Source organism: Lactuca sativa, chromosome 1, assembly GCF_002870075.4.
Source record: "Lactuca sativa cultivar Salinas chromosome 1, Lsat_Salinas_v11, whole genome shotgun sequence".
Classification (NCBI taxonomy): domain Eukaryota; kingdom Viridiplantae; phylum Streptophyta; class Magnoliopsida; order Asterales; family Asteraceae; genus Lactuca; species Lactuca sativa.
The window spans coordinates 146,931,359-147,003,447 of record NC_056623.2 but is presented as its reverse complement, the minus strand read 5'-3'; the positions used below and the strand labels follow the sequence as shown (position 1 = coordinate 147,003,447).

General features: G+C 38.7%; 2 long non-coding RNA genes across 2 annotated transcripts; one reads left to right on the top strand and one right to left on the bottom strand.

Moving 5' to 3' along the window:
• The first annotated feature begins 29,362 nt into the window (after positions 1-29,362).
• On the top strand, positions 29,363-51,318 carry LOC128129598 (uncharacterized). Its single transcript, XR_008227524.1, has 2 exons — positions 29,363-29,589; positions 51,161-51,318. It is a non-coding gene; the product is annotated as an uncharacterized LOC128129598 (long non-coding RNA).
• An 11,627-nt stretch (positions 51,319-62,945) lies between these two features.
• Positions 62,946-63,821, bottom strand: LOC122196443 (uncharacterized). The gene is made up of 3 exons (XR_006187931.2): positions 63,550-63,821; positions 63,324-63,419; positions 62,946-63,174 (listed from the first exon to the last, which is right to left on the bottom strand). It is a non-coding gene; the product is annotated as an uncharacterized LOC122196443 (long non-coding RNA).
• Positions 63,822-72,089: the final 8,268 nt, after the last annotated feature.

Here is a 72,089-nt window from a genome sequence, read left to right as displayed (position 1 = left end):
TGGGCCGAAGCCCAGACTAACTAAACATAACAAAGCATAAACATATCAACTAGCTTGATCACATATACTACATACTATATTGAACCAAAGTTCGGAACAAATAACACAAAAACATGCTTGAATCGTAAAGACACCAAGCACACTAAACTTCTGCATCGGATCGAGGTCTGGAAACTACTGCTAACTAGACAGGTCGGCATTTTGGTCGTAGACCCGTTCTTAATGAAAGGAAACTCACCTCGAAGAACTGACTGCTGTTCCGACTGCTCCCCGACTATCACGACCAATTAAAACACTAAATCAGAATAAGGATCCTTCTATAGGTAAAATGACTATTTCGCCCCTCCCATGCTATGGTGTGGGTCATAACCAAGGCCCAAAACCCTTAATTCTTCTAAGTCCATCAATGGCCCACTAAAGGCCTACTAATGGCCCAATTTTCTAAATTGGGCCTAACTCCTCATAGGGGCCTACTTAAGGCCAAAGAATGTTCCTGGCCCATAATCTAACTGACTTCTGATGGCCTACTATGGCTCAAAGGCCCAAAATCCAAACCACAGCCCACACCGAGCCCAAAATACACGAAGCCCCACTGGCTGCTTTACATGGCGCATACTCTAATGTACGCTTAGTGTACAGGCTTGGTGATGAGTACGCTTGGCATACCTTCACATACGCTCAACGTAATACCTTGTTAAGTCAACTTTCTTTTAAGTGCTTAATAACTCGATTTAGAAGCTACAAACTCAGATCCAAACCTTATTCCATGTCTTAAGCAATAAAGTCACTGACTTGGTGACTTTATATGGCCCAAAGCAACTCAAACTCCCAAAATAATCTTCTACTTCCATAAAAAGGGACTAGATCTCATGCATGAGCTTAATAGAGCCATAAAGGTTGGAACTTTACTTCTTATGGGACTCATATGTCTCTAAGGGAGGCAACCCTGGTCTTAGAAACGAGCTTAAGTCATAAATTCCCAATCTTGGGACCAAAAAGGTCCATAAACTTGTACTAAGGAGATCTAAGAGTTTAATCATCAAGCTCAAGACTTTTTTCCTTGCAGAGGTCCGAAATGAAGCACTTATCCTAGATCTACAAGCTCTAGCTTCCAAGGTTCCTCCTTGCCAACCTTCTTCTCTTTGCTTCCAAGCTTTAAACCACCAAAATGGGCTCTCCAAGGTCAAGATCTCATAAAATGAAGGTAGGGGCGTTCTAGGGTTTCTTCTGAGGTTGGGGAGGCTGATATAGGGGCTAAGGTTGGATCCATAATGTCCTTTATATAGTGCTTAACCCAAAAATAGGGTTTTATGATCTTTAGCGTACGTTGGGCGTAACTCCACGTACGCACAGGGTGTATGCCTTGAATACTTGCGATCAAATTTCCCCATTAAGTTGGATGTAACCCATGCGTGCCCCAACATGCATGCATGGACTTCCGTGCAAACTTTTCTCTATAAGGGCCATTCTTGCCAAATCTTCGAAGTGTCATAATCCTTGATTCTAGATCCGTTTCTGATGAACTTTATATCCACAGAAAGGTGGCGAGAAATCCTACGCTTCTTACAACACACTCCGGCTTGAAAGCTTCTCGAATAATACCTCTAAATTTAATAAAGGACTAAAACGCCCCTGGCCTTGGCCTCTGAAATTTCATAAATTAATATTTTAGAACAGGGTGTTACACCCTAGCTGTTGGGTCCCCAACACATATCCATAAATCCATGTTTGGCGTAAAAGACTACTTTATCCCTAACTTAGCTTGATTCAAGCCCAATGCCCAATCTAAATGCCCAAGAGTCTAATAATGAACTAAGGCCCAACTATGGCCTCATTTTCCAAATTGAGCCTAAACCTCTACATGGTCTTGCAATAAGGCCCAACCATTTATTCTTAGTCCAACACTTGATATTACCATGGTCCAATATCTCATAATCATCAAGGCCATGTTATGTCCCATCTATCACCCAATTTTCCCAATTAGGCCCAAGCTTGTCTAATGGGCCTTATCCTAAAGCAAAATCCAAATATTCAAGTCTATATGCTTGTTCTTGGATGATCCATCAGTAGCTCAATCACCAATGCCCAATAGAAAGGCCCAACTCAACGCCCAAGTGAAATTAGGGTTGTCACATAAAATGACGATTAGGGTTAAGTGTTTCTAACTTAACCCATTAAGGACTTAATCCATTAAGTCCGTCGTTGTACGAGATAAATCATATGGTGTGATTCGGTGTAATTGACAATTCCATTCAACTGGCCCAAATGTGGGTCCCGATAAGTCGAAGGCCCATATATCCAAAATTAGGGTTTTCTAAACCCTAATTATGGTTTTCAACCCAATAATAGCCCAATAGGCCCAAAAGTAAGTCCTTAGATCAATTAGGGCTACATTAGGCCCACTAGAGTCTCATAAGGCCCATTAGGGTTTCATAAGTCGGGCACCACCCACAACCACCTCAGATAGTGGTGGTCTGCGGCGGCGGCCACCACCTCACGATGGTGGTTATGGTCCTATTCAAGTCGTGTGCAAGCACTCCAAATGCAATCCAGACACAAACTAAGCACACCGCCACCCAACACAGCGGCTACTGTTGGTAGCCACCACCTCACGGTGGTGGTTATGAGTTTTTCTTTTTACTATTCCTTTACCAAATAAAATTGACATCACACAAACAAAATTAAACACACACACACACAACCACCCTAGTGGTGGCCGGCGGTGGCATATGGTGGTAGCCACCACCTCACTATGGTGGTGGTGGCCTTGTTTTTTTCCAAGCACACAAACCCAACCCCACATCACTGAAATAACAAACACCTACACTCTATGCTCGGGATAGTAACACATCCACCCTCCTAGTGGCGTTTAGTGATCGCAGAAACTCGGAGAGGTGGCAGCGGCAATGATTTTGCGATAACAGCCACCACCTCATGGTGGTAGCGACGGTTTCTCTTGCTCTTGTGCCCGGCAACAGGTACACACACGCGACTGCACACCGGAAATTTATCTTACCACCGCTACCCTTGCAATGGTGCTTGTCAATCAGAGATAATGTGTGACAACCCGAAATTTCCATTTTGTACGAACGTTATCTATTCAATAGAAGCTAGTCCAGTTTCAATGAATTTTCAGACTTTTCCGAATAAGTTTGTGTACATTAGGGTTTATGTTTAAGGAGATATCAGGAGAGTGGATGCTCATGGGTTTGTGAAACTTGAGTATCTCAAAACTTCTTAATGTTAGAGTTCAATTCCGGAATAAAAATATTTTCTGCCAAAAATATTTCAGGACTATAAATAGATTTCTGAACTAAATTCATTCATTTTTCACATTTCCAACTAGAGAAAAGCCATTTTCTCTCTAACGGATTTTTGGGTTTTCATCCCAAATCGTGAGTACACTCCTCTAGTTGTGTTATAATGCTTGTTTTACGCTTAATAACATAGATTGTATGTCAAATATATGAGATTCAGGAGTTTACCGCTCAAGAACGTTCTTGGGGTGTAAACTCCAAAATGAAGCTTAAAGGCCATCTAGTCCCATTTCCTAGTTAGGTAACTAGATTAGGATATTATGTATGCATATTTGAGACTAGAAAACAATCAAAAACACCTAGCTTAGGGTGTTCACGGCCCAAGAACTTCTTGGACCGTGAACTCCAAATTCAAGGGCCAAAAATGTGTCCTAATTACTCCTAAGGCTTTAGACTTTAATACCCATTTAATCCTAGCTAATTTATGGACTTTTAAACATCAAGAACACCCCTTAAAGGGATTTTATGGCCAAGGAATTACTCTTGGGCCGTAAACACCAAGTAAGGGCACCAAAGTGTGCCTAGGGTCCTCTTTAGCCTTAAACAAAAGCCTAGAAATTATCCTACTTGAGCAAGGGACTTGAAAGAATTAAAACACCCATCCCTTGAGAGTTTACGGTTGTAAACTCCAAAAGAAATGGTCATTTGGCCGTAAACTCCTAAAAGGAGTATTTTAAGGCCCTAAACTACCCAAAGGATTAAACCACAAAGCAAGGCTTATTCTAGAAATCAAACAACACTTCAAAACACCAAAAACCACCAAGATTGGAGTTCACGGCCGTAAACTCAAGGGTTTAGGACCATTAACTCCTTGTGTGGAGTTTATTTAGTAGTAAACACTTATACAAGGTCCTTGGAAGCTTTAAACCCCTTTAGCCTTGTCCCATAACAACCTAGAAGCAACCCTTAGGACCTATAACACTTATACAAGGTGTTTACATGTTCCTGAGTGTCCCAACTTATTTTATTAAGTTATTATTTGGCTAGTTAGTTATATATATGCTCATTATACGATAACTAGGCTCGTGCGTGTGAACAAGTCTCCGTTTGCCACCAAGCACGGTATCTGATACTTCAATCCAATCCACTCATCGCAAGTGAGTTCATACCCCTTTAATTAACCTTTGAAATACTTTTAAATGTTTTAAATACTTTTCTGGGGGGATACAAGTTAAATACTTATAGTTATTGCATAAATCACTTGTGATTACATCAATCACATGTGATTAAAAACTAGAAAACCAATGATTTTATCACTGTTCAAACTGTTTATCAAACTGTTTTACTTCAAAATGTTTTACAAACTCCTTTACTTATCAAATGCTTTTATTAAACTTTATTTTACTTCTTATAAATTGCATGCCCATATATGTATAGATATATAAGTAATGTTTAAAGAGCTTAGGAAGGCCATCCGCCCTATTTCCTTTTTCTCGATTTGGATGTGGTCTGGTGGGATTCCGGGTGACTGTCCAAAGGTTGTTTCAATATTACTTATATATCAAATATACATATATAGACATAAAAGTACTTCCATATTCATGCGTATTAGACACATCATTAGTAAGTTACCATCGGGGTAACACAGGATCATACTATTACAATTTCTATATCAATGAGTCAGTTCATTCATGAGTCTATACATTACATTACTATGAGAACACATACATTACATTACTATGAGAACATATACATTACATTACTATGAGAACATATACAACTATACTAGAAAGAGAACATATACAACTATACTAGGAAGAGAACATATACAACGATACTAGAACAAGTAACATTACATATACATGAATACGTTAACAATTGTGATCCACTGTATCGGAGCATGCCTTAATTGTCATGGCCCGAGTTGTAGCCAGAATTCTCTTGGGGGGAGAGCGTGAGTTTGCGTATAGATCTATACTTGATTGACTATGCTACACCTTGCTGCTAGCTACAGCCAGACCTGCAGGTCTGCGGGTGCCAAACGTCATTCCGTTATTACGACCATTCGTATGTCGTTGTTACCAGTCGATAGTATGGTGCAATTTATCACATAATACCTTAATATAAATCCAGTTTAATTTAGTTAGTACATCAGTAGTTCCTATAATACAACACTAAAGTACTACAATGATTTACCCATTACATATTTTTAGTGATTATTTCACCTAAACATTAATGTACAAACTATATTTTGTTAAATGATAGTTACTCTTTGGAAATTACACACTTTTACAACAAACGAGCATACAAAACAGTTAAGCCTTGGTAGAAGGCTACTTTAATAGAAAATATAGGTTTTTCTGAGAGATTCAAACTTTTACAAACACTTACAAACTTTTACTTACATTTTACAAACTTACACTTGAGACATGTTCAAACGTTTTTGATAACAAACATCGACACTAAAATACTTATGAACTCACCAGCTTAATCCTGATAAACTCTTGCAAAATAACTTGTATTCTCAGGTCATCAGTAGACAGGTACCGAGGCCAGCTTTTGAGAAGATGGAGCGCATCCAAGACTCATCTTATTATTTTGATTTACATTATTTTTGGTGTCTATAACTGTACAGAACACGCTTGTATTAAAATTATATATTTAATGCAATGGATGATGTTGTTTGCTTATTTACTTTTACTGTGTTGTGATACTTTACATGACGTCCTCCGCCCCAGAACGTTTTCGCCGTTCTTGGTTTTGGGGTGTGACAGATTGGTATCAGAGCATTGTTTATAGTGAATCAAGTATATCAACCCATAAAAGATTTACTAAACTATAAACCCATTTAGGGATTAAAGCACTCTGACCAAGAGTCTATACTTTAAATATTAAAATATTTAATTAAGTATACTAGTCTGCATTCATATAAAATCAGTGTCACAATGACAAGAACAAAAGTATTACGATTGTTGAATATCACAAGTGAGCTCGGGGATGTATGGTCAGTCCAAGGAATGGCATAGCCTGATCAACTATGCTGGTCCTAGGAGTGATTAGCATATGCCCTAGAATGGTTGTGATGTGTTAACGAGTCTAAAAACTTACCAACAATACCACAAGAAGATCAGTAGAACTTAAACTTAAAATACTATAGGTGTATTTTGTGCTACTAGCTACATATATACTATATTCTTATACCTCTCTTCTCGCGTAGATTTAAATGGCTGGATTCCATCACGGCGACCCGTACTTTCCAAATGAAGGCAATGCCGGGTGGATCGAAGAAGAGCCCGAAGATGAGCATCCAATCCCTTTGGATGATCACCTCGCAGAAGGCTTTTCTGATGGATCTGACTCCGAGCCTGAAGTCAACAACCTACCGCTAGTAGGTCAAGCCCCGAACAACAACCCCCGATCAGCTTTTCCAGGTCCTACACCCTTGTGGGAAACCAAATTGAATCGTTGGAGTGACAAACAGGGTCAACCCTTACCATACTTTGTGGACCGAAGCTTTTACAACGTCAGTGAAGGTGGTTCTACTGACCGAGCTCTGCCCGTCATTATCCGCAAAATAGCTTGTAATGTTGAGCAAGGTCGAGCAGCCATCGAACGGGTCATGGAGATTGATGCCAACTCAGGTGTCAACACAGTCCGCATCCGCCGTCTTGAAGAACACATGGAACGGACCCGGAGAACCAATGAAACCCTACAACAACAGCTGGCTGCCTCCCGAGCTGAAGTCATGGAACTTCGTGCCCGCCAGAGGGCTCAGGAGTGACACCTTCAAGAGGTGTTTCGTCAAGTGCCAGACCTCAGGGCTTGCCCGAGGAATTCCCATCGCCGTTAGATGATGTCTAGTACATCTCTGTCTTTTGATTAAGGAATAGCCTTTAACATCTATGCTCTAAGTAGCACTTGTCTGTAAAATATTCCTAACTTTCAGTACTTTATTTAGGAATCTAAGAACTGTCGAACTTTCTGTATGGTATGATGTAAGACCTACTGTTAGGTCGATTTTCCCTGAACTTATTACATCAGTAATACCAGTATTATTGACATCTATCTATCTGTGGGAAAAATCTGTACACTTGTGTTTTCCTACTAATACTCTTTGTTGTGATCTCAAACACTCATTCAACTGTTGGGCTATGGTTAGTTAGTCCATGTGTCACTCTCACCTTACTTACAAATTGATTCTTACCACTTTTTCTTATCTTTATAAACTTATAGCTGAAAGATGCCTCCTCGTAAATCTCCCAGGAATAACCCTACACCTCCACCACCTCCTCCGCCTCCGGTCATCGATACTGCAGCCCTGAATGTTGTCGTAGCTGCAGCAGTGGCAACTACCATGGCTCAGTATCACTCATCTGATGCCAGCAGAGGTGGAACCCCTGTTGAATCAATTCCGGTTGAAACCCCTGTGCGCTCGAGAGAGTGCACCTATAAGGATTTCACCAACTGTAAGCCAATGTCCTTCCATGGCACTGGCGGAGTCATTGCCCTCTCGCAATGGTTCGAGAAGACTGAATCAGTCTTTGAAATCTGTTCATGCCCTGCTACGAGCAAAGTCAAATATGCCGCATGCACCTTTGAGGGAAAGGCCCTGACGTGGTGGAACAGCCACGTTAAATCACTGACTCTCGTAGTAGCGAATGCTATGGGCTGGGAGACCATGAAGGACCTCATGATGGAGGAATACTGCCCAAGGGGCGAAATCCAGAAATTGGAGCAGGAACTTTGGAACCTGACTATGAAGGCACCAACGTGGTCGCTTATACTGCCCGATTCAGCGAACTGGTGGCCCTCTGCCCTAATATGGTTCCCACTGAAGGGAAAAAGATCGAAAGGTACATATGGGGGCTAGTGCCTCCGTATCAGGGGAATGTCCTATCATCAAACCCTGCTACCTTTGACAGTGCCAAGTGACTGGCACAGCGACTCATTGACCACGGAGTCAAAACCCCTGCAACAACAACCACCCTAGCCATCCCGGAACCCTCCAAACCCGCTGACACCAAGTGGAAGTTCTGGGACGAAAAGAAGAAGCAGTGAGCTGCCAAAAACCAGCAAATTGTGGCAGTTCATGCCGCGGTAACCCCTGCTGCTGCTACTGCTCCGATGAAGCAGTACGCTGGAAGTTTGCCTAAGTGCAACAAATGCAACTTCCACCACAACGGCCCCTGCCATGAAATGCAGTGTTCTAACTGCAACAGGAAAGGACACACAGTCCGTTTCTGTAAATCCCCGGCGAGGCCGATCACCCAAGTCCCCAGCTCTGGCGCGAGCCCGACCTGCTACGGATGTGGCGAAACAGGCCACTATAAGAGGGACTACCCTAAAGCGAAGAATGCTGGAGGAGCAGGGAGGGTACTAGCGATAGGCCACGGGGAAGCAATTGCTGACCCGACAGTGGTGACTGGTACGTTCCTCCTCGATAACTCCTATGCATGCATTCTGTTCGATAGTGGAGCGGAGCGAAGCTTCATAAACCATAAATTTGCTCGCATGCTTAAGCAACAACCACACACACTTAAGGAACAATTCACAGTAGAAATGGCTAATGGAAAAATTGAAAGTACAAATAGCATATACTTAGGTTGTACCCTAACTCTAGATAACCATTCATTCCCAATCGACCTCATGCCGATCTCAATAAAAAGCTTCGACGTTATCATCGGCATGGATTGGTTAAGTCTTCATCGCGCCGACATCATGTGCTACGAGAAAGCAGTCCGTCTAAACCTTCCGCCTAACGAAACTCATATCGTCTACGGCAACAAACCCGGTGCGAGTCTTCGTATAATATCAAGTATTCAAGCACAGAAGTATCTGCGTAAAGAATACCATGCATTCCTTGCTCTCGTCGGCGACACGAGCCTCGAAACGAAAGAACTAAAGAACATCCCAGTAGTGAGCGACTTCCCCGACATTTTCCCAGAAGAGCTACCTGGATTACCTCCGCAACGATAGGTCGAGTTCAGAATCGACTTAGTCCCAGGAGCTACCCCAGTAGCCAAGTCGCCCTACCGTTTAGCACCAGCTGAGATGCAGGAACTCTCTGGTCAACTTAACGAACTACTCAGCAAGGGCTTTATAAGACCAAGTTTCTCACCTTGGGGAGCACCAGTCTTGTTTGTTAAGAAGAATGACAGATCATTACATATGTGTATCGACTACAGAGAACTCAACAAACTAACGGTCAAGAATCGTTACCCTCTGCCTCGCATAGACGATCTGTTTAACCAACTGCAAGGGACGAACTATTTTTCCAAAATTGATTTGAGATCCGGATATCACCAGTTACGAGTACTAGAGGAGGATGTGCCGAAGACAGCCTTCCGGACTCGTTACGGACACTACGAGTTCGTGGTGATGCCATTCGGATTGACCAATGCGCCCGCAGTCTTCATGGATCTGATGAATAGAGTATGCCGACCTTACTTGGATCAGTTCGTCATCGTTTTCATTGACGACATCCTGATCTACTCCCGAAGTAAGGAAGAGCATGGCGATCACCTGCGACAAGTTCTAGGGACATTACGAAAGGAGAAACTTTATGCGAAGTTCTCGAAATGTGAATTTTGGATCCGAAGATTCGAATTATTAGGACACGTGGTAAGCGAAGAGGGAATCCACATGGACCCATCCAAAATTAAAGCCATTGAGAACTAGTCAGCACCAAAGACACCTACTGAAATTTGTTAATTTCTAGGTCTCACTGGCTACTACCGCAGGTTCATACAGAACTTCTCCCGAATAGCGAAACCTCTTACAACCCTGACCTAGAAAGGCGTGGCCTTTGACTGGGAAGAGAAACAAGAGAGAGCATTCCAAACGCTCAAGCGAGCCTTGTGCACCGCGCCATTACTATCCCTTTCCGAAGGAATATAAGACTTCGTAGTCTATTGCGATGCATCGAATCAAGGGCTCTGGTGTGTTCTGATGCAACAAGGTAAGGTCATCGCCTACGCCTCCAAACAGTTGAAGACACACGAAGTTAACTACACGACCCACGATCATGAACTAGGAGCAGTGGTGTTTGCTCTGAAGATCTGGAGACATTACTTGTACGGAACGAAAAGCACTATCTTTACCGACCACAAGAGTTTACAACACATTTTCGATCAGAAGGAGCTCAACATGAGACAACGACGGTGGGTTGAGCTACTCAGTGACTACGAATGCGATATTCGTTATCATCCGGGTAAAGCCAACGTAGTAGCAGACGCCCTGAGTCAGAAGGAATATTCTGGTCGCAAAGTCAAGTCATTGTCAATAACCATCCATTCACACTTGTCTAAGCAAATTCAGGCAGCTCAACTTGAAGCCATGAAACCTAAAAATGCGACGAGTGAATCCCTTAGGGGAATGGACAAGAATTTAGAAGCAAAGGGTGACGGAGACTTATATTTCATGAATCGGATCTGGACACCGAAACACGGTGGTTTCCGAGACTTGGTCATGACCGAGGTGCACAACACTCGGTATTCCGTCCAGCCAGGTTCATATAAGATGTATCTGGATCTTAAAAAGCTATACTTGTGGCCTAATATGAAAGCAGAGAATGCTACCTTTGTAAGTAAATGCCTTACTTGCGCAAAGGTTAAAGTCGAGTACCAGAAGCCCTCTGGATTACTGCAACAACCAGAGTTTCCAGAATGGAAGTGGGAGCGGATCACTATGGATTTCATAACCAAGTTGCCTAAGACAATGGGTGGACTTGATTCTATATAGGTCATCGTCGATAGATTGACCAAGTCTGCACACTTCCTGCCAATCAAAGAAACTGACAAGATGGAGAAACTTACAAGAACATACATTAGGGAAATCGTACGGCTACATGGTGTACCTATGTCCATTATCTCCGATAGAGATAGTAGGTTCACCTCAGGATTCTAGCAATCACTACAACATTCCCTAAGAACAAGGCTGGACATGAGCACAGCATACCATCCACAGACCGACGGACAGAGTGAGAGGACCATCCAAACACTGGAAGATATGTTGCGAGCCTGTGTGATTGAATTTGGAAAGGCATGGGATACTCATTTACCCCTTGTCGAATTTTCCTATAACAACAGTTATCACACTTTGTAACGTACATTCTACATTCCACATATCTAACTTGAAAAAAGTGTCTGTCCGATGAGACTCTTGTAATCCCACTCGACGAGATCGAGATCAACAAGAGCCTCAACTTCGTGGAAGAACCGGTAGAGATCATGGACCGTGAGGTCAAACAGACGAAGCAAAGCCATATCCCTATCGTGAAGGTTCACTGGAACGCCAAGCGAGGACCAGAATTCACTTGGGAACGCGAGGATCAGATGAAACTGAAATACCCTCATCTTTTCGCTTAATTGTTTGTAACTTCTTATTTGCTTAAATTCTAATTTCGGGACGAAATTCCTTCTAACGAGGGGATGATGTGACAACCCGAAATTTCCATTTTGTACGAACATTATCTATTCAATAGAAGCTAGTCCAGTTTCAATGAATTTCAGACTTTTCCGAATAAGTTTGTGTACATTAGGGTTTATGTTTAAGGAGATATCAGGAGAGTGGATGCTCATGGGTTTGTGAAACTTGAGTATCTCAAAACTTCTTAATGTTAGAGTTCAATTCCGGAATAAAACTATTTTCTGCCAAAAATATTTCAGGACAATAAATAGATTTCTGAACTAAATTCATTCATTATTCACATTTCCAACTAGAGAAAAGCCATTTTCTCTCTCACAGATCTTTGGGTTTTCATCCCAAATTGTGAGTACACTCCTCTAGTTGTGTTATAATGCTTGTTTTATGCTTAATAACATAGATTGTATGTCAAATATATGAGATTTAGGAGTTTACCGCCCAAGAACGTTCTTGAGGAGTAAACTCCAAAATGAAGCTTAAAGGCCATCTAGTCCCATTACCTAGTTAGGTAACTACCTTAGGATATTATGTATGCATATTCGAGACTAGAAAACAATCAAAAACACCTAGCTTAGGGTGTTCACGGCCCAAGAACTTCTTGGACCGTGAACTCCAAATTCAAGGGCCAAAAATGTGTCCTAATTACTCCTAAGGCTTTAGACTTTAATACCCATTTAATCCTAGCTAATTTATGGACTTTTAAACATCAAGAACACCCCTTAAAGGGATTTTATGGCCAAGGAATTACTCTTGGGCCGTAAACACCAAGTAAGGGCACCAAAGTGTGCCTAGGGTCCTCTTTAGCCTTAAACAAAAGCCTAGAAATTATCATACTTGTGCAAGGGACTTGAAAGAATTAAAACACCCATCCTTTGAGAGTTTACGGTTGTAAACTCCAAAAGAAATGGTCATTTGGCCGTAAACTCCTCAAAGGAGTATTTTAAGGCCCTAAACTACCCAAAGGATTAAACCACCAAGCAAGGCTTATTCTAGAAATCAAACAACACTTCAAAAGACCAAAAACCACCATGATTGGAGTTCACAGCCGTAAACTCAAGGGTTTACGACCGTAAACTCCTTGTGTGGATTTTATTGAGTAGTAAACACTTATACAAGGTCCTTGGAAGCTTTAAACCCCTTTAGCCTTGTCCCATAACAACCTAGAAGCAACCCTTAGGACCTATAACACTTATACAAAGTGTTTACATGTTCCTGAGTGTCCCAACTTATTTTATTAAGTTATTATTTGGCTAATTAGTTATATATATGCTCATTATATGATAACTAGGCTCGTGCGTGTGAACAAGTCTTCGTTTGCCACCCAGCACGGTATCCGATACTTCAATCCAATCCACTCACCGCAAGTGAGTTCATACCCCTTTAATTAACCTTCGAAATACTTTTAAATGAATTAAATACTTTTATGGGGGGATACAAGTTAAATACTTATAGTTATTGCATAAATCACATGTGATTAAATCAATCACATGTGATTAATAACTAGAAAGCCATTGATTTTATCACTGTTCAAACTGTTTATCAAACTGTTTTACTTCAAAATGTTTTACAAACTCCTTTACTTATCAAATGCTTTTATTAAACTTTATTTTACTTCTTATAAATTGCATGCTCATATATGTATAGATATATAAGCACCGTTTAAAGAGCTTAGGAAGGCCATCCGCCCTATTTCCTTTTTCTCGATTTGGATGTGGTTTGGTGGGATTTCGGATGAACGTCTGAAGGCTGTTTCAATATTACTTATATATCAAATATACATATATAGACATCAAAGTACTTCCATATTCATGCGTATTAGACACATCATTAGTAAGTTACCATCGGGGTAACACAGGATCATACTATTACAATTTCTAGATCAATGAGTCAGTTCATTCATGAGTCTATACATTACATTACTATGAGAACGTATACATTACATTACTATGAGAACATATACATTACATTACTATGAGAACATATACAACTATACTAGAAAGAGAACATATACAACTATACTAGGAAGAGAACATATACAACGATACTACAACAAGTAACATTACATATACATGAATACGTTAACAATTGTGATCCATTGTATCGGAGCATGCCTTAATTGTCATGGCCCGAGTTGTAGCCAGAATTCTCTTGGAGGGAGAGCGTGAGTTTGCGTATATATCTATACTGGATTGACTATCCTACACCTTGCTGCTAGCTACACCCGGACCTGCAGGTCTGCGGGTGCCAAACGTCATTCCGTTATTACGACCATTCGTATGTCGTTGTTACCAGTCGATAGTATGGTGCAATTTATCACATAATACCTTAATATAAATCCAGTTTAAGGTAGTTAGTACAGCAGTACTTCCTATAATACAACACTACAGTACTACAATGATTTACCCATTACATATTTTTAGTGATTATTTCACCTAAACATTAATGTACAAACTATATTTTGTTAAATGATAGTTACACTTGGGAAATTGCACACTTTTACAACAAACGAGCATACAAAACAGTTAAGCCTTGGTAGAAGGCTACTTTAATAGAAAATATAGGTTTTTCTGAGAGATTCAAACTTTTACAAACACTTACAAACTTTTACTTACATTTTACAAACTTACACTTGAGACATGTTCAAACGTTTTTGATAACAAACATCGACACTAAAATACTTATGAACTCACCAGCTTAATCCTGATAAACTCTTGCAAAATAACTTGTATTCTCAGGTCATCAGTAGACAGGTACCGAGGCCAGCTTTTGAGAAGATGGAGCGCATCCAAGACTCATCTTATTATTTTGATTTACATTATTTTTGGTGTCTATAACTGTACAAAACACGCTTGTATTAAAATTATATATTTAATGCAATGGATGATGTTGTTTGCTTATTTACTTTTACTGTGTTGTGATACTTTACATGACGTCCTCCGCCCCAGAACGTTTCCGCCGTTCTTGGTTTTGGGGTGTCACAGAAAGGTGGTGGAGCGGCAACCCACGAACTAAAACGAAAGGTGCTTCAATGGCAAGGCAGCAGTCGGCGGTCGATCCATTCATTTCACCGCTTCGCTGGTAGCATGAAACAACATGGCGGCAATGACTGCGACTAACCGCTGTGTGATGAAGTCGAAGGCGAAGACAGCTAGGGCAGTACCGACGATCGTCTCAGTGGTTCGTTTGGCTGCCCAAAACGTCTGACATCAACACTGCAGTGACGTCCGACGGCTATACTGCTGGTGGTCGAGTAGTGGTCGGTTACGAGAAGGTGGCGGCTGGAGGACTTCCGATGATGGCGGTTGCACCCTTGAGTTAGGGTTAGGATTACCGGGGTGACGCGTCTTATATACCTCGAGCCCCATATGAATGTATCCCATAATAACATATTAGGTCCCTCCTTCCTCATTTTCTTTCAAAAAGAGTCCATCAATTACACTTTTAACCCTAGCCATTTAAAATCCCATCAAATTAAGTCCAACATTTTACTAAGCAGCCCCACCCTCAATAATTATTTTCAAAATGAAATCCATAATTTAATCTTTAGCCCCTGCTTCCATAAATCCTTTCATATCAAGTCCGATACTTACCAAACAACCCATGTCTTCTAAATATCTTTACAAAATAAATATCGAATCCACACTCTGACCCCCGAATAATCCAGATTATAACAATTAGCTCCTCGAGACCAACACCTTTTCTATATAATTATTGATTTTAGGGCTACTATACATTCATTAATCTATTTATTTATTTATTTAATAAACGGGGTGTTACAGAGTATGCTAAGCGTACGAGCTCGGTGCCCCCCATGTACTTAGTAGATTGACTTTCAGTTTGACATCCTTAGGTTTCGGCCATATTTTTGGCTTTTATGATTTGGGCCATGTTGGACCATTGGACTTCTAACTTTGGGCCATGAACAGACTATGGACTTTCTTAGGATTAGGTCCATAATGCTTTTTGGGCCTAATTTGGATGTTCAACCTTATTAGGCCTTGTGATCCATTTAAAAAATTTGGGCGTCTTGAGTAGTTGGATTGGGCCTTGGTTTTGGGCCAAGTAATGAAATGGGTAAAAAGGTCTTTTACCCTGGAAATTGGCTAAGTAGCTTAGATTCTTGAATATGGTTCAAGATCCAAATTTTAATTGGATATGATTTGATGATGTTAGCGTGGGGATCATCAGATCCAGCAGACCGATATATGTTTGAGAGATTCAAAACCTATAGGTGAGTTTCCTCATTGTGTTTTGCGGGCCGAAGACACCAATGTCAGCACATGGTTTCATATCTTAGGATACTAGTTGTCTTCGTGATTGTTGCATGTGTTATGTGTTTGTATGTTTACCGGGCTGGCCCCAGGACTATCCTATATGTTATTTATCTTTGTGATTAATGCATGTGTTTATATGATTATATGTTTATTTGTTTATATCTATACCGGAAGGGGCCTGATGCCAGGTGGGACCTCAAGACTGACAGATCTATATACCGAGTGAAGCTCGATGCCACGTGGGGCGTGATGTCAGGCGATGCCCGATGACGAGCAGGGCCTATTATATGTTTGATATGTATGGTATGTGGTATTTTTGGAAATTCTTTATGGTTTATGCTTACAGTTTTCAATTTATGTTCAGATACTTCTGCTTCGAAGAGGAAGAGTCCAAGATGATTGTATTGCACACACCATATCATTCTGCATTTTTATATTAGTTTGATGTGCATGGATGTTATCAATACACTTTGATTCACCATGTTTTTTATGATGTTGTTTGGATAACTGTTTTAATTAATTTAAAAATCGAAATTTTTCATCTTAATATTTGGGACATTACTCTCCAACTTTTTTATGTGATATTTCTCATATATACGTTGTTTGTTATTTTAAAGTAATTACTTTTTTATTGTAGCCGTACATTATTAAGGTTTACATTGTTTACAGTTCAAGCTCATCTACTATCAGATTTTATGACAAAAAACACACAAAAAAAAACTGTGTTATTTTAATTAGCAAGTTTGGTACACTCAACATCTGGAATGGTTTGTGCTATTAGTCTAATATTTACTTCGTACAGTTAAAAAGTTTTTTTTTACTGTTCATGGTGGAGCTTCATCTTATCCGGACACAACTAATTTGTTTATTAATGCATACCTTTTTGAGATTAATGAATACAACAAAAAGTTAGTTTCATTATTACAATCTTTAAATAAAATGCTTGTCTATTCATCTTCTTCCCCTTCATATTTTCGAAGAGATAAAAAGTCTAAAAGTTTTATAACTGGTAATCAATTGATTAATCTGTAGCAACATTGTATAATAATAATAAAAACACTATTTTATAGTTTGTAGTTTATACTCAGATGAAAGATATCAACTGCTTCTGAATGCAACACTTTGTTGTCATCAGAAACATCTTTCCCATTCAATTCTGATTCCTCCGAAATGAATTCAGATCAACAATCTCATATTAAATCAAATGAAAAAGATTGGAAATTTGAGCAAATTGATATTCAAATTAACACACCTTCCGATTGATCTTCTTATACTGTATTCCCTTTCACGCTGCAAGGAGGATAAACGTAACAATCAGAAATGAAAACACAGCATTACTGGATTTTTTTGAATGACCATTTAAACCTTAAACCAAAACTAAAACAAGCAGTATATTACAGGGTCCAAAATTATTGATATTTAAGGAATAAACATGTCAAGAACTACTGATCAGATCTGCAACTTCCGTCAAGATCGACGTCATCTCCAAAAATTATTCAGTAAGAATGGAACAAGATTTCAGATTTAGACCCTACTGAAATGTTACTAGATATAGCAATAAATTTACCTTGGAAATAAGGTGCACTGGCTTCAGGACAAACCCAAAAAACCGACTCTTGAAATGCTATGGACACCTAACTGGTACCGATCTGATTCTACAAGACTGACAACAGATCAAGCAATAGAGTGAGTTTCAGGCGAACAACATAAACTTCGAAACACCAAAAAAAGGACAAAACAGCTTGAAAAAACATGATTCAGAATGGTATAAATTAACGTATGAGTTAACTTACATGTTTATTGTTTTAAAATGTTGCGGATCTTTGCTAGTTTTTTGATCTATGTGCATGATAGAGAATTTGTTTTTGGAATCGACACAAAAAAGTGTTGCTGATTATCAAGACCGAAAAGACGCAGATCGATAACTTTATCAAAAGAATCCATGATATTCAGATATCCATATCCTCCTATGCCAGTAGTTGAATAGTTTGAAGATATAGAAAAAATATATCGCTTACATTTGGATGTGTGATTACTGGATCTAGATTCACAGGGTAGATTATGACAGCGGCTGTGAAATCGTATGAAAATGAAACTGAACATCTAATATATATAGTAAGAAAAGTGTGGGCGTGAACCCTAACCCTGATCTCAAGCGATGGTGATTTGCATCAACCTCCCCCTAAAATTGTAAATATCGGCACTTTTGTTTCTTGATGAATAATGTGGTACTGGTTTTTTTATTTGTAGTTGTTTTTAACAGATCCTAAATATTTCTAAATGGCCATATATAATACTCCTTACTATACATAACTATTTTTTTAACAGTTCTTATTTGTAAATGGCCACACTATCGCTATTTATAATTTTTTCAAAAACACTTGAAACATTTTTCTTTCTGTGTTTAAGTGAGAATATCTTCTATCATTTGATTTTGTGATTATTCCAGGTTGAGTATACTATATTCATTTTTTAGTCTTTCAACATGAAAGGGTGTAATTAGCACAAACTTATTGGTTTTAGGAAGAAATACATTTTTATTATGTTAAATGAAATCTTAATACTAATGTATACCGACAATTATATTTATTTTAAAATTAAATTTTGTCAAGAAACTAATGTAATATCAATTAATGTCCACAAATTTAGTGGTCACTGAATTTTGGTAATGCAACAAATTTAGTGACTAATTTTATAATGGTCGTCACTCATAGGCCACTATACGGTAAAAGTAAAACCAAAATATAGTTTTAGCATCATAAAAGGTATTTGTGACTAAAGAGGTGGTCACTAAATTGAAGACTTAATGGTGGTCATTGAATTGAAGACTTTTGAAGATTTAATGACAAAAAGAATGGTCATTGGCTATTTTTAGATGCATGGGCTGGGAAAAAGATAGTGGTCGTTGTCAATGAATGAAACAAAAAAATTAAAAGTTCCACAATACAAATTTGTTTTAACACCATACAAACTTCCAACACATTATTATTATTATTATTATTATTATTATTATTATATAGACTAAATCTATATAAAGATCCTACGGCTTTTAAAGCTTAAATAATTAATTTCAATAACTATTAATTAACTATAAATACGTTGGACTCACGTAAGTTTGAAACTCCCTAACCCATTCGCAAGTTGACCCGTCAAACCATTTATTATATTAAGATTAACAAAAAATAGTTTCGTTATATTAAATCCTAATGGTAATGCGATAAAGACGGTAATGCCCTTTAACTTGAGGGAGTGGTTGTGGTAGAGACCGCAGTCTCCCTGCCACCTTAGCAGGAACACCGCCGCTCCACCATGGTTTGGGTGCGGTGAAGGCTGCACCACGGTAGTCCCCAGCTGCACTCCCTATTCTCTTCCTCCTCTTTTACTTGCTCTCTCTCCTCTCTCAACCAATCATCTTCTTTCTTTTCTTCTTTCTTTTATCTCTCCTAACCTTTTTCCCACTCCCAACCGTGTGGTATGAAATTGATGAAATGACAAAAATATATGAGCTACCATGTACATGGCATAAGAGGGAGTGTGGTTTCAGTGACACCACTCCCTCCGGTCCAATGGCTTTGATTTGTAGTTTCCTAGTTTCCCCTAAATCGAGGATCCACTAATCGATACGTAGCAACTAACAAGAATACTCCAACTCCATACGCCGATACACTAGTAGGCGATAACCTTATATGCAACAACACCAGCGACTATCGACGGCTTGACGTACCTCCTCTTGTCTGTCCACAAATCCATCGGCGTCGTTCATCCTCTCCCGTCAACATGACATCTAGAGATGCCGATACCTGAGAAGATCTCCAACATCAAGTCAAGAAGAAAAGGAGCATCGCCACGCTTTGCATCAGGTCAATTCAATATGTATTTTCTGAATTAGATTCATTCTGTTTTTTAGTTTCGTTCAATTCAAGAGCGTAATTGTTGAATTGTGGTAAGATGAAATTGGGGCTTTGTGTTTAGACATTGAAGAATATGTATCTGTTTTATACTTATGATTGGGTGATTTTTATTCGTTTAGTTGGACTAATGATTGGATGAGAGATAGATAATATGCGATCTTATATTTTTGTTGTTTAATTCTAGACTTTTGACATATTCAAGCCTTTATGGACATCCAGCCATATGTAGGATTATTTAAGTGAATGGAGGTAAGGACTCTATAGTGAACAGCTTAACAGTAATCTCATGTTTCTAAATAGTATGATGAGAATGTAAGTAGAAAAATGTTGTTTTCATATATTTGGCGACTACAATTGCAGGATATACAAATCTAGTGGTAGACATGCTCAACCATAGATATTGGTTACTCAAGAAGTAGCACAAGTCAGTATTGAGGCAAATCTTTTGATATTTTTTTTGGTAAAGATGTTGAATCCATCTTCTTTTGATATCTTGTGTAATCCTACTTTTTATATTTTTTTTAGTCATTTAAGTACTGTATACTTTGGGTTCTATTAAATTGGTGAACAATTTATGTTTATTATTTCATGAGCTTAATTTTTGATAAATGGTTAATATTATATCTTTACCATTGACTAGTTTCATGCTTGTTACTTATACCGGTTAAAAATAAGAAATAGTAACAAAGACCAATGATGAGCTTTTTTCGTAACTAATTGGATAAATCACTGGTGACTTTTGGTCGTCAATACTTAGATAAACAAGTGACAACTTTCTATAGTCACTAATCGTATAAGATAGTGACAACTTTTTCTGGTCACTAATTAGACAAAACATTGACGAATTTTATTGGTTAGTGACAAAACTAGTTGTCACAAATTTAGTGACCATTATATTTTCGTCACTATTTAGTAACAACTTTTATATTTCGTCACTAATCAGTTGTCGTGACGGACCTATAGTGACGAAAAGTGATGACCAAAATTTTTTCACTAAATAGTTTAGTGACGAGTCTTTCTATTCTTAGTGACCATTTCGTTTTCGTCACTAATTGGCATTTTATTGTAGTAAAGGAAAATTTGTACAAATATTTATTGTTTTACATTCTCCCGAGATAAAATCTATAAGTGTAAGAAAGGTCAACGAAAAAAAATTCAATTTTATGAATGGTTTGTCGGAAATTTCATTTGGATGATTCTTGGATTACTCACACTCGTTGTTTTGATATTTTGTACATTATGTTATATTTATTGCAACATTGCATTTAATATATAATTGGATTTCTTTTTTGTTTCAAGACAATGTCAGTTGTAGAACATGTCAAGGACAGTTGAATGAATTTTGATAAGCATGCAAGAAATATATCACATGCACAAACTTCCAATAGACAATTGATTCTCGAGGATCAAGTTTGTTGGTAAATATACATTGATGGTCGATCATTAATTGCCATAATGACATAGTATAGGATATTTATTAATATATATATATATATATATATATATATATATATATATATATATATATATGTAAAATTGGTCTAAGATTGAAAACTAATGTTGGATTCAATGAACTTACCAAAATTAACTATGGGTAATGTGATAATCATGTCAAGCATCTCTTACATGGTATAACGCCAAGAAACCCTAGACTCATCGTCTGATACTATATATTCCACCGCTAACTTTCCATATTCATCGATAAACAACAAGAGGGAAACAATAGAAGTGGTATTTACGGGTAAAATGACCGATTTTTACCATCTCACTTTAGTACAACGTTATCTAACACAATTACTTATACCCCACATCATATGCAAAAAAAGCGATGTATTTTTTTCCGCTATCTCATAAACATGGAAATTGTGGGTGATTAAGAAAAATAACTAGCATCTTCTTAAGGGAATGGTATTTTATGTAATTAAATTGTTCTAGTTTCGTATTAACAATACAATAAGTTTACAGGTAGAAAGGAAACTGTGTTGCTATTATTTAGCAAATTCTCATTTAATTTACAAAGAAAGTGCATTGATATATCTAGACATTTATATAATTGTATTTAATTGCATCTGTTTACGTTTATTTTAAGAATAATGTCTATTGCCATCGTTACTTACTTATAAGACATTGGAGTAGCATCACATGATATAATATTTAAGGTTCAGAGTGTTGAGGATGTGGAAATTTACACCCAAAACTAGAAAGAAGTGTTATCGATTGAACTAATTATTGTGGATGAACAGGTTATGTACAACATTTATTATTTACATTTACATAGAGAACATTATTTGAGAACATCCTATTTTTTTACCAGGCACAAAAATCGAAGCTCATATTTTCAATAGTAACTTCAATAGATTAAACATCTGCTAAAATTTAGAGAAACCTATGTAATATAAAACCCCAACTAGGCTGCAACAAGTGAAGGTTTTAGTATCACTATCCAAGATCAACAAATTGTGTTACACTGGAAAAGTCTTCTTAAGAAATGTTTTCAATTTACGGGTCGACATCATGGTTTTGTTTTTGTTCACTATACTTCAATTCTAGAAAAAAAAAACTTGCTCGATCAATATGTGTTATGGTTAGTTATTTTACTTCAATTCTACAAAAACTTGCTCCACCAATTTGCGTTGAGTCTACATCAATTCTACAACAAACTTGCTCGACCAATTTGTGTTATCGGTCATGTCATATCACGACGTACTCTAGACACATCTAATCCAAATCCATCAAGTCACAACATGAAGTTGAGCTTATGCAACATAGAGTGAATTCTTTAGCGTTTTTTATGTCATATATATACATACATATATATAGGGGGTAGACTGCTTAAGGTTACTTTGTTTGGAGTTCAAGCTCATCAACTTTCAGATTTTTTGACAAAAAATACTTTGTGTTATTTTAAGTAGCCAATTTCCTACACTCAACATTTGGAATGATTTGTGTTATTAGTAAATTATTTACTTCAAACATAAAATGTGTTTTTATATTTGATACTCTTACTATTTTTGGTCGAGTTTCATCTAATTTTGACGCATCCAATTTGTTTATTAATGCATAACTTTTTGAGGTTAACGGGTGCAAGAAAAAGTTAGTTTCATTATTAAAATCTTTTAATGTTTTGCATTAACCTAGATCTTAATCAAGTTCATGCTTGGAGTAATCTTTCTTATATAATAACAGTTTTGTAGTTGTGGATGGAGGTATAAAAGTTTGTAAGAGGTATAATTGTAATTCCGAGTAAGACTTTTTCTTATAATGATGAGTTTCAAGGTTATTATGAAATAGAAAATGTTTGTGATATTTTCGATCCAATGAAGGTATATTTTAACCTTTAAATTCATTAAATATCTTTTCTCTGCATACGAAGTTTTATTATCTACTTTTGGTATGGTTTCAAGAAGGTAAATTTATTTTACTTTGAAAAATCAAATGAATTTGATAGGACTATCCTTGCTTTTATGATGTATGTACTAGAAATGGAAAGAAGGTTACTGTAACATCCGAAAATACAGTCCAAAAATTTTGTTTTTAAAACAATTAATAAAACCATAAATATCTTCATATAAAGTCATAGGTCACATGTCATATATATAAGAGTATAAACATCCCAGGTTAAACAAATGGTGTGTGCACTAAAATCTTCCCGAGCTCCTCTTTTGAAAATTGAGTACCTAAAACCAAGACTAAAAACCGTAAGAACGAAGCTTAGTGAGTCTCCCCAATCTACCACATACCATCCACATATAACATGCAACTAGGAGATACGCGCCCCGCCCACACTCATGAAGATATGGGCCCCGTCCACACTCCGCTATCTAGGAGATATGGCCCCTGCCCACACTCTGCTATCTCTGAGATATAGGCCTCGCCCACACTCAGCTACTTCGAGATACGGGCCCCGCCCACACTCGATTATTGTGAGATACGAGCCTTGCCCATACTCAGCTGCTATGCCAAAACATACAAGTATCACACAAACAATATGTATAACTAATCTATCGTTCAGTCATATGTCATATATAATAATCAAGTACAGCTACGAGATACGGGCCCTCGCCCAAACTCGACTATTAAGAGATACGCGCCCAGTCCACACTCCGCTACTATGAGATACAGGCCCCACCCACACTCACTAGCCATGAAGATACATACAAGCTCTAAAAGAACAGCAAGTATCACTAGCATATAAATATATACCTTATCAGCTATCCGTGAGATACGGGCCACGCCCACACTCAACTACTATGAGATACAGGCCTCGCTCACACTCAGCTACTATGAGATACGGGCCCCGCCCACACTTGCATTCCTAACAACATATACAAGCATCACATAGACAATAAGTATAGCAATCCAATAATCTAACTGATATCTATACTCAGATAGTAATCAGATACGGGCCCCGCCCATACTCAGCTACTAACATATCTCATATACGGGATGGCCTTGTGTCACACCCCCGAACCAGGCGGCGGAAACGTTCGGGAGCTGCTGTGACTCAATTGAATACTGTAACATTGAATATATATGAACGTAACAACATTCGTCACCATGCATTAATATAATACAACCAATAAAGTTTACATGAAGTACATTGTTTAAACATTACATTCCCAAAATAAATTGTTCGGTTCGTTAATAAGTAAACTGCAAGCCATCACTGATTACATTTTCCTTGAATTCACTGGTTCCCTAAGAATACAAGTATTTTGAAAAACGTCAACATGTGAAATGTTGGTGAGTTCATAAGCGGTATTTGAAAAGCAATGTTTTGTATCATTTTGAAAACCACCAGAAAATCCAATATTTTCTGAAAAGAAATGCTTTTGAAAACGTTTGTGAAGATCCATAGGTATGCTTGTTTGTTTCTATACTTGTAAAAATTGTTCATTTAAAATTGTATGCGTCTCGAATCCGTATGTATTGAAAACCCTAGGAAAACCCGATGTTTTCCTAATTCTTTGAATTCCATGAATTTACATTGAAACCATTGCAACGCGCGTAGTGTCAATCCCAGGCGACGTTGGATTATTTTTGAGCATGATTAACTACTACAAACACGCGTTACACAAACGACCAGTTTATAGCTATACTAACGATCGCGTAGGCGTCGTCCGTACTAATCACGTTATCCAACCGCCCTGACTACGTGTAGTCCCACATCCGAGGAGAAAGAGGACACGAAGACCCCGGTGACTCCATTAACCGGTTGGGGATAAAAAAAATGTACGAGGGGTCCCTGACTCAACTCGCATGAAATGTCGACTTTACTAGCAATACCAAAGGACCCTTGGGGACCAGTAGTATACAAGCCATTGAAAGTCCTTTTACGTTGTGTTAGATCGGTAAAACCCAACACTTCGTAAGGTAGAGGTCTTCGGGCCTTAAGATCAGGTCATTGGGCTAGCTAGGCCCAACAAACAAGATTTTACACTTTTGGGGCCCAAAGATGGTGCGTAGACGTCTGTGCACACTCGCATGTATATTGAATTCCCAAATGTTACTTGTATGAATCGTAGTATCGTCGTTTTAGTAGTTTCGGATTTTTATTGGTTCGAGACCGAACCAATTCGTTTAACAACGACTTTTGGTATTGTTGTGTATTGTATTTCATCGATAGTCGCGGTGCCATTATTTGCTCAATTTGCGTGTATTGAATTAGCCTTGAAAGTTTTCTATTTTCAACCCCTCATTGTTTGTAAAATTCACCTTTTCAACCCTTTTATTAAATAGTTTCCGGTTTGGTCCTTAAATCAATTTTCTTGACATTTTAACACCAAAAATTATTGAAGTTAATATTTTTCAGCATATTTTTCATAGAAAACAGTTTAAGTCCCTGAAAATGCAGTTTTCTCGGTTATAACCCCTCTTTTTCGCAATTTTGACAATTTTGGCCCAAATGGTAAAATTTTTGCAACTTTGGTCCTTTTTAAATTTAAAAAGCATTTTAAACCTTTGAAAAGGACTTGGAATACCAATAGTCCACTGTTTTACAGAAAAACACAGTTTTGGCCCTCCAAAACAGAAAATCTCGCATAATGGGCCTCATTGGGTCGAAAATGTCATTTTTAGCCCATTAAGCTTGAAATTTATGTTTTTAATCCTCCAAATGAGTATATTTCCAGAAATTGTTTTATTGAAACTGTTTTGACACACCTCCTCCATCAGAATTCGTGATATGTCAATTTGGCCCCTTTAACTTTGTATTTTTCACATTTTAGGTCCAAAAATTGTGTTTTTAGCCCAAAGAAAATGTTACTAAGCCATTTAGCTATTTTTCTTGGAACACTTTGTATGTAGAAATATATTTGATGCTAGAATCATTTAACATAAAGTATATCTCGGTTTTGAGGGGTTTTATGGCTAGATCCAACATTATCACGCACAAAAACACACATATAAGCATGGAAATCATACAAAGCATACAAAACCCATATAGATCTACACTTTCACTTGTATTCCCCCCCCCCCCCCATAAAACTCATAAAAACAGAAAATAAGGGGTATGAAGCTCACCTTTGGGTGTTGATTCGGTTTTTGAAGAAGATATGGAAGAAAGTTTGGTGATTTTTGGCCCTAGCACCCCTTGTTGAAGATCTCGAGTTTGGTGATTTCTAAGGTGCATGATCACAAGTTGGAATAGATTTAGAAGAGGTTTTTGATGGAATGAAGTAGCTAGATCATGGATTAGTCATCAACTTACCTTAGATGATGATTTTTGGTGATGGATTCTCCTTGTGAAGCTTCTTGATTCACGAAAATTTTGAAGAAGGAGGGAGGATTGTTCTTCAAGACTTAGAGAGTTTGGAAGAGATTTTTGTGGTGTGTGTGTGTTTGCATATGGCCGAGAGTGAGAGAGAGGAAGGAAGAAGTGATCTTTGAGATGATGTATGCATGGGTGTATGTGATATGTTGCATGGATATCCAAAAGATAATAATGAGGTGGCAATGGCAAGTCAACTCTTCATCTTTCCTTGGGTTTGGGCCTTGGGCCGAGAGTTTGGAAGGGAAAAGGAAAAATTTGGGCTTTTTCCCTTAAGCCCAAAATTAGAGTTAGTTAGGGTGTGTTTTATACCTAAAAGAATGTGGTAGGATTTTTACATTTTTGTTGGACTAGTTTAGGTTATTCATGGATCAAAGCTTTTAATTCATTTCATTCTAGGCCCAACATGGCCCAAAATGTTGAAATAAATTAATGTGGGTCCAATTAGAGCCCAATTAGGGTTCTAAGCCCATGATAGTCAAATTGAAAGCTTATTGGTCCATTTGGATCCAATGAGGAAGTTCTAGTCCAAGGTGGACCTAGATAAGAACTTCTAGAGTTTCCAATTGTTTGATGACTATTTGTAGCACTTGTATGATGTATTTGATTGAAGTTTTTGATGTCATAATCATAGGTATCACACATGTTCTTAAGTTTTTGATTCACATTAACTTGAGTGTATAGATTACATGACGCAAAATTTCCAGTTGTGACATTGTTGAAGTCCCGCTGACAAAACCATAGTTGCTGGATGACGGATTCACAGTCTGTCAATATCAAAATAACACCAAATTAATAATCGAGTTCCAAATCATAACCATAAGTCCATGCTTGGGGTAAAAGACTAATTTACCCCTATCTTAGCTTGACTCAAGCCCAAGGCCCAATCCAAAGGCCTAAAAGTCTAATAATGTACCAAGGCCCAACTATGGCCCATCTATGGCCCAATTTTCCCAAATGGGCCCAAGTCTCTACATGGTCTTGATCAAAGGCCCAGTCATTCATTGTATGTCCAACACTTGACATTCTCACAGTCCAACATCTCATAATCATCAAGGCCCATACTATGGCCCATCTATAACCGAATTTTCAAATTTGGGCCCAAACTCCTTACGTGCACCTTAACCTAAGTCCATTAGATTATTCTAGTCCATTTGCTTGCTTTTGGATGGTCCATTTTTATCCCAATCACCAAGGCCCAATAGGAAGGCCCAACTCAAAGTCCAAGTAAAATTAGCGTTTCACATAAATGACAATTAGGGGTAAGTGTTTCTCACTTAACCTATTAAGGACTTAATCCATTAAGTCATTTACTCTACTAGATAAGTTATATGTGATAATTGGGCTTAATACACAATCCACTTCCAATGGCTAAAAAGTTGGTTCCAATAAGTCCAAGGCCCAAATACTCACAATTAGGGCTTTCTACCCAAACATGGCCCAATAGGCCAAAAATTAATCTTTAAGCCCATTAGGGTTTTGCTAGGTCCATTAGGGTTTTGCTAGTGTGGCACCACCCACTACCATCTCGGGTAGTGGTGGTCAACGATGGTTCACGGCGGCGGCCACCTTACGGTGGTGGTTATGATTCTTTTCATTAATCTTTTCTAATTACAATTACAGTGCTTTATTCCAAAAATAAACACACACACACTAACAAACATAGACACACAACCACACCGTGGTGGTCGGCGGCAGCCACTACCTCACGGTGGTGGTGGTGGCTTCCTTGCGAATTCCGGCCAGACTAACTATCAGAAATACATGATTACAAACCGCTGGATGGTTACAAAACGACCCCCAGCCACCCACTAACCACTATAAGAAAAGTCCTTATTAGTGACTAATTTTTAGTGACGACCTGAAATTTGGTCACTGAAGGCATCTTTTAGTCACTAGAAATTAAGTGGTCACTGAATTTTGGTAATCTTACAAATTTAATGACGAATTATATGTGGTGGTCACTAACTCGGTCACTAAAATGCGAAAAAATTAAAGTACTTTTGTTTCATATCATAACAACTATTTAGTGACTAAAAATAAATGTCACTATGTTAACTACATAGCGACTAAGAATAATGGTCAATATGTTAGAAACTTAGTGACAAAAAAGTGGTCATTATATTGGAGGTTTAGTGACCAAAAATAGTGGTCACTACTACTTTTATTCAAAACTACACGCCTACTCTTTAAATGGGAAAAAACAATTAGTGACCACCAAATAGTGGTCACTAATGAATTACAAGGAAAAAACAATTAGTGACCATAAAGAAGTGGTCATTAATATATATATATATATATATATATATATATATATATATATATATATATATATATATATATATATTAATTTTTAATTAATAAACACTAAAATAGTCTTAATTAATATTTTTTATTTTGATAGTAACTATAGCTTTGTTTTCTTTTTATACATAATTTTGCAAAGACTAATAACATTATTGACCCGGCCTTATCAAACATGTTTACTATAATAATATTTGAAAAAAAATTGTAAAAATAAAAAGCGAAATACATTTAAAAACGTCTCGGGTGGAATTATATTTTGACTAAATAAAAAGACTTGACTAATTTTGACTATAGTTGACTAATTTTCACCAAATTAATTATACAGATAATTTTTTGCAAACACAATTAATTGGTTTAGTAAGGAGGATAAACATGGTTGACTAATTATTAATATAATTTTTTGCAAACATACGTCTATTCTCTTGCTCATCTCCCTCATTAATGAGTTCATTGTGTGATGTTTTGGGAAATTGGGAATTTGGAATCGGAAGTCAAATACATTCAATTTGTTCTTAATTCACTCTCATCTCAAACACTCGTTTTCTTTTTTTCCATTATAAATTTGGAATTGGAGGTATCCATACTCCCAGTAGCTCTTAAAAACAGCGATTCTTAGCCTCAATTGGCCTCTCAATGTAAAATATCAGGTAATTCACATTTTTATCAGACCAATTTCATTTTCAACTCCTCAATTTGGCCAATTCCATAGTTTACTATTAAATTCATATCTAAGCTGATAGTTTCATCTTTATTTGCTAAATTAAAATAAACTCTGAATTGCTAATGTCTTTTAGTATTTATGAAATGTTGTTAATTTCACTTTTAGTTAGAGATACTTTTATAAAAAATCTAAGTAATCATGTTTATGGGAAATCAAGTCATGTCATTCCTATCAATGATCCCAGTCTTCTCTTTGCTAGTGATGGTTAGTTAATCTCTTCTCATCTGATTGAGTGATATATGCTTGTATTGTTAATTCTTCGTACTTTTAGATAACTCATACTTGTTGAATGCTAATTTGACAATTGATCTTTGGAATTATGAAAGTAATCAAGTAAGTTGAACATATGTAGATATATGGTACTAAGTTTGAAAATTAGGTATCTATCATGATATCTAACATCAGCAATAATTTTGAATTACAAGAATGAACTAGTTTAAGCTTATCTTCTTGGTTACTGCTGATCCTAACACATCATTTAGCAAATTGACTCGTGCACACAATACTCAAAAGTATATTCGCATTGGTGGTAAGCAGAATGATCTTGATGATGTTGGCAAAGACACTTATCATGCTTGGTAATTGGTCATTTGGTGATTATTTGAAAGAAGAAGCCATTGGATGGGAATGGGAGCTTCACACATCAGTATTAACCATAATTTCTTATCTTATTTTACTGTTACACTTTCATGTCATGAGAAGTGTTATTTATCCTGGTTTACAAGTTTTAAGCTACCTACTAAGCATTCATAAAATTTATGTATATACAGCTTTTTTTTGGTGGTGATGAGAAATTGAGAAAGCAAAACATGATGAGAAAGAAACCAAAAAAGTTGCAGGATAATCTTCAGTCTGTGCAACTCTGTCTTTCTACAAGAGAACACATATGTTGTAACAACCCGATATTTCAACTCTTTGTAATGACCTAAAAGGTCAAGTATTGTAACCACCTTGGAGTTTATAAAATTAACTTTGATAATAAAATGCCCAAAAAGTATCTATTTAAATTCCTACTATGTTTAATATCAATAAACCGGGATCGTACGTAAAACGGATGCCCAAATCCGGCTTCGTTTATTGAAATTAAGATTTTTCCAAGTTCGGCTTAGCAGCAGACAGCTAAAAACTTGAATCGGAAATCGAGCGACTTTTGGCCGGAATGACCTAAACGAGAATCGAAGGTCTCGATAATGGTATTTCAGCGGTAAAAAGTCTGGCAAAAACCGACGTCAGATAAAGAAGTTATGAATTTTTAAAGAAATTCCTTAATCACGTCATTTTAATAAATAAATAATAAAAATAATTTCATAATTTGCCAACGGAGTCTAAACGAAAGTTGTAGATCCTAGTCTCCCCTACGCGTGGATATAAAGACCATCGAAAACGGAGTTCGTATGAGGAAGATATGAATTTTTGAAGTTTATTAAATAAATTATAATTATATTTAAATAAAAAATGCTAGTAATATCCGAAGAGGAGTCAGCGTCCTCATCCGAGGTACGCGCCGCGTAACCCCGTACGCCCCGCGTACCCGAGGGACTTGGCCTCGAACCGTCCACGTCGCCCCTCTACGAACCTACCGACCCGTCCCATCCGAGCTCCGGGGCAGTCGAGGACTCGCTCATGCGTGACGCACGGGTACGCACTACGTATGCCCGTACGCCCCGCGTACCGAGGCCACTCAGCCCCTATAAAACGGGTGCGAGGGTTTCCGAAAAACTTGCTCATTTCTTCTCATTTCCCTTGCGTTTTGCTTCATTTTCCGTGCCCGTTCAAACCCGAAGCCCTGGTCATTTTTACTCAAGTCCCGAGAGACGATTTTACTCCCGAGATTCCCGAGAATCCCGAGAAAGATCCGCTTCCCGAGACGAAACTCTGCCCGGTTTTCCATCTCGCTATCTTCAAACTTCCAAGTGAGTTCATACCCCTTCAAACACACTTTAAATATATTTCAAATGCTTTTATACTCTTTTAGGGGGGGAATACAAATAAACATACGATTATTATCGTGTATTTCATAATATTTCACTTGCTTATTTTTATCAAATGAATCACTTGTGATTTAGTACTGCTATGTGAAAACTCTTGTCATACTTTACATGCATTAGATTCATACAAAGTATTTAGTAATTCCAAAGTATCCTTCATTACTAAACCGTTTTATACATTCTAAAAACTTATGATTTATGCTTTGTCAAACATTGTGAAAAAGGATAAACTTTGCACACAAAACTATTACTATAATACAGACTTAGTTGAGAATCCATGAGATACGTACATCTTCAACTACTGCCTTTTTATTAGAAGGTATCGCTACAAGTCCTGTCTATAACCAGAGTCTCCAGTTCGGAGAACGTGTCAAATGTGTATAGATCTATACGGGAAGTCATGATCCCGCGCCCTGACTGTTAAGCAACAGTCCTTCCTTTGGGGTGACAGTTTGTCATAACGCTACGACGCTTGAAGAACGTCGCTACAGGCATATTATGTTTAGTATGGTTATAAAACTCATCGGATATACAATTATTATAGTACTTCTGATTGATGAACGAGTAGCTATTAAAACTATTCTTTAGTTATATGTTTAATATATATAGGGCATATCTCTTTCTTGTTTTAATTATATGTAGTCCGTTCAATCCATCAGTACATCTATTCAAACGATATTTGTGAATCAAGCTCAAAGCCCTGTGTTGGCCAACCCAAATACTTAAACGACCAAGGAGAGTTAAATCATTATAATTCAACTCTGAACTACCAAAACTTATAAATCTTCCATTTTCTTCTTGGCAGCGCGATGCCTCCTCGCCCAAACCTAAGGCCCAGACCGGGCACGACACCACCTCCACCACCAACTTATGACCCAGCCATGGTCCAGGCTGGTATCACAGCAGCAGTAACTGCAGCCCTCTCGCAAATTAACTCCAACGGAAATGGAGGGGCAGGAAGCAGCACGAATCATTCCAATCATGGCACTGGTTGTGGTCAAGTAAGAGAATGTACTTACAAGGAGTTCTCTAACGCTAAGCCAAGATCTTTTAATCGAATTGGGGGAGTCATTGCACTAATGCAATGGTTTGAAAAGACCGAAACGGTCTTCAAGATCTGCTCATGCCAAGAAACAAGCAAAGTCAAGTTTGCTGCTTGCACCTTCATTGACCGAGCCCTCACCTGGTGGAAAAGCCATGTCAATTCTGTGACTCTTGCTGCCACGAACGCCATGAGTTGGGAAGATCTGAAGGTTCTACTGCTGGAAGAATACTGCCCAAGGGGCGAGATACAGAAACTTGAGCAAGAGCTTTGGAATCTGAAGATGACTGGGTCTGATCTAGTCGCCTACACAGCTAGGTTCAACGACCTCGCTGCTTTGTGCCTTACCATGGTCAACCCAGAATCAAAGAAGGTCGAAAGGTACATTTGGGGGTTGTCACCCCAGATTCAAGGGCATGTCCTAGCTTCCAACCCTATTACCTACAACAGCGCTAAACGCCTGGCTCAACGACTTATCGATCACGGAGTAAAACAGGGTACCATTGCAGCTACCGCCAATCCATCTAAAGAGGCACAGGGCCAGGGAAGGCCTTGGAACAAAAGAAGGGGGCAAACCATACAGGAGTACCCCTAGAAACAACAAGTGGTAGCGACCCACGCTATTACTGTACCTACCACCACTGCTCCCACAAGTTCATACAATGGAAAACTTTCGAAATGTAACCAGTGCAACTTCCACCACCACGGTCTCTGCCGTAACCTTCAATGCACCAGGTGCAATAGGAAGGGTCATACAGCCCGCTACTGCAAAGAGCCAACCCAACAATCCGCCCCCACTGCTAATACCAGAGTAAGTCGCGCCTGCTTTGAGTGCGGAGACACGGGGCACTACCGCAGGGACTGTTCGAAGGCAAACAACAGGAATTCCGGCGGAAGGGGCCGAGTTTTCGCAATGGGGCAAGATGAAGCCGTTGCGGACCCTACTGTTGTTACGTGTACGTTTCTTCTCGATAACCCGTATGCATGCATTTTTTTTATAGTGGAGCGGAAAGGAGTTTTGTGAGTCACGACTTTAAAAGCATGCTAAAACCAATACCACAATCATTAAGTGAACCGTTCATAGTAGAAATGGCCAACGGGAAAACCGAAGGCACTAAGGAGATATATTTAAACTGCACCCTAACTCTAAACGATAATCCCTTTCCAATCAATCTCATGCCAGTCTCGATTAAGAGTTTCGATGTCATCATTGGCATGGATTGGCTGAGTTCTCATCATGCGGACATTTTATGTTACGATAAGGCCGTTCGCCTTAATCTGCCAACCGGCGAAACTTTCATTGTCTTGGGCGACAAACTCAGTACCACTCTTCGTATCATCTCAAGTATCCAAGCACAGAAGTGCCTATGCAAGGAGTGTCACGCGTTTCTGGCACATGTTGTAGATATGAAACACGAAGTCTAGGGCGTCAAGGATGTGCCCGACGTATGTGATTTTCCCGACGTTTTTCCCGAGGACCTCCCAGGAAAACCACCCGCAAGACAAGTCGAGTTCAGAATCGATCTGGTTCCCGGAGCTACCCCATTAGCCAAAGTACCCTATCGATTAGCCCCGACAGAGATGCAGGAGCTATCCAGCCAACTGAATGAACTACTTGGAAAAGGATTCATCAGGCCGAGCTTCTCGCCATGGGGAGCACCCGTGTTGTTCATGAAGAAGAAGGATGGATCGTTCAGGATGTGCATCGACTACCGAGAACTCAACAAACTTACCATCAAGAACCGATACCCCCTACCCCGAATCGATGACTTATTCGATCAACTCCAAGGAGCCAACTACTTCTCTAAGATCGATCTGAGGTCAGGATATCACCAGCTGCGAGTCCTAGAGAGTGATGTTCCCAAGACGGCCTTCCGGACGAGATACGGACATTACGAGTTCGTAGTGATGCCGTGCGGTCTAACCAATGCCCCGGCCGTATTCATGGATCTAATGAATCGGGTATGTCGTCCATTCTTGGATAAATTTGTGATAGTATTCATAGACGACATACTCATTTATTCAAAGAATAAAGAAGAACATAGTCAGCACCTGAGACAAGTCTTAGAGACGTTACAGACTTAGAGACTTTATGCAAAATTCTCAAAATGTGAGTTTTGGATTGGAAAGGTGGACTTCCTCGGTCACGTGGTCAGCAAGGAAGGAAGGAATCCACGTGGACCCCTCAAAAATCAAGGCTATCGAAAACTGGTCTGCACCAACTACACCACCAGAAATTCACCAATTTCTAGGTCTTGCTGGTTATTATCGAAGGTTCATCCAGAATTTCTCCAACATCGCAAAGCCTCTTACCGCTTTAACCCAGAAAGGTGTGACCTACAACTGGGGAGAAAAACAAGATGCTGCATTTCAAACCTTGAAACAAGCCCTTTGCAGTGCACCTATCCTTTCTCTTCCGGAAGGGACCGAAGATTTTGTGGTGTATTGCAACGCTTCGAAGCAAGGGCTGGGCTGTGTGTTAATGCAGAGGGGAAAGGTTATTTCATATGCCTCACGACAACTGAAAACGCATGAGGTCAATCACACCACTCATGACTTAGAACTTGGAGCGGTGGTCTTTGCTCTTAAAATATGGAGGCACTACCTATACGGTACCAAGTGCACTATCTTTACAGACCACAAGAGCCTCCAACACATCTTCGACGAGAAGGAGTTAAACATGAGACAACGACGTTGGGTCGAATTGCTCAACGACTACGAATGTGAGATTCGCTATCATCCGGGAAAGGTGAACGTCGTGGCCGATGCCCTTAGTCGAAAGGAGTACTCTGGCCGAAGAGTGAAGTCATTAGCCATGTCAATCCATTCGCACCTGTCAGCGCAAGTCAAGGAAGCTCAAATAAAGGCCTTGAAACCCGAAAACATGACAGGTGAGGCCCTTAGGGGAATGGACAAGAACTTAGAAATCAAGAGTGACTGAGCACGCTACCTCATGAACCGGATCTGGACACCCAAGTTTGGTGGATTCAGAGAGGTAATTATGAGCGAGGCACACAGGACTCCATACTCCGTACACCCAGGGTTAGACAACATGTATCTAGATCTCAAGCAACTCTACTGGTGGCCAAACATGAAAGCGGAGATTGCTACTTATGTGAGCAAGTGTTTGACTTGCGCCAAAATAAAAATAGAACAGCAGAAACTTTCAGGCCTACTCCAACAACCTGAAATACCTGAATGGAAATAGGAGCAGATTTCCACGGACTTCATAACCAAACTGCCCAAAACTCAGAGTGGCCAAGATACTATTTGGGTAATCGTCCACAGATTAACCAAGTCAGCCCATTTCTTACCGATCAAGGAAACTGATAGGATGGAAAAACTATCAAGAACCTACATCCGGGAGATCGTACGACTTCATGGTGTACCGATGTCCATCATCTCAGATAGAGACAGCAGATTCACTTCAAGATTCTGGCAATCACTGCAAAAATCCATGGGAACAAGGTTGGATATGAGTACGACATACCACCCAAAAACTGACGGACAGAGTGAGAGGACGATCCAAACCTTGGAAGACATGTTGCGAGCATGTGTAATCGACTTTGGTAAGCCATGGGATGTCCACTTACCTTTGGTTGAGTTCTCTTATAACAATAGTTATGATACTAGTATCAAGACTGCTCCATTTTGTGACAACCCGAAATTTCCATTTGTACGAACAATGTCTATTCAATAGAAGTCAGTCCAATTTCAGTGATTTTCAGACTTTTCCGAACAAGTTAGTGTACCTTAGGGTTTACACTTTAGGAGATATCAGGAGAGTGGATGCTCCTAAGATTATGAAATTTGGACATTTCAAGTTTCATAATGTTACAGTCCAAGTTCAAGAATAAAAATATTTTCTGTCAAAATATTTCAGGACTATAAATAGTTTTCTGAATTTATTTAATTCATTATTCACAATTCCAACTAGAGAAAAACCATTTCCTCTCTGACAGATCTTCGGGTTTTTATCCCAGATTGTGAGTAACTCTTTCTAATAGTGTTAGATTACATATTTGATGCTTATAACATGATTTAGTGGGCTAAATCATGAGATCTAGGAGTTTACTCCCCAAGGTGTTCTTGGGCGGTAAACTCCCGAAACAAGGCCACAACCGACATTGATGCTAGAATAAGGCCTTAGGACATTAGGTAAACACATTAGGGACATGAAATCACACACAAAACCACCCAAGATTGGGAGTTTACGGCCCAGAACTCTCTTAGGCCGTAAACTCCATTTCAAAGGGCTAAATGGTGGTTTTTGGACTTAAGGACTTTAAGGCTTGCATCTAGATTAATTCCCCAAGTAGCTTAAGGTCTTAAACACTTCAAATGACACAAAAGAAAGTGAGTTTACGGCCCAGAACTCTCCTAGGCCGTAAACTCCATGTAAATGGTCACAAAGGGGTGTTTTCATGACACCTAAGGTCCTAGCCCTTTACAAGAAATTGTACCCACTAAATGGAAGGACCAAACCACACCAAAATCACTTAAACAAGTGAGTTTACGGCCAAGACATAGTTCTTGGGCCGTAAACTCCTATAAAGGGCACAAAGTGGTGCCTAATGCCTTCATATGTTAGGATTAAAAGTCTAGAACACATCCCACTAGTACAAGAGACTTGAAAGCAACCAAGGAATCACCCCAAGGGAGTTTACGGCCGTAAACTCCAAGGGGAAATGTCCTTTAGGCCGCAAACTGCTATTTGGAGTACTTCTAGGCCTTAAACCCTTCCAAGAACATAGCCGCTAGGTTAGAATAATTCTAGAAAGCATATTGGACTTCAAAACACACCAAACACACATGTTTGGGAGTTTACGGCCGTAAACTCAAGAGTTTACAACCGTAAACTCCATGTGTGATGGTTTATGGAGAGTAAACTCTCATAAGGGGTCCTTTGGAAACCCTAAACTCAAGTACCCTGTCCCACAATAGCTTAGATGAAGTCCTTACGGCTTAAAACACTTACATAAAGTGTTATCTATGTCTAGATGTCTTAAACATTATCAATTAGTCTTTTGTGTCTAATTGAGTGCATATATGTGTGATTATATGTTCATTAGGATCGTAGTGTGTGCACAAGTCCTCGCTTGACGCCTAGCAATCCGATACCGTTCAGTTCATTCCAATCACCAACTACAGGTGAGTTCATACCCCGTAATCAATGTTTTAAAGGATTTTAAATGCTTTAATGGGGGGAATACAAGTAGAAATAAACATGTTATTAAATCAGTTTCATGTATTTTATAACTATGTTTTCACTCAGTAGATTTCACATATTGCAAAAGAAGTCACGTGAAATGGTTTTCTATCTTAAAATACTTAGACAACAGAAGTATTAGTTTTGAATTGTATAATGACTTCAAGTCACTTTATATCATTGTTCAAAGCTCCTAGATACCTTGCATAAACATACTTGAACAACAACATACTTTCCAGTTAGCTATCATAGGGATAGTTAGAAGATATCAAACAAGAGTCAGTTCATTCATGAGTCTATACTAGCACATTGCCTGATACATGAGTACTTATAGATGTTTACCTGATACATGAGTACCTTTACATATACTTACATGATACATGAACACGATTACATGAACACATTACATGAGTACCTTTCTATAGATACACTTATCTGTATACATTAACAGGATTACTTGTATCTCGCATTACGAGGATGATTTATTCGTACCTTCTGTGTAAATCTTCCTACATATTCCACCGTACCTCGGAATATTTAAGACAGGACCCTATCCCATAGTACCTCAGGATACCTAGATGGGCCTCTATCCTACAGTACCTCGGGATATACGTACGGGACTAACCATTCCGGAACCCATCTGTTAGCAACAGTGGGTAATGAACATCCACGGATGCCTACGGTTAATACTTATACTAGGAGTACCTTTAAAGGGACTAACCATTCCTTCCACCTGCTGCTGCTACAGAGGAATAATTGGACTATCTTCGGATGTCTATTAGGTTATATGTAATATGTTAGCCCCAGTACCTCCGGTCAACATTTACATTCGTTTTGTTAGCACCAGTACCTCAGGCTAACACTTACCTGCTTATATTTTTCCTGTTAACTTTATTTTGTGATATCTTTCACACAAACGATGAGTTAGACTAAGCACTTTTAGTACTAGTCTACACAAGGGAAAAACACTTCATTCATACAAAACATTCGGGTCTTGGTAGAAGACTGCACTTCATACATATAGAACATCCAGGTCTTGGTAGAAGACTGCAATTCATACACACAAAACATTTGGGTCTTGGTAGAAGACTACACTACATACTTATAGAAAATAAGGGTTTTTCTAGGGAATTCATACTTACCTCAACATTTTCACTTAAAGGTTTTTCATGGCATTCATAGCAGGTTTTCACAAAACAAAGCAATGACACTTATATACATATGAACTCACCAGCTTTAAAGCTGATACTCTCTTTCAAAATAACTTGTATTCTCAGGTCGCCGGTAGACAGGTACGGAGGACAGGTTTTGAGAAGACGCAGCAGACTAGTCTCGTCTTTTATTTTGATTGTATATTTTTGGTGTCTTACCACAATGAAAGAACACACATGTATAAAACTTTACTTATAATGCAATGGATGATGTTGTTACTTGTTTATTATATTACACTGTTGTGATACTGTACATGATGTCCTACACCCCTGAACGTTTCCGCCATTCGTGGTTTTGGGGTGTGACAGATTGGTATCAGAGCATTGTTTATAGTGAATATAGTATATCAACCCATAAAAGATATACTAACTATAAATACATGGGATTAAAATACTCTGTCCCAGAGTTATACTTTTAAATAATAAAATATTTGAGTAAGTATACATGCCTGCATTCATACTAAAATCAGTGTCACAACGACAAGAACAAAAGTATTACGATTGTTGGATATCACAAGTAAGCCTGGGGATATATAGTCGGTCTTGGGAATGGCATAGCCTGATCAACTATGCTGGTCCAAGGAGTGATTAGCATATGCCCAAGAATGGTTGTGATGTGGCAACAAGTCTAAAAACTTACCAACACAACCATAAAGAAATACCATATGGGTATTTGATCTTACTGTAATTATCTTAGTTAGTTCGTCTATTTTAGCTATTTCTTATATCCCTTTTCTCGCATAGATTAAGATGGCTGGATTTCACTACGGCGATCCGTACTTCCCAAACCAAGGCAATGCGGGTTGGCTAGAGGCGGAGCCAGAAGATGATCACCCAATTCCTTTGGATGATCACCATGCTGAGGGCTTTTCTGATAGTTCCGACTCGGAGCCAGAAGTCAATAACCTACCCCCGGCTGCTCAAAACCCAAACCTGAACCCTCGCCCTGTGTTTCAAGGACCCACACCCTTGTGGGCCATTAACTTGACTGAATGGAGTCAGGAACAAGGTCAGCCCATTCCCTACAACGGAGACCGAAGCTTCTACAACCTCACCGAAGGAGGTTCTGCTGATAGAGTCCTACCAATCATGGTGCGTAGGATGTCTCGGAACACGATAATGGCTCAAGCGACTATCAATCAAGTTTTGGAAGTTGACGCCAACTCTGGTGTTAACACCGTCCACATTCGCCGACTGGAGTCTGCTCATGAAAGGACTCTGGTCCATAATGCAAATCTGCAAAGGGAGCTTGCTGAAACTCGAGCTGAAGTTAGAGAACTTCGAGCTCAACAAGCAAGGTCGGACAGGCGTATAAGGGACATCGAACGTCTACTGTCGGGATCGAGGACACATGCCAGCAGTTCTCGTCGCCGATAGAATCTCGTCGACTCATCTTTTGGATATAACCTAGTTTATGTAAAACTTTGGTCTAATTTCCTGTCTGTATAAATCTTAGACCTGTTAAGTCTTTGGCTAATCTTAAGTCTGTCAAAATTTTCATCTTGGTTGATGTAAGGCCTACTTCTAGGCACTTTTTCCCGAACTTGTTACATCTATAACTCTAGTTTTATTGGAAGATATCTAATCTTATAGAAATTATTATCCAACTGTTATCTTCTTCATTTATTTATACTATTCTTTCTGTTGTTGGACTATGGTGATTTAGTCCATGAGACACATTCATTATCATTTGTTCTTATCCATATGGTCATCTTTTAAACGTATAGTTAAAGATGCCGCCACGCAGGAATCCTAGGAGAAATCCAAACAACGAAGCACCTATACCACCACCTCCACCACCACCTGTACCTCTTCAAACTCCAAATCCTTTTGATGCCACTATGTTCCAGGCAGCTTTCACAGCAGCAGTTGCAGCTGCTGTGTCAGCAATCAATGCTCCTGCCCCTAGTGGATCAGGAACAGGTGCACCACCCTCAAACCACGGCGAAAGCCATGGACACCCTCGTGAATGCACCTACAAGGATTTTACTAACGCCAAGCCCCACAGCTTCAACGTAACTGGGGGTGTTATGGTGTTGAGGCAATGGATTGAAAAGATGGAATCTGTCTTTGAAATCTGTGCCTGTCAGGAGGGCAGCAAGGTCAAGTTCGCAGCTTGTACCTTCTCTGACCGAGCACTAACATGGTGGAACAGCCATGTTAACTATCCAACTCTGACGGTGGCGTATTCCATTGGCTGGGAGAAGTTGAAAGAAATGCTGATGAAGGAATACTGTCCTCTAGGCGAAATACAAAAGCTCGAGCAAGAATTCTGGGGTCTACAAATGGTTGGATCCGACATCACTACCTACACAAATAGGTTTTGTGATTTGGCAAACTTGTGCCCCGACATGGTTGCTCTCCAGAGCAAAAAGATCGAGAGGTATATCTGGGGACTGTCGCCCCAGATCCAGTCAAGTGTGATCGCTTCCAGGCCTATTACCTTCGATAGCGCCAAGGAACTAGCACAATCCCTCATCGATCACAGGAAACCCCAGATCACGTCAATCCCTACACCTGTACCACAGAAGACCAACCCCGACTACGTCAAGAAGGGGTGGAATAAGAGGAAAGGAGGGGCTCCGCAAGGGTCCTCCAAGAAACAACAGCATGTGGCGATCAATGCTGCCACAGTGACTCCTGTAGTCCCTGCGAACCCCTTTCCAGCAAAAACTTATGCTAGAACTCTTCCGAAGTGCACCAAGTGCAACTTCCACCACCATGGACCTTGCAAGGAGATGCAGTGCTCTAACTGCAACAAGAAGGGACACACCGTCCGCTTCTGCAAATTTCCAACAACTCAAGCTGCTCAAGTTCCTAACGCCGGTATGGGCCAAGCTTGCTACGGATGTGGCGAAGTGGGCCATTACAAGAGGAACTGCCCTAAAGCAGGGATGGCTGGAGGAGTGGGAAGAGTTATGGCTCTAGGCCATGAGGAAGCAGTAGCTGATCCAACGATAGTTACTGGTACGTTCCTCCTCGATAACTCTTATGCTTGCATACTTTTCGATAGTGGAGCCGAGAAAAGTTTTGTAAGTCACAAATTTGCGCACCTGCTTAAACAAAAACCATGTGCATTAGATAGTTCATTCACGGTAGAAATGGCTAACGGGAAAACAGAGAGTACAAACTGCATATACATAGGTTGTACTTTAACTTTAGATAGCCATACTTTCAAGAAAGATCTTATGCCAGTTACCATTCAATGTTTCGACGTCATCATTGGTATGGATTGGTTGAGTCTTCTGCGTGCCGACATTATGTGCTTCGAAAAAGCAGTCCGTCTTAACCTTCCTAACAACGAAACCTTAACTATCTACGGCGACAAGCCTAGTACTAGCCTTCGCATCATTTCGTGCATTCAAGCACAAAAGTGTTTGCGGAAAGAGTACCATGCATTTCTCGCACACGTCGTCGATACCAGCCAAGAACAGAAAGACATCCAGAAAATCCCCGAAGTACGCGACTTTCCCGACATATTCCCAGAAGAACTTCCCGGTTTACCACCACAACGACAAGTCGAGTTTAGAATCGACTTAGTGCCACGTGCTACCCCCGTAGCCAAATCTCCTTATCGTCTTGCACCGGCTGAAATGCAGGAACTTTCCAGTCAACTTAACGAACTTCTCAAGAAGGGATTCATTCGACCAAGCTTCTCACCGTGGGGAGCACCGGTCTTGTTCGTCAAGAAGAAAGATGGATCGTTTCGCATGTGCATAGACTATAGAGAACTCAACAAACATACCATTAAAAATCGTTATCCCTTGCCCCGCATTGACGATTTATTTGATCAACTTCAAGGAGTCAACTACTTCTCGAAGATAGATCTGCGATCCCGATACCACCAACTACGAGTGTTAGAGGAAGATGTTCCCAAGACAGCCTTCCGAACTCGTTATGGGCACTACGAGTTTGTAGTGATGCCATTCGGATTAACTAACGCGCCCGCAGTATTCATGGATCTGATGAATAGGGTGTGTCGTCCTTACTTGGATCAGTTCGTCATCGTCTTCATTGATGACATACTAATCTACTCTCGAAGTAAGGAGGAGCATGGTCAACATCTCCGTAAAATCTTAGAAACATTGCGTGCGGAGAAGCTATACGCAAAATTCTCGAAGTGCGAATTTTGGATTCGGGGAGTCGAATTTTTGGGCCATGTGGTTAGCGAAGAAGGTATACACGTGGACCCTTCCAAAATTGAGGCCATCGAGAACTGGTCAGCACCAAAGACACCTACTGAAATTCGTCAATTTCTAGGGCTAGCTGGCTACTATCGCAGATTTATTCAGAACTTCTCCAGCATAGCGAAACCTCTTACAACCCTGACCCAGAAAGGCGTGGCCTTCGACTGGGAGGAGAAACAGGAAAGAGCGTTCTAAACGCTCAAACGAGCCTTGTGCACCGCCCCGATACTATCCCTTCCCGAAGGAATAGAAGACTTCATTTTCTATTGCGATGCATCCAATCAAGGACTCGGATGTGTTCTGATGCAGCGAGGTAAAGTCATCGCCTATGCCTCGAGACAGCTGAAGACACATGAGGTTAACTACACAACCCACGATCTCGAGCTAGGAGCAGTTGTGTTTGCTCTGAAGATCTGGCGACATTACCTATACGGTACCAAAAGCACGATCTTTACAGACCATAAGAGTCTACAGCACATTTTCGACCAGAAAGAGCTCAACATGAGACAAAGACGGTGGGTTGAGCTACTTAGTGATTACGAATGCGAAATTCGTTATCATCCGGGTAAAGCCAATGTAGTAGCCGACGCCCTAAGTCGGAAAGAATATACTGGTCGTAGAGTCAAATCTTTGACTCTAACCATCCATTCGCACTTGTCCACACAAATAAAGGAGGCTCAGCTCGACGCTTTGAAACCTAAAAATGTGGCGGGTGAATCCCTCAGAGGGATGGATAAGAACTTGGAAGTCAAGGGTGGCGGAGCCTTATACCTCATGGATCGGATCTGGACACCGTAGCACGGTGGCTTCAGAGACTTGGTCATGACGGAAGCTCACAACACTCGTTATTCCGTCCACCCGGGTTCAGATAAGATGTATCTGGATCTTAAAAAGTTATACTGGTGGCCTAACATGAAAGCAGATATTGATACCTTCGTGAGCAAATGCCTTACTTGCGCAAAGGTCAAGGTCGAATACCAGAAACCCTCCGGTCTTCTACAACAACCGGAGATACCAGAATGGAAGTGGGAGCGAATCACTATGGACTTCATAACCAAGTTGCCCAAGACGATGGGTGGACTTGATTCCATATGGGTCATCGTCGATAGACTGACCAAGTCTGCACACTTCCTACCCATCAAGGAAACAGACAAGATGGAGAAACTTACCAGAACTTACATTAGGGAGATTGTAAGACTGCACGGTGTCCCTTTATCTATCATCTCAGACCGAGATAGTAGATTCACTTCGAGGTTCTGGCAGTCATTACAAAGTTCCCTAGGAACTAGGCTGGACATGAGTACAGCCTATCATCCACAGACCGACGGGCAAAGTGAGAGAACTATCCAAACCCTAGAAGATTTGTTGCGTGCCTGTGTGATTGACTTTGGAAAAGCTTGGGATACTCATTTACCCCTTGTTGAATTCTCCTACAACAATAGTTACCACACGAGCATCAAGGCAGCTCCATTCGAGGCCCTCTATGGCCAGAAGTGCAGATCCCCTATGTGCTGGGCTGAAGTGGGTGATACCCAGTTAGCTAAGGGACGCGTTCCCGAAAGCACTCTCATGGGTCCGGAGATCATTCGGGAAACGACAGAGAAGATCGTTCAAATTCGTGAACGACTAAAAGCCTCTAGAGACCGACAGAAAAGCTACGCCGACAAGCGTAGGAAGCCATTGGAGTTCCAGGTGGGCGACCGAGTCCTACTGAAAGTCTCACCCTAGAAGGGCCTGATACGCTTTGGAAAGCGTGGGAAGCTCAATCCAAGATACATAGGGCCTTTCGAGATTCTCGCGAGAATCTGCCCTGTGGCTTACAAGCTCAATCTACCGAAAGAACTTAGTAACGTACATCCTACCTTCCACGTGTCAAACTTGAAAAAGTGCCTATCTGACGAGACTCTTGTTATTCCACTCGACGAGATCGAGATCAACGAGAGCCTCAACTTCGTGGAGGAACCAGTAGAAATCATGGACCGAGAGGTCAAGCGAACAAAGCAGAGCCGTATCTCGATAGTGAAGCTGCGCTGGAACCCAAAGCGTGGATCGGAATTCACTTGGGAACGTGAGGATCAGATGAAACTGAAATACCCTCACCTTTTTGCTTAGTTATTTGTAATTTCTTATTTGCTTACATTCTAATTTCGGGACGAAATTCCTTCTAACGGGGGGATGATGTGACAACCCGAAATTTCCATTTGTACGAACAATGTCTATTCAATAGAAGTCAGTCCAATTTCAGTGATTTTCAGACTTTTCCGAACAAGTTAGTGTACCTTAGGGTTTACACTTTAGGAGATATCAGGAGAGTGGATGCTCTTGAGATTATGAAATTTGGACATTTCAAGTTTCATAATGTTACAGTCCAAGTTCAAGAATAAAAATATTTTCTGTCAAAATATTTCAGGACTATAAATAGTTTTATGAATTTATTTAATGCATTATTCACAATTCCAACTAGAGAAAAGCCATTTTCTCTCTGACAGATCTTCGGGTTTTTATCCCAGATTGTGAGTAACTCTTTCTAATAGTGTTAGATTACATATTTGATGCTTATAACATGATTTAGTGGGCTAAATCATGAGATCTAGGAGTTTACTCCCCAAGGTGTTCTTGGGCGGTAAACTCCCGAAACAAGGCCAAAACCGACATTGATGCTAGAATAAGGCCTTAGGACATTAGGTAAACACATTAGGGACATGAAATCACACACAAAACCACCCAAGATTGGGAGTTTACGGCCCAGAACTCTCTTAGGCCGTAAACTCCATTTCAAAGGGCTAAATGGTGGTTTTTGGACTTAAGGACTTTAAGGCTTGCATCTAGATTAATTCCCCAAGTAGCTTAAGGTCTTAAACACTTCAAATGACACAAAAGAAAGTGAGTTTACGGCCCAGAACTCTCCTAGGCCGTAAACTCCATGTAAATGGTCACAAAGGGGTGTTTTCATGACACCTAAGGTCCTAGCCCTTTACAAGAAATTGTACCCACTAAATGGAAGGACCAAACCACACCAAAATCACTTAAACAAGTGAGTTTACGGCCAAGACATAGTTCTTGGGCCGTAAACTCCTATAAAGGGCACAAAGTGGTGCCTAATGCCTTCATATGTTAGGATTAAAAGTCTAGAACACATCCCACTAGTACAAGAGACTTGAAAGCAACCAAGGAATCACCCCAAGGGAGTTTACGGCCGTAAACTCCAAGGGGAAATGTCCTTTAGGCCGCAAACTGCTATTTGGAGTACTTCTAGGCCTTAAACCCTTCCAAGAACATAGCCGCTAGGTTAGAATAATTCTAGAAAGCATATTGGACTTCAAAACACACCAAACACACATGTTTGGGAGTTTACGGCCGTAAACTCAAGAGTTTACAACCGTAAACTCCATGTGTGATGGTTTATGGAGAGTAAACTCTCATAAGGGGTCCTTTGGAAACCCTAAACTCAAGTACCCTGTCCCACAATAGCTTAGATGAAGTCCTTACGGCTTAAAACACTTACATAAAGTGTTATCTATGTCTAGATGTCTTAAACATTATCAATTAGTATTTTGTGTCTAATTGAGTGCATATATGTGTGATTATATGTTCATTAGGATCGTAGTGTGTGCACAAGTCCTCGCTTGACGCCTAGCAATCCGATACCGTTCAGTTCATTCCAATCACCAACTACAGGTGAGTTCATACCCCGTAATCAATGTTTTAAAGGATTTTAAATGCTTTAATGGGGGGGGGAATACAAGTAGAAATAAACATGTTATTAAATCAGTTTCATGTATTTTATAAATATGTTTTCACTCAGTAGATTTCACATATTGCAAAAGAAGTCACGTGAAATGGTTTTCTATCTTAAAATACTTAGACAACAGAAGTATTAGTTTTGAATTGTATAATGACTTCAAGTCACTTTATATCATTGTTCAAAGCTCCTAGATACCTTGCATAAACATACTTGAACAACAACATACTTTCCAGTTAGCTATCATAGGGATAGTCAGAAGATATCAAACAAGAGTCAGTTCATTCATCAGTCTATACTAGCACATTGCCTGATACATGAGTACTTATAGATGTTTACCTGATACATGAGTACCTTTACATATACTTACATGATACATGAACACGATTACATGAACACATTACATGAGTACCTTTCTATAGATACACTTATCTGTATACATTAACAGGATTACTTGTATCTCGCATTACGAGGATGATTTATTCGTACCTTCTGTGTAAATCTTCCTACATATTCCACCGTACCTCGGAATATTTAAGACAGGACCCTATCCCATAGTACCTCGGGATACCTAGATGGGCCTATATCCCACAGTACCTCGGGATATACGTACGGGACTAACCATTCCGGAACCCATCTGTTAGCAACAGTGGGTAATGAACATCCACGGATGCCTACGGTTAATACTTATACTAGGAGTACCTTTAAAGGGACTAACCATTCCTTCCACCTGCTGCTGCTACAGAGGAAGAATTGGACTATCTTCGGATGTCTATTAGGTTATATGTAATATGTTAGCCCCAGTACCTCCGGTCAACATTTACATTCGTTTTGTTAGCACCAGTACCTCAGGCTAACACTTACCTGCTTATATTTTTCCTGTTAACTTTATTTTGTGATATCTTTCACACAAACGATGAGTTAGACTAAGCACTTTTAGTACTAGTCTACACAAGGGAAAAACACTTCATTCATACAAAACATTCGGGTCTTGGTAGAACACTGCACTTCATACATATAGAACATCCGGGTCTTGGTAGAAGACTGCAAATCATACACACAAAACATTTGGGTCTTGGTAGAAGACTACACTACATACTTATAGAAAATAAGGGTTTTTCTAGGGAATTCATACTTACCTCAACATTTTCACTTAAAGGTTTTTCATGGCATTCATAGCAGGTTTTCACAAAACAAAGCAATGACACTTATATACATATGAACTCACCAGCTTTAAAGCTGATACTCTCTTTCAAAATAACTTGTATTCTCAGGTCGCCGGTAGACAGGTACGGAGGACAGGTTTTGAGAAGACGCAGCAGACTAGTCTCGTCTTTTATTTTGATTGTATATTTTTGGTGTCTTACCACAATGAAAGAACACACATGTATAAAACTTTACTTATAATGCAATGGATGATGTTGTTACTTGTTTATTATATTACACTGTTGTGATACTGTACATGACGTCCTACACCCCTGAACGTTTCCGCCGTTCGTGGTTTTGGGGTGTGACACATTTGAAGCCCTTTACGGCCGTAAGTGCAGATCACCCCTGTGCTGGACGGAAGTGGGCGACACGCAATTAGCAAAGGGGCTAGTCCCTAATAGCACCCTCACTGGTCCGGAGATCATCCGAGAAACGACTGAAAATATCGTCCTAGGTACATTGGACCCTTCGAAACCATTTCAAGAATTGGTCCAGTGGCCTACAAACTCTGACTTCCAATAGAGCTTAACAAAGTCCATCCAGTATTCCACGTATCGAACCTGAAAAAGTGTTTGTCCGACGAAACACTTGTAATTCCACTCGATGAAATCGAACTAAATGAAAATCTTAAGTTTGTGGAAGAACCCGTCGAGATCATGGATAGAGAAGTTAAACGAACTAAACAAAGTCGCATTCCAATAGTTAAGGTTAGATGGAATGCTAAGAGAGGACCCGAGTTCACATGGGAACGGGAAGACCAAATGCAACAGAAGTATCCGCATCTCTTCCCCAGCCCCTAAGACCTCTCTTTTGTATTAAAATTTCAGGACGAAATTCCCTCTAACGGGGGGATGATGTAACAATCTGATATTTCAACTCGTTGTAATGACCTAAAAAGTCAAGTATTGTAACCACCTTGGAGTTTATAAAATTAACTTTGATAATAAAATGCCCAAAAAGTATCTATTTAAATTCCTACTATGTTTAATATCAATAAACCGGGATCGTACGCAAAACGGATGCCCAAATCCGGCTTCGTTTATTGAAATTAAGATTTTTCCAAGTTCGGCTTAGCAGCAGACAGCTAAAAACTCGAATCGGAAATCGAGCGACTTTTGGCCGGAATGACCTAAACGAGAATCGAAGGTCTCGACAATGGTATTTCAGCGGTAAAAAGTCTGGCAAAAACCGACGTCAGATAAAGAAGTTATGAATTTTTAAAGAAATTCCTTAATCACGTCATTTTAATAAATAAATAATAAAAATAATTTCATAATTTGCCAACGGAGTCTAAACGAAAGTTGTAGATCTTAGTCTCACCTACGCGTGGATATAAAGACCATCGAAAACGGAGTTCGTATGAGGAAGATATGAATTTTTGACTTTTATTAAATAAATTATAATTATATTTAAATCAAAAATGCTAGTAATATCCGAAGAGGAGTCAGCGTCCTCATCCGAGGTACGCGCCGCGTAACCCCGTACGCCCCGCGTACCCGAGGGCCTTGGCCTCGGACCGTCCACGTCGCCCCTCTACGAACCTACCGACTCGTCCCATCCGAGCTCCGGGGCAGTCGAGGACTCGCTCATGCGTGACGCACGGGTACGCGCTGCGTACGCCCGTACGCCCCGCGTACCGAGGCCTCTCAGCCCCTATAAAAGGGGTGCGAGGGTTTCCGAAAAACTTGCTCATTTCTTCTCATTTCCCTTGCGTTTTGCCTCGTTTTCCGTGCCCGTTCAAACCCAAAGCCCTGGTCATTTTTACTCAAGTCCCGAGAGTCGATTTTACTCCCGAGATTCCCGAGAATCCCGAGAAAGATCCGCTTCCCAAGACGAACCTCTGCCCGGTTTTCCATCTCGCTATCTTCAAACTTCCAAGTGAGTTCATACCCCTTCAAACACACTTTAAATATATTTCAAATTTTTTTATACTCTTTTAGGGGGGAATGCAAATAAACATATGATTATTATTGTGTATTTCATAATATTTCACTTGCTTATTTTTATCAAATGAATCACTTGTGATTTAGTACTGCTATGTGAAAACTCTTGTCATACTTTACATGCATTAGATTCATACAAAGTATTTAGTAATTCCAAAGTATCCTTCATTACTAAACCGTTTTATACATTCTAAAAACTTATGATTTATGCTTTGTCAAACATTGTGAAAAAGGATAAACTTTGCACACAAAACTATTACTATAATACAGACTTAGTTGAGAATCCATGAGATACGTACATCTTCAACTACTGCCTTTTTATTAGAAGGTATCGCTACAAGTCCTGTCTATAACCAGAGTCTCCCGTTCGGAGAACGTGTCAAATGTGTATAGATCTATACGGGAAGTCATGATCCCGCGCCCTGACTGTTAAGCAACAGTCCTTCCTTTGGGGTGACAGTTTGTCATAACGCTACGACGCTTGAAGAACGTCGCTACAGGCATATTATGTTTAGTATGGTTATAAAACTCATCGGATATACAATTATTATAGTACTTCTGATTGATGAACGAGTAGCTATTAAAACTATTCTTTATCTAACAAACTGAAATCTTCTGATGGGTTTATTATATAAATCTATGTTCAAAATAGCCTAAAACATGTGGATTGCTTTCAACTTTTTTTTTTGTCTTGGACATTAAACAAACTATTACTTTAGGAAAATAAGGGATTTTCCTGTATTCAAACCAAACAACTATTAGGAAAATAAGGGATTTTCTTGGTTCAACTAGCTACATTTTTCAACACAAATACTCTCATGCATTTCATACTTTTATTAGAAAATAAGGGATTTTCCTGGAAAATATACACTCATTTTTGGAATGGCATTCAATGTTTCTAAATCACTTATGAACTCACCAACTTAATTGTTGACACTTTTTCTTTGAAATAACTTGTATTCTCAGGGAACCGTTAAGCAGGTTTGGAACTCAACTTTTGGGGATTAACGCGCTGGCGTTAATTATTTCTTTTGAAAGATGTTTATGCATTTATCTTTTGAGTATGTAATGAATACAATGATGTAAACATTTTAAAAACCTTTATATATGTATGGTGGTGTGTACTTTCCTTTCTATGAACTGTTATGATACTGAATATGACGTCCTCCGCCCCTGAACGTTTCCGCCGTTCTGGTTTGGGGGTGTGACAGATTGGTATCAGAGCTTTGTTTATAGGGAATTAAGTATATCAAAACCATTTCTTTTTGATATACAACTATAAACTCAACTGGGCAAAAACACTCTGAGAAGAGTCATACTTTTGAAATTAAATTTAATTAGTTTTTAAAGTAGGCATGCACTCATTTCATACTAACAACAGTTTCATATCGAATAATTTTAGAAGTATTATAAATAAGTTGTGCATTACAGGTACGCCTTGGGACATGTAATCAGAACTGGGAAGAATATAGCCTGATCAACTATATTTGTCCGAGAGTCGACTAACATGTACCAAGGAGTGTCTGCAGTGGACAACAATTTTAAAACTTACCGAAAGCACAACATTACATAATACTAAGAGAGTTTTTGTGTTGTCGTCAACCATTAAATTTAAGGGTAAATTTCATGTACTCTAGCTTTTAGTAAATTCTTAACCCTATTCTCGTACAGACTCAATGGCTGGATTCCACCACCCCAATGACCCCTACTTCCCCAACCAAGGTAATGGAAGATGGATCGAAGAAGATCCCGAAGAAGACGAAGAGCCGATAGAATTGGATGGGGGAGATGACTCTGGCACAGATTCAGAACCAAAGGTTATCAATCCACCGGCCCCACAACCTCATGTCCATGTGAGGAACTTCCAAGGACCCACTCCTGTGTGGGGAAGTCACCTCCACCATTAGAGCCGACAACAAAGCTTACGCCTCCCTACGGCATGTGCCGAGACTTCTATGATGTCAGAGGCAGGGGATCAGCAGACCGAGCACTTCCAGACATGGTTGGCAAACTAGCCAACCAGTGCTACCAATCCGGAGTTCAAGCCAACCGGATCCGCGAGGTCAATGTGGAAGTGCAAGTGCACACTTCCGACATCCGCCGGTTGGACAAGTTGCAAGGGTATGGCCTAGACCGCACTAATGCCATCCAAGAACAAATGAATGCAGCAATCGCAGTAATAGCGGAGATAAGAGAACGACAAGCCGAGTTTGATAGGCACCTCATGGAGTCAAAGCAGTCCGACACGGAGTCAAGTTCCAAGCCGCAAGTAGTACTTGCCCGATTCTCAAATTTTGTTATAAATTAGGACTTCGGATAAAAGTATTATTTTCTTTGAAATTTTCTGTAATCGGAGACCTTTAGAAAGGTCAAAAACATTTGCCTATGACTCAAATGTAACACAACTATATGTTTAATATATATATAGGGCATATCTCTTTCTTGTTTTAATTATATGTAGTCCGTTCAATCCATCAGTACATCTATTCAAACGATTCAAAGCCCTGTGTTGGCCAAACCAAATACTTAAACGACTAAGGAGAGTTAAATCATTATAATTCAACTCTGAACTACCAAAACTTATAAATCTTCCATTTTCTTCTTGGCAGCGCGATGCCTCCTCGCCCAAACCTAAGGCCTAGACCGGGCACGGCACCACCTCCACCACCAACTTATGACCCAGCCATGGTCTAGGCTGGTATCACAGCAGCAGTAACTGCAGCCCTCTTGCAAATTAACTCCAACGGAAATGGAGGGGCAGGAAGCAGCACGAATCATTCCAATCATGGCATTGGTCGTGGTCAAGTAAGAGAATGTACTTACAAGGAGTTCTCTAACGCTAAGCCAAGATCTTTTAATGGAATTGGGGGAGTCATTGCACTAATGCAATGGTTCGAAAAGACCGAAACGGTCTTCAAGATCTGCTCATGCCAAGAAACAAGCAAAGTCAAGTTTGCTGCTTGCACCTTCATTGACCGAGCCCTCACCTGGTGGAAAAGCCATGTCAATTCTATGACTCTTACTGTCACGAATGCCATGAGTTGGGAAGATCTGAAGGTTCTACTGCTGGAAGAATACTGCCCAAGGGGCGAGATACAAAAACTTGAGCAAGAGCTTTGGAATCTGAAGATGACTGGGTCTGATCTAGTCGCCTACACAGCTAGGTTCAACGACCTCGCTGCTTTGTGCCTTACCATGGTCAACCCAGAATCAAAGAAGGTCGAAAGGTACATTTGGGGGTTGTCACCCCAGATTCAAGGGCATGTCCTAGCTTCCAACCCTATTACCTACAACAGCGCTAAACGCCTGGCTCAGCGACTTATCGATCACGGAGTAAAACAGGGTACCATAGCAGCTACCGCCAATCCATCTAAAGAGGCACAGGGCCAGGGAAGGCCTTGGAACAAAAGAAGGGGGAAAACCATACAGGAGTACCCCTAGAAACAACAAGTGGTAGCGACCCACGCTATTACTGTACCTACCACCACTGCTCCCAGAAGTTCATACAATGGAAAACTTCCGAAATGTAACCAGTGCAACTTCCACCACCACGGTCTCTGCCGTAACCTTCAATGCACCAGGTGCAATAGGAAGGGTCATACAACCCGCTACTGCAAAGAGCCAACCCAACAATCCGCCCCCACTGCTAATACCGGAGTAAGCCGCGCCTGCTTTGAGTGCGGAGACACGGGGCACTACCGCAGGGACTGTCCGAAGGCAAACAACAGGAATTCCGGCGGAAGGGGCCGAGTTTTCGCAATGGGGCAAGATGAAGCCGTTGCGGACCCTACTGTTGTTACGTGTACGTTTCTTCTCGATAACCCGTATGCATGCATTTTTTTTATAGTGGAGCGGAAAGGAGTTTTGTGAGTCACGACTTTAAAAGCATGCTAAAACCAATACCACAATCATTAAGTGAACCGTTCATAGTAGAAATGGCCAACGGGAAAACCGAAGGCACTAAGGAGATATATTTAAACTGCACCCTAACTCTAAACGATAATCCCTTTCCAATCAATCTCATGCCAGTCTCGATTAAGAGTTTCGATGTCATCATTGGCATGGATTGGCTGAGTTCTCATCATGCGGACATTTTATGTTACGATAAGGCCGTTCGCCTTAATCTGCCAACCGGCGAAACTTTCATTGTCTTGGGCGAAAAACCCAGTACCACTCTTCGTATCATCTCAAGTATCCAAGCACAGAAGTGCCTATGCAAGGAGTGTCACGCGTTTCTGGCACATGTTGTAGATATGAAACGCGAAGTCCAGGGCGTCAAGGATGTGCCCGACGTATGCGATTTTCCCGACGTTTTTCCTGAGGACCTCCCAGGAATACCACCCGCAAGACAAGTCGATTTCAGAATCGATCTGGTTCCCAGAGCTACCCCAGTAGCCAAAGCACCCTATCGATTAGCCCCGGCAGAGATGCAGGAGCTATCCAGCCAACTGAATGAACTACTTGGAAAAGGATTAATCAGGCCGAGCTTCTTGCCATGGGGAGCACCCGTGTTGTTCATGAAGAAGAAGGATGGATCGTTCAGGATGTGCATCGACTACCGAGAACTCAACAAACTTGCCATCAAGAACCGATACCCCCTACCCCGAATCGACGACTTATTCGATCAACTCCAAGGAGCCAACTACTTCTCCAAGATCGATCTGAGGTCAGGATATCACCAGCTGCAAGTCCTAGAGAGTGATGTTCCCAAGACGGCCTTCCGGACGAGATACAGACATGACGAGTTCGTAGTGATGCCGTGCGGTCTAACCAATGCCCCGGTCGTATTCATGGATCTAATGAATCGGGTATGTCGTCCATTCTTGGATAAATTTGTTATACTATTCATAGACGACATACTCATTTATTGAAAGAATAAAGAAGAACATAGTCAGCACCTGAGACAAGTCTTAGAGACGTTACGGACTTAGAGACTTTATGCAAAATTCTCAAAATGTGAGTTTTGGATTAGAAAGGTGGACTTCCTCGGTTACGTGGTCAGCAAGGAAGGAAGGAATCCACGTGGACCCCTTAAAAATCAAGGCTATCGAAAACTGGTCTGCACCAACTACACCACCAGAAATTCACCAATTTCTAGGTCTTGCTGGTTATTATCGAAGGTTTATCCAGAATTTCTCCAACATCGCAAAGCCTCTTACCGCTTTAACCCAGAAAGGTGTGACCTACAACTGGGGAGAAAAACAAGATGCTGCATTTCAAACCTTGAAACAAGCCCTTTGCAGTGCACCTATCCTTTCTCTTCCGGAAGGGACCAAAGATTTTGTGGTGTATTGCGACGCTTTGAAGCAAGGGCTGGGCTGTGTGCTAATGCAGAGGGGAAAGGTTATTTCATATGCCTCACGACAACTGAAAACGCATGAGGTCAATTACACCACTCATGACTTAGAACTTGGAGCGGTGGTCTTTGCTCTTAAAATCTGGAGGCACTACCTATACGGTACCAAGTGCACTATCTTTACAGACCACAAGAGCCTCCAACACATCTTCGAACAAAAGGAGTTAAACATGAGACAACGACGTTGGGTCGAATTGCTCAACGACTACGAATGTGAGATTCGCTATCATCCAGGAAAGGCGAACGTCGTGGCCGATGCCCTTAGTCGAAAGGAGTACTCTGGCCGAAGAGTGAAGTCATTAGCCATGTCAATCCATTCGCACCTGTCAGCGCAAGTCAAGGAAGCTCAAATAGAGGCCTTGAAACCCGAAAACGTGACAGGTGAGGCCCTTAGGGGAATGGACAAGAACTTAGAAATCAAGAGTGACTGAGCACGCTACCTCATGAACCGGATCTGGACACCCAAGTTTGGTGGATTTAGAGAGGTAATTATGAGCGAGGCACACAGGACTCCATACTCCGTACACCCAGGGTTAGACAACATGTATCTAGATCTCAAGCAACTCTACTGGTGGCCAAACATGAAAGCGGAGATTGCTACTTATGTGAGCAAGTGTTTGACTTGTGCCAAAATAAAAATAGAATAGCAGAAACCTTCAGGCCTACTCCAACAACCTGAAATACCTGAGTGGAAATAGGAGCAGATTTCCACGGACTTCATAACCAAACTGCCCAAAACTCAGAGTGGCCAAGATACTATTTGGGTAATCGTCCACAGATTAACCAAGTCAGCCCATTTCTTACCGATCAAGGAAACTGATAGGATGGAAAAACTATCAAGAACCTACATCCGGGAGATTGTACGACTTCATGGCGTACCGATGTCCATCATCTCAGATAGAGACAGCAGATTCACTTCCAGATTCTGGCAATCATTGCAAAAATCCATGGGAACAAGGTTGGATATGAGTACGGCATACCACCCACAAACTGACGGACAGAGTGAGAGGACGATCCAAACCTTGGAAGACATGTTGCGAGCATGTGTAATCGACTTTGGTAAGGCATGGGATGTCCACTTACCTTTGGTTGAGTTCTCTTATAACAATAGTTATGATACTAGTATCAAGACTGCTCCATTTGAAGCCCTTTACGGCCGTAAGTGCAGATCACCCCTGTGCTGGACGGAAGTGGGCGACACGCAATTAGCAAAGGGGCTAGTCCCTAATAGCACCCTCACTAGTCCAGAGATCATCAGTGAAACGACTGAAAATATCGTCCTAGGTACATTGGACCCTTCAAAATCATTTCAAGAATTGGTCCAGTGGCCTATAAACTCCGACTTCCAATAGAGCTTAACAAAGTCCATCCAGTATTCCACGTATCGAACCTGAAAAAGTGTTTGTCCGACGAAACACTTGTAATTCCACTCGATGAAATCGAACTAAATGAAAATCTTAAGTTTGTGGAAGAACCCGTCGAGATCATGGATAGAGAAGTTAAACGAACTAAACAGAGTCGCATTCCAATAGTTAAGGTTCGATGGAATGCTAAGAGAGGACCCGAGTTCACATGGGAACGGGAAGACCAAATGCAACAGAAGTATCCGCATCTCTTCCCCAGCCCCTAAGACCTCTCTTTTGTATTAAAATTTCGGGACGAAATTCCCTCTAACGGGGGGATGATGTAACAACCTGATATTTCAACTCATTGTAATGACCTAAAAAGTCAAGTATTGTAACCACCTTGGAGTTTATAAAATTAACTTTGATAATAAAATGCCCAAAAAGTATCTATTTAAATTCCTACTATGTTTAATATCAATAAACCGGGATCGTACGCAAAACGGATGCCCAAATCCGGCTTCGTTTATTGAAATTAAGATTTTTCGAAGTTCGGCTTAGCAGCAGACAGCTAAAAACTCGAATCGGAAATCGAGCGACTTTTGGCCGGAATGACCTAAACGAGAATCGAAGGTCTCGAGAATGGTATTTCAGCGGTAAAAAGTCTGGCAAAAACCGACGTCAGATAAAGAAGTTATGAATTTTTAATGAAATTCCTTAATCACGTCATTTTAATAAATAAATAATAAAAATAATTTCATAATTTGCCAACGGAGTCTAAACGAAAGTTGTAGATCTTAGTCTCACCTACGCGTGGATATAAAGACCATCGAAAACGGAGTTCGTATGTGGAAGATATGAATTTTTGACGTTTATTAAATAAATTATAATTATATTTAAATCAAAAATGCTAGTAATATCCGAAGAGGAGTCAGCGTCCTCATCCGAGGTACGCGCCGCGTAACCCCGTACGCCCCGCGTACCCGAGGGCCTTGGCGTCGGACCGTCCACGTCGCCCCTCTACGAACCTACCGACTCGTCCCATCCGAGCTCCGGGGCAGTCGAGGACTCGCTCATGCGTGACGCACGGGTACGCGCTGCGTACGCCCGTACACCCCGCGTACCGAGGCCTCTCAGCCCCTATAAAAGGGGTGCGAGGGTTTCCGAAAAACTTGCTCATTTCTTCTCATTTCCCTTGGGTTTTGCCTCGTTTTCCGTGCCCGTTCAAACCCGAAGCCCTGGTCATTTTTACTCAAGTCCCGAGAGTCGATTTTACTCCCGAGATTCCCGAGAATCCCGAGAAAGATCCGCTTCCCAAGACGAAACTCTGCCTGGTTTTCCATCTCGCTATCTTCAAACTTCCAAGTGAGTTCATACCCCTTCAAACACACTTTAAATATATTTCAAATGCTTTTATACTCTTTTAGGGGGAATACAAATAAACATACGATTATTATTGTGTATTTCATAATATTTCACTTGCTTATTTTTATCAAATGAATCACTTGTGATTTAGTACTGCTATGTGAAAACTCTTGTCATACTTTACATGCATTAGATTCATACAAAGTATTTAGTAATTCCAAAGTATCCTTCATTACTAAACCGTTTTATACATTCTAAAAACTTATGATTTATGCTTTGTCAAACATTGTGAAAAAGGATAAACTTTGCACACAAAACTATTACTATAATACAGACTTAGTTGAGAATCCATGAGATACGTACATCTTCAACTACTGCCTTTTTATTAGAAGGTATCGCTACAAGTCCTGTCTATAACCAGAGTCTCCCGTTCGGAGAACGTGTCAAATGTGTATAGATCTATACGGGAAGTCATGATCCCGCGCCCTGACTGTTAAGCAACAGTCCTTCCTTTGGGGTGACAGTTTGTCATAACGCTACGACGCTTGAAGAACGTCGCTACAGGCATATTATGTTTAGTATGGTTATAAAACTCATCGGATATACAATTATTATAGTACTTCTGATTGATGAACGAGTAGCTATTAAAACTATTCTTTATCTAACAAACTGAAATCTTCTGATGGGTTTATTATATAAATCTATGTTCAAAATAGCCTAAAACATGTGGATTGCTTTCAACGTTTTTTTTTTGTCTTGGACATTAAACAAACTATTACTTTAGGAAAATAAGGGATTTTCCTGTATTCAAACCAAACAACTATTAGGAAAATAAGGGATTTTCTTGGTTCAACTAGCAACATTTTTCAACACAAATACTCTCATGCATTTCATACTTTTATTAGAAAATAAGGGATTTTCCTGGAAAATATACACTCATTTTTGGAATGGCATTCAATGTTTCTAAATCACTTATGAACTCACCAACTTAATTGTTGACACTTTTTCTTTGAAATAACTTGTATTCTCAGGGAACCGTTAAGCAGGTTTGGAACTCAACTTTTGGAGATTAACGCGCTGGCGTTAATTATTTCTTTTGAAAGATGTTTATGCATTTATCTTTTGAGTATGTAATGAATACAATGATGTAAACATTTTTAAAACCTTTATATATGTATGGTGGTGTGTACTTTCCTTTCTATGAACTGTTATGATACTGAATATGACATCCTCCGCCCCCGAACGTTTCCGCCGTTCTGGTTTGGGGGTGTGACATATGTAAAACTCTACAAGAAAAGGTAAATCAAGAAATAATAACAACATTAAAGAACAATGATTGATTATTATTATTATTATTATTATTATTATTATTATTATTATTTATTTATTTTGTGGTTTTAGGAGCGAGATCTTGAAAGTCAATTAGCTATTGTTTCTTCTTCACAATCTTCAGTAAAACAAAGCCTGACTACAATATCAGAAAAAAGACCTCCATTAATTCCTTCCACATCAAAACTCTGCCTCCCTCTTAGAAGAATAACAAATTTTGTGTCCACTCATCCACCATCATCCGCCGCCTGAAAATTACATTGATCAAGTGAATTTACTTTTAATCCATATTGATCATTATATGTTTGTTTTTTTTTGAAATGTTGGATAAAAAGTCTGGATTTTGTTTTTTAAAAATGACATTTAATTTTCATATTAGAAATGTTAAGATTTATTTGGTTATTGTTGTATTGTAAAAATTTATAAGATTGCTTTTTTTTTTTCTTTCGTCTAATTGGATATTATTATATTGTATATTCAAAATGACATTTAATATTTCAAGAATTTCTTAATCATTGACATTTTTTTGTCTAGGATAAATCAGTGACGACTTGTTTTAGTCACTAATTAGATAAACCAGTGACCACTTTCCATGGTCACTAATTGGATAAAACTAATCTAATAAAATAGTGACGGCTTTTATTGGTCACTAAATACATAACATAGTGACGACTTTCGTTGATTAGTGACAACATTTAGCAACGAAGCGGATCGTCACAGATTTAGTGACGACTATATTTTAGTCAATGTTTAGTGACAATATTTATATTGGTCACAAAATCGGTTTTCTGACGGACCTATAGTGACGAAAAATGACGACCAAAATTTTGGTCACTAAATCATTTAGTGACGACTTATTCTATTGTTAGTGACCATTTCGTTTTGGTCCCTAATTGGCATTTTTTTTTTTTGTAGTGAATGGTGACTGCGACGGCAACAATAGCTTTATGACGGCAGCCACCACCTTACGGTGGTGGCGGTGGTTTCCCTCGTTTCCTATTCAAACAGCTACACATACGAAATAACACAAACCACTCGGATTTGAAGCAACAGCGCACTCGCGCCTACGTGAAACACGAACATGGAGGATGGAACGCACGCTACAACCACCCTCGGGGTGGTAGATGTTGACCAGAGCAACGGTCGTGACTGCTTGAGGTGCCAAAGATCCAAGAAGAACAACCCATCCACGGCATGTGGCGATCCTTCTTCAGCTGTTCACGGCTTCTCCGGCGGTGCTCAAACTCGACTGGCTGCGGCTGCAACAGCTTCTCTCGTAAAACCCCTCACAATCTCGGCGCCAAAACCTTTGACCCGACGAACACATGGTGGAATTCCAGTCGTGCTAGGCGGTCGGAAAACGAACGAAAGGATGGAGGCGATTGAGCAGCTGTGGAGGAAAGTGGGTGACGGCTGCAACATAAGGGCTCCTAGGGTTAGGGTTCCCGAACAGTGACGGGCTTATACACCTGGTTACTTCCAAACTTCCCATAATATACAATTCTAGCCCCTCTTTCTCCTATTTTTTTTCAATATAACTCCTTTATTTACAATTTAGACCCCAGCTCCTAAATTCATTTCAGAATAAGCCCAAAAGTCACTAAACAGTCCCTCCTCCACAATATATTATCAATTTGAATCCAATACTTACACTTTTAGCCCCTGATTGCATAAAATCTTTTTAATTTAATCCCAAGAACATTTCTCATACATACGTTGTTTACTGTTTTAAATTAATTACTTTTTTATTGTAGCGGTACATTGCTTAAGGTTACTTTGTTTGGAGTTTAAGCTCGTTAACTATCATATTTTATGCCGGAAAAAAAACTCTTTTATTTAATTACCCAGTTTGCTACACACAATAATTGGATTGGTTTGTGCCATTAGTGTAATATTTACTTATTAAATAAAAAGAGTTTTTTTATTTGATGTTTTTTACTGGTCATGGTGGAGTTTCATTTTATTTGGACGCATCTAATTTGTTTATTAATGCACTAGGTGTAAACCCGTGTACTACACGAGTTGATTAAAGAAAATAAAATATTAAATGAAATAGTAAGTAGTTTTTAAAATAAAATTTTGAAATAATGAATGGGTGAACATATTAATTGTTATTTAGTATAATATTTTTTGCATTTGATAGTTTACATATATAAATATAAATATTATGTGGCTTTTTAATTTTAAAAGTTAGAAAAACCATAAATTGACATGTATATATTTTTTATATTTAAAAAATATCACAAAATGACAAGTATCAAATTCAAGATTGACATATGACAAAATTATCTTCATTTGTTATGGTAGATATCTTTTTGAGACTAACAACTAATCGAAAAAGTTAGTTTGGTTATTACAATCTTTTAGTTTGATGAATAACTCTTAATCGTGTTCCCCTTCATATTTTCAGGGAGATAAAAAGTTTGAATGTAGTATAACTGTAATTCTGATTCATATTTTTTTCTTATAATGATGAGTTTAAAGATGATTATGAAATAAAAATGTTTGTGATATCATGGAGCCATTAAAGGTATATTATCACTTTTAAAGTTATTTATTATTATTTTTTTATATAAAAAGTTTTTTAATCTACTTTTGGTATGGTTATAGAAAAGCTAGTTTATTTTACTCGGAACACTCTATGTAATTAGACAGGTCTATCCTTGGTTTTATGATACTTCTACTAGACGTGGAAAGAATGTTATAGAGGTGTACACTTTACAATATTGATCATACATCTAATTCCCAAATACACTTGTTTGCTAAAAATTACCGACGGAATAACTCGCTATCAGATTATCGATAGATTTTATGTGACAGGTTAGCGGCAAATTTTTGCATTATAAAAATATATATATAAATTCATGAAATAATTAACAATAATTACATATTCAACAAAGAAAAAATCATGAAACATACATCAACCAAAAGGGTATTTATTAGTCATTAGTTCGTTGGTGACTTTACTTCTCCATAGAAAGACTAAAACTAAAAACATCTTGAAAAGTAATTCCACCTTGAGGACCCACCAACTCCATTTCTAACAACAATGTTACTTAGACTGTCACCATTGATGTCAATGTTTGTCTGTGTTCACTCCGCTATACCAAAACCACTCATATTTGATATAAGTTATTTGTTATAATGAAAATAACTGCTTGTGAGAGCAACACTTTGTTGTCTTCCGAAACATCTTTCCCAAGGAACACAATCCACTTCGCATCAGAATTGGTGATTCCGATTCCAATTCCGATTCCTCCGAATTGAAAACACGCCTTCAGATCAACAATCTCATATTAAATCAAATGAAAAAGATTGGAAATTTGAGCAAATTGAGATTCAAATTAACACACCTTTGTGCCCTCAATCACCCAATACTGTATTCCCTTTCACACTGCAAGGAGGATAAACGTAACAATCAGAAATGAAAACACAGCATTACTGGATTTTTTTGAATGACCATTTAAACCTTGGACCAAAACTAAAACAAGCGGTATACTACAGGGACCAAATTTATTGATATTTAAGGAATAAACATGTCAAGAACTACTGATCAGATCTGCAACTTCCGTCAAGATCGACGTCATCTCCAAACATTATTCAGTAAAAATGGAATAAGATTTCAGATTTAGACCCTACTGAAACGTTACTAGATATAGCAATAAATTGGAAAGTTGAGCATTAAATATTTATTGGCATCAAAACAATTACATAAGAAAACGTTTTATAAACTTACCTTGGAAATAAGGTGCAAGGGCCTCAGGACAAACCCAAAAAACCGACTCTTGAAATGCTATGAACACCTAACTGGTACCGATCTGATTCTACTTGACTGACAACAGATCAAGCAATAGAGTGAGTGACAGGCAAACAACATAAACTTCGAAACACCAAAAAAAGGACAAAACAGCTTGAAAATACATGATTCAGAATGGTATAAATTAAAGTATCAATTAACTTACATGTTTATTGTTTTAAAATGTTGCGGATCTTTGCTAGTTTTTTGATCTATGTGCATGATAGAGAATTTGTTTTTGAAATCGACACAAAAAGGTTTTGTTGATTATCAAGACTGAAAAAACGCAGATCGATAACTTTATCAAAAGAATCCACGATGTTCAGATATCCATATCCTCCTGTGCCAGTAGTTGAATAGTTTGAAGATATAGAAAAAATATATCGCTTACATTTGGATGTTGGATTGTTGGATCTAGATTCACAGGGTAGATTATGACAGCGGCTGTGAAATCGTATGAAAATGAAACTGAACATCTAATATATATAGTAAGAAAAGTGTGGGCGTGAACCCTAACCCTGATCTCAAGCCATGGTGATTTGCATCAACCTCCCCCTAAAATTGTACATATCGTCACATACAGCCCAACCATTACCCAAAATGACACTTTTGTTTCTTGATGAATAAAGTGGTAAAAGCTTTTTTATTTGTAGTTTCTTTTAACACATCTTAAAAATTTCTAAATGGCCATATATAATACTCCTTACTATACATAAGTATTTTTTTTAACAGTTCTTATTTGTAAATGGCCACACTATCATTATTTATATTTTTTTCAAAAACACTTGAAACATTTTTCTTTCGTGTTTAAATGAGAATATCTTCTATCATTTGATATTGTGATTATTCAAGGTTGAGTATACTATATTCATTTTTTAGTCTTTCAACATGACAGGATGTAATTAGCACAAACTTATTATAATGTTTGCCTACGGAATTATTGGTTTCAGGAAAAAATACATTTTGATTATGTTAAATGAAATCTTAATAATAATGTATACCGTCAATTATATTTATTTTAAAATTAAATTTTGTGAAGAAACTGATGTAACATTAATTTAGTGGTCACCGAATTTTGGTAATGCAACAAATTTAGTGACTAATGCTATAATGGTCGTCACTCACCGGTCACTATACGGTAAAAGTAAAACCAAAATATATTTTCCGCATCCAAAAAAGGTATTAGTGACTAAAAAGGTGGTCACTAAATTGAAGACTTAATGAGAAAAAAAAGTGGTCACTGAATTAAAGACTTATGAAGATTTAATGACCAAAAAGAATGGTCACTAGCTCCTATTTTTATATGCATGGGCTGGGAAAAAGATAGCGGACGTTGTCAATGAATTAAACAAAAAAATTAAAAGTTCCACAATACAGATCAGTTTTAACACAATACGAACTTTCGAAACATTATTATTATTATTATTATTATTATTATTATTATTATTATTATTATTATATAGACTAAATCTATATAAAGATCCTTAACTAGTAATTATTATATACATATTAAACTTGTCCTCAAACATGAATAGTGAAGTGGTGAACAGTTTGGCAAAAATGGTCCCTTGATTATCGAATTCTGGTATAGGGGTATTTTATGGAAAATATTTTATTTTCCGACCACGTGTTGGTCATCGTTTGGGGTTTATCCGCTTCCAAATCTTTCCCACCGGCTCCTTATCCAATATCTTCCGACTCCAGCTCCATCCCCCCCCCCCCCCCCCCCCCCCCTTGATTTTTTCCAAATTTCAGATGAGTATAAGACACTGATTCAATTTCCTTTTAATTAATTTGCTAATCGCTAATTACGTCGGATCAAGGTTCCTCTTTTGATCCGCATGCTACAGTGATCAGATCTGAAGTTGATTTCATTTGATTGGATCATATGCGCGTTCAATTATTATTTTTCTAATCTCAGTTGTTGACTTTCAGAGTTCTTAATCAACTTCTTTCTAGGGTCAACAGAACTAATCTAACTTGAAACATGTCAACTCTATGGATGATAACAGCCATAGCCATTGAAGATGTGAGAAGAGAGGTAAAGATATTGCGAGCCTTAACAGGACATAACTTGAAACATGTCAGTTCTACAGATGACAACAGCCACAGCCACAGTCGTATCCTTCTTGACTATCATCAAAATTAAATCTTTTGCTGCTATGTATTTCACTTAATTTTTATTTTTTGCTGTTTGAAGGTTTAAGAATTGTTGCCTTTTCATTATCTGAATACAACTAACTACTTGCTTGTGACATGCCTTTCACTAATATAGATTGATATACAGAAGTACTACAAGGACACAAGTGTTCATATGTTGTTTCACACTCAAATGGAAGATCCCTGTTCAGCATGCATGTCAGTTTATTTTAGTTTTAATTTTTTGAGAGTTCAAAATTCGTTGTCTTTTCATTATTTAAACTTCTTTTGGAACAGATCACGCAATGTTGCTGTAGACCAACTTACAAAAAAGATAAGTGCCACCGTCATTTTTGTTTGCAAATATCTTAATTAGTTTTGATGTGGTTTGTTTATGTTACAGGAAAGTTTGGTGTTGAAGGACCAAATAGCAGTTATTTTCAAGTGATAGCAATGTATGTGCAATTTACGAATGAGCCCCATCTCTCTTTTCGTATTCTTTTGTTCATAAAAATAAATTTTATAGAGCTATCTATTAATATAGGCTTAACATAAACATAAATTTTGTTTTCAATGCTACATACAAGTTAGAAAAACAAAGTTTTTGTTCACATTCATAAATCTTCATGATTTATAATGCTATGATATGTTATGTATATAGGTGAGAGATAGGGCTTTTTTTGAAACTAGATGAACTCTTGGTTGAAGAAACATGGTTTAAAGTACTTCCTCGAGTGTGTAAAAAAATCATTTGACAAGAAATTGAGTGAATTTTTAGAGGCTGAAATTCAACAATCCATGCAAATCTATCCTCCTTAATATCTATGCTCTAAATTCAACCCTATTTTACATTGTCAAAGTTGTAATCTATGGTCACCTGTCACCTAAATCAATTTTGTGAATGAATTTGATTTTCATTTATGTTGTATTTTCTTATCTGTTGAATTGTAGTTGTTGGCGGACAGTTGGGAGACTTTGAATAACAGCTATTGTACAGATAATATGAATATGATGGTGAGATCCATCCATTCACTCTTTTTCTTCAACACCCCTATACATATTTGGGATTTTCAGTTTTTAAATTAGGGTTCTAATTTTTTTTTCTTTTGCAATCTGTTATTGAAGGTGAGGTAGCTTTCATTCTAGGATTTATGTTTTTTCTATAAAAATTCAACCCCATCAATCAAGAATACATACATGGCGATTATTTTACAAAATATTTCCATAACAAAGCAGCCATAGAGCGAACGATTGCAGCTACTGTATAGTTTCTTGCACCTTTGTTTTTGTTGTGTTGTTCACTTACCATATTCTTACTTTATTTTTTTCCTACCTAACAGGTGAAGTTCACAGCTGAGCAGCTTCGTAAGATCACGGACTACAAGCATAACATCTTCAAAGATTGCGATCATTCTCTGCCTGCTTCCATCAGCGATTGATTGGATACGCGGTCATTTGGTAGGTTGCATATTTGGTCCTTCTATTTATCACAGTTACTTAGTACCAATGTCGTCTGTTGATTCCTGCTTCAGAATTGGACTTCTCATACGTTCACTGATATGGGTTCAAGCCAACTGTATCATAGGTCATTTAGGAGATCCCAGATGATAGCTTGAAAATTAATATGATATTATTCTTTAGTTGTTAGATATATATATGTATATATAAACTTCTAATACTAATTTTTCCATGAAAGCGGTCGTAGATGACAACTTGAAATTTGACATGACAAGGACTTCATCTATGACGCTGAAGCCAACAAACCTGAGGGCTACGATGACATCTTAAAGGTGATTTAGATTCTGATGCGAAAAAGGTATACACACTTTAATTTCTATTTCCATAATTCATGTTACATTTTCATTTTTTAGTTTTTAATTATAATGAGCTAGAACTGTGGTGAAAAGTTTGAGATGACGAGTAAGATGGTGAGTGGCTGTTGGCTTATTAGTTTGTTTGATTTTGCAAGGGGTATATATATGAAATCCTTCACTGTCACAAGAAATGTTGCTGAAAACATTAAAATTTGATGATTTGTAGACATGAAGTGAATTACATGCTCTACTAAAGGTTGGAACTTAGGTGACAGTGGCGAACGAAAGGATTAATATTTGTTGGGTTTAAAAAAAGTATGTGATCAGTGGCATACGAAAGGATTAATATTTGTTTTTAACAAAAAGGCATGTACAAACAACTGAAGTGTCACTCAAAATATATACAGATACATTAATATTTTGATATTATTTAGTAATTCAAGGTTGTATCTCTCAATATTTCCGTCTTTAATGTATATGTATACATTTTGAGGCATAGTTGCTGTTGTTTAGAGTTTGTTAAGAGGTTTTGTATTTGTTGAATTTACAATTTTAGATTGTTACTTTTGTTAAGAGGTTTTGTATTTGTTTAGGCATCCATTCAGCAACTGCTGTTACATGCAATTGTTCTTCCTTTCATTGTCTACTGTTACATGCAATCGTTCTTCCTTTCATTGTCTGCAGTTGTGTCCATTTGTATCTTTCTACATTTGTTTTTTTGGTGGAACATCTTTTTTCCATGTGCATTGGTAATACTTTTGATTACATATATTTCCCTTTTTGTTGATCGTAATTGTTGAGGTTGGTGATGCAGTTTTTAAGGTGTTTTCTATGGTAACCGGAAAAAATTGTCACATCCGAACCTCGCAACGCGGGGTTCCCCACCTAGTTAACTATAAATATGTTGGACTCTCGAAAGTTTGAAACTACATAACCCATTCGCAGGTTGACCCGTCAAACCATTTAATATATTAACATTAACAAAAAATAGTTTTGTTATAGGAAATCCTAATGGTAATGCGGTACAGACCGTGATGCCCTTAGACTTGAGGGAGTGGTTGCGGTAGAGACCGCAGTCTCCCTGCCACCTCAGCATGAACACCGCCCCTCCACCGCGGTTTGGGTGCGGTGAAGGCCGCACCACAGTAATCCCTAGCAGCACTCCCCATTCTCTCCCTCCTCTTTTACTCTCTCTCTCTCTCTCTCTCTCTCTCTCTCTCAACCAATCATCTTCTTTCTTTTCTTCTTTCTTTTCTCTCTCCAAACCTTTTTCCCACTCCTACCGTGTGGTATGAAATTGATGAAATGAGAAAATATATGAGCTGACATCTACATGGCATAAGAGGGAGTGCGGTTTCAGTGACACCACTCCCTCTAGCCCAATGACTTTGATTTGCAGTTTGCCCTAAATCGAGGATCCATTAATTGGTACATAGCAACTAACATGCATACTCCAAGTCCATATGCTGATACACTAGTAGGCGATAACCCTATATGTAACAACACCAGCGACTGTCGACGGCTCGATGTACCTCCTCTCGTCTGTCCATAACTCCACCGGCGTCGTTCATCCTCTCCCGTCAACATGAGATCTAGAGACGCCGATACCTGAAAAGATCTCTAACATCAAGTCAAGAAGAAAAGGAGCATCGCTACGCTTTGCGTGAGGTCAATTCAATATGTATTTTCTGAATTAGCTTCATTCTGCTTTTTATTTTCATTCAATTCAAGAGTGTAATTGTTGAATTGAGGTAAGATGAAATTGGGGCTTTGTGTTTAGACATTGAAGAATTTGTATCTGTTTTATACTTATGATTTTGTGATTTTTCTTCGTTTAGTTGGACTGTCGTTTGGATGAGAGATAGATAACATGTGATCTAATATTTTTGTTGTTTAATTCTAGCCTTTTGACAGATTCAACACTTTATGGACATCCAACCATATGTAGGATTATTTAAGTGAATGGAGGTAAGGACTCTATAGTGATCAACTCAATGGTAATATCATACTTCTAAATAATTTCTTATGTAACTTATTATGCTGCTATTTTTTCCCGATTCAACAAAAAATCTTCAATTTTGAGTCTCCGAGACATTATGGTACCTCATTGACCTGTTCTGCATCATGAAGTAGTATTGAAAATACATTTTGTTATGAAGAAGATGTCGAGGAAGTAAATATTGAAAATTTTGAGCTCAACTCAGAGTATTTTGTAAAATTTTGATAGGTTTAAGCATGAACATTTGGTTTTCAACATGTTATTACTATCCTTTAAGCCTTTGAATGTACTGAAGCTCCTACTATTGTCAATATATCAAATAATTAGTCAATGTTAATTCATGATGGAACTCTTTTCATTATCAGGGTTTATTTGGTGATTCTAAAAAGGATAAGTGGTAGGAAATGGGGCTGTCAAAAACAAAATCAACAGACATATAAAGTTGCAAGGTAAAATGTTTGATAGTATACTCCCTGCAATGAATTAAGCATATGGATATGATTATCTTTGGTTGTTTGGTTAACATGTTTTGTTCAAACTTTATATAGGGTTTTGTATGCTATTGATATGGTTATCTTATTGTTTATAAAATCATTTCTAGGAATTGTCCCAATGGAGTTGATAGATGCCTTAACCCTTAGTGTTGATTTTAGTAGGTGATTAAGTAAACCTACATGTGATGGATGGACTTCTTAATGATGATGACATTCATCAACCGAATTCAGAATCTTCTCAAAAAATTGAATCATGGCATGATTGTACTAATTATGAATCTTCTCAAGTTAGTATATAAAATATTAATAGACATGCATGTTATTAAGAACCAGACTAAAGCTACATGTTTGATATTAATAGTTGCTAAACTGATGCAAAATGACTTAATTTTTCCTTGTGCCCTTTAGCTTAAAGTTCCATATGGTATTTATCTAGTAGTTTCTTTATTTGAGTAATTATGTGGTGTCTTTTTACAAGAATTACTAAACAGAAATGTATTGGTGTCCTGGATTAATTGCTCCCAAGTCTTTTTTCAGGTATACAAATTTTACTTGCAAAATGCCCATGAAATCATAACAAATGTCTATATTAAACATTGGTAGTGATAATCGATTCTTTTTTTTTTCTTGCGAAAGTTCAAGCACTTCCTCAAAGATCTACTGAAATATGATGCCCAATATTAACTAACATAAGAAAAGGAAACAAAAATAGGTTAGTTTTTATAACACTATAATATCAGATAAGGCTGCTCTTGAAGCTAAACCTATAGTTGCCCCACTTATAAATAAGATGAAAAGGTGGTACATGATTGCCAAAGGTATGTATTTTCATCCATTCCAGTTATAATGAACTATAATCTATTATAGGGAATAGTAAAAATATATTTTGTTAACATAAATTTCTATAACATTTGAAAAGTAGTGTATGTTTTGCTTTAAAGTTCTTTTATCTTGCAATATAAAACAATATAACAACTGTTACACATTTAACATGCAGTTTAAAGAAAGTAAAGTCTAACTAAAGGCTCCTAAACTCCAACCCCAACCCCAACCCCATCTACACCTTCTATCATTCAAGCATGAGAGTTTCAATCAAGTCATGGAACTGAGTTTCTTAGCCGTGTAAAGATGATTGTTATATCACAAGTTACCTATTGGTTTTGGATGGTAATGCCTCTTTCGTTACCTAATGAACAAAATATTCATATCAATTTATAGTAAACAGTTACCATTGGTTGTTTGATTTTGATTGGTTTTTTAGGAATCTGTTGTCCCCATTAAAGACCATGAATTTGATGAATAGTATGATGGGAATGTAAATAGGATTAGGATTCCATATTATTCCATAACAAGATAAAAAAAATTTCACCAGTGTCTATGTTTTTCAAAAAAAAACAAGAAACTATCAAATTCTTTTTTAAGGATATTATATTTTTGGTCCGCGAGTATAGTCGATTTTTTCATTGTTGGTCCTTGTAGTTTTACGAAATCTAGGTTTAAGATGAATAGTATGATGAGAATGTAAGTAGAAAAATGTTGTTTTCGTCTATTTGGCGATTACAATTGCAGGATATACAAATCTAGTGGTAGATATGCTCCATCATAGATATATGTTACTCAATATGTAGCACAAGTCAGTAATGAGGCAAATCATTTAATATTTTTTATGGTAAAGATGTTGAATCCATCTTCTTTGAATATCTTGTATAATCCTACTTTTTATATCCTTTTAGTAATTTAAGTACTGTATACTTTGGGATCTATTAAATTGGTGAACAATTTATGTTTATTATTTCATGTGATTAATTTTTGATAAATGGATCACATTATATCTTTACCATTGACTAGTTTCATGCTTGTTACTTAAACTAGTTAAATATAAGAAATAGTAACAAAAATAAATGATTAGCTATTTTCGTAACTAATTGGATAAATCACTGACGACTTTTGGTGGTCAATACTTAGATAAACAAGTGACGACTCTCTATGGTCACTAATCGAATAAGATAGTGACGACTTGTTCTGGTCACTAATTAGATAAAACATTGACGAATTTTATTGATTAGTGACGACATTTAGTGACAAAATGAGTCGTCACAAATTTAGTGAACAGTATATTTCCGTCACTATTTAGTGACCGCTTTTATATTTCATCGCTAATGAGTTGTCGTGACGGACCTATATTGACGAAAATTGATGACCAAAAGTTTGGTCACTAAATAGTTTAGTGACAAGTCTTTCTATTCTTAGTGACCATTTT